The 72,089-nt window shown below is 39.7% G+C and overlaps 2 protein-coding genes across 3 annotated transcripts in view; both read left to right on the top strand.

Moving 5' to 3' along the window:
• Positions 1-22,669, top strand: part of npm1b (nucleophosmin 1b) — a 23,037-nt gene extending 368 nt beyond the window's left edge. Inside the window, exons 2-10 of the mRNA XM_075481937.1 lie at positions 1-57; positions 3,034-3,153; positions 3,322-3,415; positions 3,697-3,788; positions 4,116-4,198; positions 4,915-4,978; positions 18,540-18,635; positions 18,750-18,824; positions 19,976-22,669. The exon at positions 1-57 is cut by the window's left edge and continues 26 nt beyond it. Of these exons, the coding sequence (XP_075338052.1) occupies positions 1-57; positions 3,034-3,153; positions 3,322-3,415; positions 3,697-3,788; positions 4,116-4,198; positions 4,915-4,978; positions 18,540-18,635; positions 18,750-18,824; positions 19,976-20,029 (735 nt within the window). The 3' untranslated portion in view covers positions 20,030-22,669. The remainder of the gene's footprint in view (positions 58-3,033; positions 3,154-3,321; positions 3,416-3,696; positions 3,789-4,115; positions 4,199-4,914; positions 4,979-18,539; positions 18,636-18,749; positions 18,825-19,975) is intronic.
• A 17,716-nt stretch (positions 22,670-40,385) lies between these two features.
• fgf24 (fibroblast growth factor 24) lies at positions 40,386-52,576 on the top strand. Of its 2 annotated transcripts, none has more exons than XM_075481936.1 (5): positions 40,386-40,503; positions 40,683-40,719; positions 44,411-44,579; positions 48,029-48,135; positions 50,807-52,576. In XM_075481936.1, the coding sequence occupies exons 1-5, from the start codon at positions 40,472-40,474 to the stop codon at positions 51,083-51,085; spliced, it is 624 nt and encodes a 207-aa protein (XP_075338051.1). In that variant the 5' UTR covers positions 40,386-40,471; the 3' UTR covers positions 51,086-52,576. The 2 variants fall into 2 exon arrangements, with proteins under 2 accessions (XP_075338051.1, XP_075338050.1); XM_075481935.1 differs by having other exon boundaries at positions 44,411-44,588.
• The last annotated feature ends 19,513 nt before the right edge of the window (positions 52,577-72,089 follow it).

The raw sequence follows: 72,089 nt of genomic DNA, 5'->3' as shown, positions 1-72,089 counted from the left end.
GAGTTCAGAGTTGACATAGACGACGACGATGCAGAGCAACAGCTGTCACTCAAAGCAGTAAGAAACTCGTTTTGTGTTAACTTAGGAATGCTTGTAGAATAATCACTGCAGAACAATGTGACTGTTAAGCCACTTTCAATCTGTTTGATCAAAAGAGTTGCACACATGAGGGTGCACTTTGTTTACATGTTTAAAACGTTGGCTGTGTTGTTGGAATTCTGCTTTAGTTTAGCTTGAGTTCATAACCGGGACATACTTTAATAAAGCCTAAGACAGCAGGTGGCTACAGCATTACGGCCACCTGCCTAATGGGTAGCTTCCCTTTTTTATTCCGCCAAAAATAGTCCCGATCCTTTAAGGCATGGAGTCCAGTGAACATTTGAAAGAATGCACTGGTATCTGGTACCAAGCCCTCCATAGATCATACAGCACTTCCCACAGATGCTCAACTGGACTGAGACCAGGGGCCCCTACTATGAAGCAAGCTCAACATATCAAATCAAATTTATTTGTATAGCACATTTCATGCACAAAACAATTCAAAGTGCTTCACATAAAATAAAAGCATTGCAGCAGGGAGTGTAAGAAGCATTAAAAATACATAAAATAATATAAAGAGAAACAACTAAAATTATTTAAATGAATTTAAAAACAAGCAACAGTCCAGATAAATTAAAAGATATCGTGAAGATTTCATGCATAGACACATAAGAAAATAAATGTTTTTAACCTGGATTTAAAAATGTCTCCATTTGGTGAAAGTTTAATCTCCACTGGCAGTTTGTTCCACTTGTTTGCAGCATAACAGCTAAATGCTGCTTCTCCATGTTTAGTCTGGACTCTGGACTGGACCAGCTGACCCGAGTCCTTGGATCTCTGCTGGGTTTATATTCTCCGAACATATCACCAGATGTATTTTGGGCCTAAACCGTTCTGGGATTTGTAAACCATCAGCAGGCTTTTAAAATCTATGCTGTGACTGACTGGAAGCCTGAGTAAAGATTTTAAAGCTGCTGTGATGTGTTTAGATCTCTTAGTCTGGGTTAAAACTCTAGCAGCAGCGTTCTGGATGAGAACGGATGATCCACATATCCTCTGTTTATCTGGCATTGCTAAGGGAGCTCACGGTACTACAGTAATGGTTATCAACTCAGTAAATTAAATTAGGTTTGTCGACTGGGTTTGTGCGCGTTCATGTAAAGTGGGTGGAGTTGGCAGCACGTGGACAGTCCACAGTCATATAGCAGGCTGGAAAGCAACACCAAAGCAGGAAGGAAAGCTGACAAAAGAGTAAAAGAATGCCAGCTATGTGAATGCATAAATTATTATGGCTATCAAAATCACTGCTATGTCCCTGAAGCATGAGTAGCTCTGGTGGTTCGGGTTGTGTCCTGCAGGTTTGTTTATAACAGGTGTGAGAAAGTTGTATTCTGTCAGATGCAGCATTTGGCTGTTTTTAATGCTCTTTGCGCCAAATAAAAGAAATAGATAAAAAAAAAAGAAGGTCAGTAAAGTGATTCACACCAGTCAGTGGATCTGTGGAAAAAGTCAATTTTCTTTCATCCCGGCTCTAAATTGCTAAATGAAAAAGGTTGTAGTTGTCTAGTAATTTAATTTAGTTTTTGAACCATTTTAATAAGATGCATGTGGATAAGAAAATGTACAGATAAGATGCAATTTGGCGAGTATTAAGACACTTTGCTAATACGTTGCTGGAGAAAATAACAAAGAAGTCTCTTATAGTTCAGTGAATATATTAAATAAAGATAAATAATATTAGTGCGTAATCTTAAGGAGCAAGCTTTAGTGTAATCAGTCCCTGTTTTAGGCTGCAAGCACATTCCCTTTGCTGAGCTATATCATGAAGAGCCTATCAGTGAAAGTGAATTGGTGTAGTCTGGCCTTGACTTTGGGCTTAGTACAGAGAGACAGTTCACACACTGATGTCTTCTTTTACCTTTTCTTTTTCTAAGAGCAGTAATTGTTTGGTAGGTGGTGCAGAAAGCTTTCCAACATAGGTTGTAATGGTAAGAAGGGAATCAGCTTTGTGAGACTAAAAACCCAGAGTTGAAGCTGAAGTTACCTCACAGGACACTGATCCTGCTTTGTAGTAAAGGCCCCTGGAGAATCTGGAAGCGAAGTCAACACTTCAAACTTTCACTCCCACTAATTTTTGCTGTGTGGCAGGGCGCTTTATCCTGTTGAAAAGGGCCACTGCCATCAGGGAATGCCGTTTCCATGACAGGATGTACTTGGTTAATAAAGATGTTTTGGTAGGTGATACGTTTCAATGTAACATTCACAAGAATGGCAGCACCCAAAGCATCACACTGTCCCTGCTGGTGCTTCTTGGTGTTATGTCTTCCCCAGGTAAGCATGTCCACAGACCTGACTTTCCGCATGACGTAAAAGAAGATATGATTCATCAGACTAGGTCACTTTCTTGAAATGCTCTGAGCTCATGTGTCCATTAAGGGGCTGTGCTAGGCTGGAGCTATGCGTCCCCATCACACGTCAACTTCAAGGACAGTATCCCACTCACTGCCAGGCGCCATTCTAATGTTTTTCAGCGTCACTGCTCGTAATGTTATGGCAAACTTGCTAAAATATCGTCGGCATGGAAGTTCTTCACTGCAAGTTAACAGGAAAGAGAGCGAAATTTGTTGTGGTGTTTTGGTTCATTCATGAATAAGATAAGTTTATCTGTAGAGATCCATTACAACAGAGCATCTTTTCTCCCAGAGGTGCTCCACACCTGCTTCACGGATACAAACTTCCTACTTTTAGTTTGGTAAAAAGGAGCAATACTTGCAAACTCTCCTCCAAACTCAAAAGTCAAAGTTGCCTCAACCTGTAACCATGTGTAATGTGAGTGTACAGGGGCTGTATATACAGTGCAGCGTTGGAAAGAGCACCAGCCTCTGCCAATTCTCATGTTAAAGTAGAAGTTATTTCAATACATTTTGCTGATTGCCTCTGCTCAGAGCTGGTTGATCTCAAACAAATTTACTAACGGCTGTGCTGCTGTTCCAGGTGTGTCTGGGAGCGGAGGCTGAGGACAAATTCCACTTGGTGGAAGTGGAAGGGCTTACTTATGATGCAAAGACCGCCAAAGTGCCGCTAGTTGCCCTGAAACCTTCTGTCTTGCCCTCTGTGAGTCCATACCAACACTGACAGTATTTTTTTTAAGTATTTAAGTGTCTTAAAATCTATTATTTCAAACTTTTTGTGACTTTGAACACATGCAATTCGGTTAGTATAACAGTAATTGTGAGATAGACACATTCACATTGTAATTTCTGTTGCTGTTTTGTCATCCAGATGAATTTAGGTGGGTTTGAGATAACTCCTCCAGTTACCTTTCGTCTCCTTTCTGGCTCTGGTCCAGTTCACATCAGCGGTCAACATTTTGTTAGTGAGTATAAAGACTCAGATAACAGTTTACTACATCTGAAAGAAGCACTCACCCACTGAAAACCATGTTGTTGAAAAGTAAAGAGTCGGGCACTGACTTTATTTTCATAACCATCACATTTCTGTATGCTTCCCTCTGTAGTAATTTGTGCTTCCGAAACTGTTTTAGTGGAAGGGGGGGCATTTTTATTTATCAATGAATTTGAATCTGTATTACGATAAATATCTGAATTAAGCATTACTCTGCTGCGCCGCTGTCACTTATCAGTCTTTGCATTGTAGGCGTGAAAGACTCGGACGATGAAGAGGAGGAACACAATACGTCCCCTGTGAAGCGGCCTGCAAACCTGTCGGCAGGGAAGAAGCCTCCATTGGTAGTTTTCCTGCTAAAGAGCTACTTCTAACTCTGTAGGAACGTTATCCCAAAGAAAGAAAAGCTCAGGCTGAGGTTCAGTTGTAAAGTTAGTAAAATACAGACGTGCATGATTTTTACGTTTTCTTTATTTAGTTGTTGAAAATAGCCAAAGGAAAGAATGTGTGTAAGTTTCTCAGCAGTTGTGGTGTTTGCCTGCTGCACCAAAGGTACAAATAAAGTGATTTCAGTTTAAACATTAACACAAATTATTAGAATAAAAATGATGCTCTTACTTAATCGACTAAACAAAATGCCCAAACTGATCAAATATTAATTTTCCCTGCAGAAAAAACTGAAGATGGAGTCAGATGTTGACGAAAACGACGATGACGACGACGAGGAAGACAGTGACGAGGAAGACGATGATGAGTATGATCTTCTTTATTTAAGATAAAAACAAAGTCAGATTTTTGTAAAACTCTGACCTGTTGATTCAGTTTTCTCTCTCTGAGCCGTAACTGACAGCACACAACATACTTCTTTCAAATTCTAGTTTGAATTGAAAGTTGAACCATGTGGTCATTTTAAAACATATGCTATGAATAACCTGCACCAGATTCAAGGGCTACAAGGGTGTAAATGAAATCCAGCTGAAGGGGAAGTGTAGTATATCCCCTTTAACAGATCAGATCGTAGGTCTGTGACAAATGTCACTATTCCATCAAATAAACCGATCACAGTGTGGATCAGCCGTGGTTATAATAAACAACACTCCTGTACTCCAACGTGTGCTTCACAGCATCGTCTCTTTTATCATGTAATGTGTCTTAGAAAAGGCTCTGCTGTAAAAAAGTGCAAGATAAATGGAGATGATTGATTAATCGGTTAATTTACTGAGATTTAACGTATTTCCACGGAGTATGTGAGGAAATGCTTTTAAAGCTCGACCGTGCAGTCGGATTGTTTCTGTCTTTTCCAATAAAACTCGTCTAATGAGGACCTTCCCTTTGTGCTCTAAACACAGTTCAATCTTACTATCCTGTAAAAAGATAAATAACACTTTTTTTTTTTGTCTATAGTTGGAAATGAGGGTAAATTCTCAGTTTATGTAACTTTTTTTTTTTTTTTTACTGTACCTCTTCTAGTGATGACGACAGTGATGAAGATGATATAAAGCCTCAGAAGAATGTGGAAAAAGTGCTCAAAAAAGTAAGCCTGGTCTGTTTTTCCTCCTTTGTCCGTAGCCACTACATACAACAGAATATAAGCAAACGTGGATGGTGGATTTGATTGTTGCAGTTGATCATTTCAAACCATCGAGTGTGCACTGATTAGGGTGGACATGGTTACGCTAAGCTTGCTGGAATATAGTTTATACAGTACATTAGGATGCTGTGAAAATTGTAAAACATGATGAAAGATGAAAACAGTAAAACAATCATGACCATCATGCCCTCCAGTTTAAGGTTAAAGGGACCTTTTGGCTTGATACTGGCACACAGTTTGAAAGCCAGTATTCATGATGGCACAAGGAGTGTATAAGATGAGTTGTTGTGAGTAACTGGTACACACCGATGAGGGCGAAACTAATACTGAACCATATATGGTTTTGGTGTAATATATGCAGCCATCGAGTCAAAGTCTTTTTCAGAGACCTTGTAGCCTGCAGTTCAGACCTCTTGCCCACTTCAAACAGTCGGTACATTATGAAAGGAAAACTATGACAAACTTTCTAAATAAAATTGGTTTAAACTTGGATTTTCTTTAAAGGAGACATCACCTGCTGTTACTCATATGTAAGATCTCCTATTTCAGACTTTCATGACCCATTGTAATCACCTTGAAATTTAATGATGATTTTGATTAAAAAAAATAAAATACTGCATTAGCTTAATGGGCTGTTTTTTTTAAAACTTATTTTATCTCATAGAAGCAGGAGAAAGACTGCTATTTGAACTTGAATTGAAAAGTTTTTGTTCTTATTCAGTTAAACTTTAACATTATAATAGGCGCCACATTTATGGGAAACCTGTCGATGCTCCTTTTAATTTATTTATTTATTTATTTTGGAGTCCTGAACAACCAATGATTAGCTTTAAGAGTTTTTATGTCAAAGTTTTCCTGTTGTTTTTCGGTAAAACAGAATCTAAGTTGGTTTTCTTTTATCTCGTGAGCTTTTTTTTTTAATGACATTTTTACTAGCCTATTTATTTATTTCCTTCTGTTCCTAATTGAGTCTTTTTGGCTGTTTGGCGAGTTTGATCCATCACCACTATTCTAGCCTAACAAAATGTCTTTGCAGTTCAATAATTGAATTTTTTGCTGTAAAGTCTATTTGTTTGAAATGTTTCCAGTCCCGTCTCGTCCACTAGATGTCAGAGTAGTCAGTGGCTTTCCCTCAGTATTTTATCGTAGAAGGAATTTCTCAGTGTTGCTGCCGTCTCCCCACTCCCATCTTGTTTCTACCACATCATTTAGAAATCTGCAGACTATACGCAATAGTAGCATTTCATTTCAACAAGCCCTACCCATTCCTGCACCCACTGACCGTCCACTTCTTTGTATGAGACAAAACATGGAACGTTTTCATCCTGTTTGCTCATGTACCCACCTGTTTTCTGAGAGTAAAATACAGGGTTTGTGTGGTGTAATGATCGGATTTCTCCTCTGTAATCTGCTTGAATTCTCACCGTCTCACCAACAGAACCAGGTTATGCTCCACACACATACACACACTTTAAAGGTACACCCTGTACACTTTTACATCTAAAAGTGTAAGTCTGCATGCACATTTGCATAAACGCAGACGGTATGGAAACATTAACAGTTGATTGCTCTCGTGCATTAGGGGAGAAACACACAGGACTTGCAGTTACACACTCTCTCCTTAGTTATGGGAAACATCTTCAACCATTTTTCTGAAGCACTGCATATCTTTGTCCCTCTGTCATCCCACTGTTAATATGATTGCTCCTTTTTATCGTTTCTCATGCCATTTCAGCTTTGCACCTGGCTTTTGCCTTTGAACACTTGTTTTGCGTGTTACCACAATCGCTTACAAGTGTGTGGGTGCATGTGTGTAGCTGCCCCATTTTTACGTCTGTGTCTGTTTGTGATTTTTCTTCTTCCTTTTTTTTTTTTTTTTTTTTTTTGTTAAAAGCACGCTATCCAAGTGCAAACTGTGCCAGGCAAAAGATCAAAGCAGGGCAGATGCGCATACCTGCGACGTGAGTGCCGATCCTTCCCTCAGGGTCAGATGACAGCTGAGCATTTCTGTCACCTGTTGATTTATTTTGTTGTCTTCTCAACCAAATCCTCATGCACCCCACACCCCCTTCCCCGCATGATCTTAATCCTTCAGCCCCATAACTACCCTGTCCCATTCTTTAATAATGAAAGCACAAAGCTTTAGAAAGTAGGGCTGGGAGCAATTATTCTTTTGACTCCTAATTCAGCTGTGTTTTAGGATAAATGGTGTTTTTCTTTTGTTGTCAAACCTCAGTACTGTACAGAGTTTGGATCACAATGCGTCCCAAGCATCGAGTATCAGATATGGCATCAAATACTTGTTCAGATTAATTCGATCTTAGATCTTTTATCAGATTTTTGTTTAACATGAAATCAGGATGTGAACGTTACAGGTGGACCCAGGTGGTCTCAGGTGGTCTCTTCTCTTGGCTATTGACAAGTGATCAGTGATCAATCATCTAATTCAAATTTACTAATGGGCTCAGTGATATTTTGCTGAAAATTTGCCCTTTTTTTTCAGCTTTATGTGAGTAACAGACACATCTATGGAAAGAATATTCACTTTAAAAAAAAAAAAGATTTGCTTGTCGATGTTTCAGTTGCAGGTTGACTCGACTGCTTTTACAATTAAACCTAATGTCATTACATGAAAAGGTTATCATACATTTGGCAACAGAGGAGCCACACTGAGAACAAAACACCAGTTTAAAGAAAAGTGAGTCAAATTGTGTTGAAGGTGAGTCATTTGGCAGAAATAATACGCTGAGTCCAGGATTCATCAGAAATGTTTGGAGCTGTTGGCCCAAGCTTGAAAGTCGCACAGACAATCAAAAGTACTATATTCTGACAAGGGTCATTTTGTTGGGTTTATTTTCTGGTTCTGATTTGCAGGGGTCATCGGTTAGGACCATTGGAAGGTCCCTGGGGGGAGATTCTGTGGTATAAATGCAGCTGTAGTTGAGGCCACACTGACACATCTCACGCTGCTACAACTAAAGCCGATGAACTGCTTCGCCTCCTGTACAGCATGGAAACTGCAAGCAGTCATTCTGCTGTGTTTCCCTGTATAAACTAACAAAGGTGTTTGTCCTTCGATGCAACTTTAAAGTAACCTAAATTCTTCAAAATGACTATAACCACACGTAGCGCCTCCTCTTAATAAATACAAACTGATAGATCTGAATGAATAAATATAGATCTGAATAAAAATCAGGCTTTCTTTAGCATTAAACAAGCTCTACTCATAAGGTCCTTTACCAGGGCTTGAGTTTGACCGTAGATTGCAGGCAAAAAGGTGATTGTGTAAAGGTTCTTACAGAAATAGTGATTGTCTTCGACTGAATAGCTTTCATAATTTATACTGAGCTATAAAAGTAGCCACAGATTTGGTGATTCTCTTTCCTCTGAGTTGGAATGATAGGTTCATTTTTGGCAGATTATTTGGACTGGCTGTGTACCTTGGAGTTGCGGATATTACCTCAAGATGAAACTAAAGCAATCAGTTTTTGTGAGGTAGACTTTACACATTTACTGCTTCTTAGTTGGGTCTTATTCACTCTAAAACTCAAAATAAATCCAAGGTGAACTCTTTCCAAACCCCCTTGCTGCTGTAGTAAGTATAACTTTAAAACTATGTGACGTTTCCTCTCACATTTCTTGCTCTTTTGGGGTTTACAGCAGTTGAAAAAAGGTTGTCGTTGTTCCACTGAAGTGGAAAGTGATCCTGTGATATTCATATACTTTAATTAATCTCCATTATGCTCCATCACTGCATTGATGCAGAGTCGGACGCACAGCTATTCATCTTGGAATCAGTACATTGGGATGCGCTTATGTGCTTGAATGATTCGAGTAAGCAGTGCCTGGGTGTTTTGCAGAGTTTTCCCTCCTTCAGTTGCTCTGTAGTACATTACAGAAAACCACAATGACTGTGCTGGTCACATGTCTTGTCTTTGTAGTATCAGGGGTGTTCTTCGACTTCTGCTAGAAGCAAAATGATTCAGATGGTTGATTAAAGACCACTATGATAAACACAGTAAAAGGGACAAACCTGTTTATTCAAAGGACTGAATTTCAAATCCATTACGTTCCGTGCCCTCAGGTGCAGCTATGACTTTGTGTCTCTGCTTGATTGAGTTTGAGTCATGAATCAATGACCTTCTGATTTAAAGAAAAAAAACAAAACACAAGCTTTGAATCCTAAGTCTTAACTTCCTGTAATTTGTGTTAGGCATTGCTGAAAAGGATTGCTTGTGTTATTGTGCTGTAGCAATTGTGTCGACACAGGCAATTATACTTCTAGTCCATTTTTAGTTGAATACCTTTGATTGCAAGAAAAGGGTTGGTGCTCAGGAAATGCTGGCGCTTGCCTGGGCTATTACAAAGTAATTACACAGGCGACTGAAAGCCATGTAAACCTGACATGAAGGCCTCCAGAGTGGAGAACAATGACAGGTTATTGGGTTACTAAGCAGCTGATCGCTGAGAAATTACCCAGCCTGTCTTGTGTTTCCTTTACAATTTTAGAAGCCACTGCTGCTCGGGAAAAGTTCTGTTTTTAATGCAGACTGCAGATGGTTGAACTTTTCGGCCCCCACTACTCTTTTAGAGCAATGTTGTTTATTCTCGCGGAATATATATGTTTCTGTTTTCATGTGTGGTTTTAAGATACAGTAAGATACAGTTTGTGGTGCCTGCTGCACACATATTATTGTGATGGTGTAGTGACGGGAGAAAACAATGTCTTTTGTGCTTTTACACGTCAATTGTATATTTTGTCAGTTAAAGGCTTGACAGTCGGTACTTTCATATTGGGGGTTTCAAAACTCCAAAAAGGGTAAAGGAAGAAAGACATAACGAACACGTAGAGTGTGTTGATTATATCGATGGTTAAATATTGGTAACGAGCAAGCCATGAAAACTTTCATCCAGGTGTCGATAAATACAGCCACAACAAGCAACTTTATCCTGTTTATACGCCAAAAAGATTAGTTTAAACTGGTTTTTCAAACGTAGGTACAATCGCAGAAACGAACCAGTTAAATCTTTTCCCTTTGCCAGTTGTAGTGTTTAACTTCAACACGCTCAGAGTAACAATGAACAGAGAGTTGGAGTTACATCCAGTAACTGCCACAACCTTCCAGTGGACAAGCCTATAACCAGAACAACATAAACGGATGGCATTATGCTCTAAGCATGCAGGCTGTTGTGGGCCCCGGCTTCTGATAGACATGAATTTTTTGATAATCGGGTCAGTTCATTATTTTTTGCTGGACTGAAGTAAGCTGCCAGCTGTCTTGGAGATGGATAAAATTGATCAGTCTTTGTGTGTTTTTGTCTATAAGTGCTGTTGGTTTAGGAGCCTCTGTATGAGACGTTTTAGTTAGCAAACAAAAAGTAAGCTGTGTCCACGTTTGCTCCTCTGAACACGTTTTCCCATCGATGCCTACTGGAGCCGGAGCTGATGAATACCTGGAACTCCCGCAGAGGAATTTGACGTGGGACTGAATGCGCATTAAAGCACTTTCCCATTGCACTTAAAAAAAAAAAAAAAAAGTGCTTTAGTTTGTAATACGCGATTTAATATCATTTTTCAACATTACAAACATTTGAGAAGAGCAGCCTGGTCATTTGAGTGTGTTAAAGTCCTTGCATGTTGCTCGTTTCCTCGGAGCCCAGAGCCTACCCCTAAGAAACCCAACAAGACGCCTGTGAAACGAAATGGCCCTGCAGAAAAACATCAGGATCACAGATCGAACCTCATATAAAGGGATGGAAAGGCTGTCACCAGGCCATGTTTTTTTAAATGATGCTTTCTTTAATATGCTGATGGAGTAACAGAAATTAGCTGCAAGAAGTCCCACTTTTTGATATATAAGCAAAGTTTTTCATAAAAATACTGAGTGATAGTTGAACGGAGGCTTCACATTAAGTGAAACTATTAGTACTAGAGATATTCGTTACACCCCTTAATATAACCCCCCTCTTTCATTTCTGTTTTTTTTTTTGTTTTTATATTTAAAATATAAACTGTAAATATTTCAACTAGAATTATGAGGCTAAATTGTGTTTTAAAGGACTGGACTTTTTGATGAATTAATATAATAATAATAATACTAAAAGCAATTCTGAGCAAAAATAAAGTATGTTACTCTTAGATGGATACAAATTAAAGTTATACTATTGTGTTAATGAGGACATGATAGTATATGATGTGATAAACGGTTATTATTTTATTTAATATGTGGTGTCGCAGGCTTCGCAGAATATAAATTATTTCTCAACTCAGCCTCCATTTTCTTTGTATGAGAAAATGAACTTCCCACCATCTCCAGCAGGTTTCGAGAAGAGCCTTCGACCTTCAGGCAAAACTGGTTATGCATTGCTTTACACTTTAAAAAAAAACACAAAAAAAACAACAGACCAATAAGTTGGTCTTTTGGAAAAATAAATATCTGTGCTCAAAATATTGGGTGTGGTTTCAGGCTCAGAGCCTCAGGTTGTTTTGCAAGTCACCATTAACAATTTAAAAGAAGGAAAGAAAAGCTTTCACATTCCAAACCTGAGGAATGTAATGAATGCATGTTGCAATTAGTTCATTGTGATAGTTAATTTCTTGGATAGTACGTCTTGGACACCCGCCTCTGAAAACCCAAAGCTTGAACTCTGCCTGTCTTTAAGCAAACACACCTGACCTCCAAACAGGTTTCCTGGGGCAAGGTTTAAACCTGTGACCCATCAGCTTGACCCTGCCATCTTGAGTTGCAGCCACCTTTGATGCCCCTCACCCCTCTGTGGCTCACACACACATCAGGGAGAACAAATTGGTGAGCTCCTCTGCGAGATTACACATTTCACAAAGCATGTTAAAGTGAAGGGAACGACTTGGATCGAAACTCTGTTTAGATAAGAGGTTATGTGTTGGCATGGCGATGCTGACAGCATATGCGATAAAACATGAATTTACTATAAAAGACCCATCACTCGTGCACACTTGTGGCTCACGAGAAAAGTGTCATGTTTTGTTGGAGGTCATGACAGAGAGTTTCTGCTTTTTGTCATGTTGAACACTAAACCACAGGATTGCTAAACTCCTGAGGCTAGAGAGGGATTCCCTGAGGCTGCATTCCTGCTGTGTTGGAGAGAGCAGCAAGCTCTGCAGTGTCTTTTGTCCAGACGTAGCACAGAGCTCTTGTGGTGCTTTTGGGGATTAGCCAATGGGCAACTGAACCAGCGAAACCTTTCCCGCCAGTTTAACTCTCTGGCCCTCTGTGCTTTTATTACTCCCATCCCCTCTCCACTGCTTCACAACTGCTCCCTCTCTACAACCTCTTCACACCCCTCACTTCCTGGACACACCTTCTCCCAATTGCTCTCATTACCATCGTTTGATGTCTGGTGCAGCTTGCGCTTCCAGATGCCCCTGAGGAGCGAGGAAGCGGGCGTGGATGTCTGTTTTTTTCTCTCCTAAATGCAGGTGACTGGTCATTAGATTAGCTTGTCAGATGTGTTGCCAGTACCGCAGTTCTCACCTCTCACAGCCCAGCATGTAGCGGCACCTTCTCCTGTAACAGGCTCAACATGTGAACCAGTTAACTCGAGTCGTGCTGATCTGAGGTAACTTAATCTTGCAGCTGGTGTTGTGTGATTAGTGGGTTTGGAGAAGTTGATGTCTCTAAGCACACGTCACAGTCATAAAGTAGTTAACCACTTCACTCAGCCTTATCCCAAAAGGGTGTGAGTCATTGTTTTAGCAGCTGATTGACATGTATTCCAACAGATCTCGATCTCATTTATTTCTGTGAGCATGTTTTCTCTTTAAGACCTGAAAAGTGTCCAAAAGACCAACCCATGTACACACACATACAGAGAGTCTGCTACATTTTTACTGGAGCGGTCAGAACACTTGCTAGCCCCCAAATTGTACCTTTTGAATGCCAAAAAATAACATCAAACTGAATTCAATAGGCTTATTATTAGATGTGTGAACTTTTGATGGCCTCACAATTCAATTTGATTGCAAACTGATTGACCTGTTAATGATTCAATCGATCCCAAGAAGCATCTCAATGTTTTGCATCCCTAAATGACTAAATAACTATATTAATGAATTATTAGTAAATGGATCAATGTCATAATGGTCATTTTTTGTAGCCTTGTGATTAAAACTTGGAAATAAACAGAATTATGGTAGCAATGTCAATGAGGTATAGCTCTTAAAACTTTTAACAGAATAATGATCTTGGCTTAAAAAGTCTCTAAAACAAGTTGTGAAACGATTCTTGATGAGCTCATCTTGCCACCCTTATAGCTGGATTGTAATGACCCACCTCAGTACTGTACTTACTGTATTTTATACACAAATCAGTGTTCACAGAAGTTCACAGATCACATGTAATGGCCAGTTTTACTCGGAGATTACTTTTTCAGGGCTGTAGTTTCGCTGTAATGTGCACATGTAGCCATTTCTGTAAAGTTAAGTCAAGTTTTTGGGGAGAGATTTATCTGCATCTTCAAGTCCACAGAGCTTCAGCTATAAAAGTTGACAGATTGGTGATTCTCTTTCCTCTTTAAGAGTAGAAAGAGAGCAAAGTTGGCAGAGCCTTTTTTTATCTTGTGGCTGATAAGGCAGGTCGGCTGTCTTCCTGGAGGTTGCAGACAACAGGTCAGGGTGAAAACCGCTCCTGTGGTTTGCTCATATCAGTAAAATTGCCAAAATATTTAATTTTTGCATGGCAGATGAAACTAATGGAACAACCAGCATATCACAGTAACAGTATCATAATTTTGGGTCTACATTTAACTTCGTCTTTGGCTTCTTCTTGTGCAACAAAGCATGCAACTGTATTGTTCGGCTGCGGCTGAAAAATCACCAATTTACCATCGTATACTCCGTGTCCGCATCTAAATGCCTCACAAATCAAGACCTTTCCACCATTATTATCAGTTGTGTTTGGGAACTTTTGTGCTGCTCTGTTCTGAAACTGAGCAAAAAACTCAGGTTATTTACCTAATTCATGAGCAGTTATTTCATTTCACTTCATGGTGACAATTTCTTACATTTTTGCGTGATTTATTGTTGTTTAACTTTTTGGTTGCATGCAGTCTGTGAGTGGGTTGGGATGGGAATTAAGGTTAAGAACTCTCCAAAGCCTCCGGATCGTGCACCTGTGAGCTCATCTGTTCCTTTATCAGTGCCAGCAGGTGTTGCGGCAGTGTGCACTGATTGCAAATGAAGAAGGTCATCAGCAGACATCCATGTGTGCTGTTGTAAAAATAGTCATGGAAGAGAGGAAATGGCAGTCCTAAAACATCCCATCTCATCTCATGAAGGAAGGTGATAACAGTGATGGGACTAATTCCTGCAAAATGATCATTTTACTATCATCTGTGGTACATATATCTACATTTTATTTGATGCTCCAAATGGTTGCAACACAAGTACTACTGATGCTGTTAATCAGTAGCACAGTCAGATTATCGACTAAAGAGATTATCTTTTAACCAAAAGTTAATATCCTGTGTTATGATAACATCAGGCCCTGCTTAGCAGAGTTTTATTTGACTGGGAATGGTTAGATGAAGATGATGCTCATTCATTTGCTCCACTTTAAATGTTGACCAAGAGACTCTTGCTACAGCTAACTTTAGTTGTCAGGCTGCTGACAGCTCAGCTAAATCTCCTCACACTTGGTGCACAGGCAGGGAAAGTGATGAGTGAGGAACTTCTTGCACATCTTCAGAGGGTCCACATTCTTGGTGAGCTAATTTTCAAGCTCTCTGAGATGGGAGCTAAAAAGGTATAGAGTAATCAAGTTTCTTATTGATATTCTGCTGTAATCTGTTTAAATCTGTGTTATTTACATTATGGAGTTGACAAAGACGATAAATCTAAAGTTTATTCTGGTTGGTAACAGTGTTTCCCACAGAATTTTTGGAAACTATGGGGGGGGGGGGTAAATTCACGCGGCGTAAATTTGTGCGACTGCAGATTTTATTTTATTTGATTGATTTGCACACATTCATTCAACTATAACAAAAAAATACACAATAAAACACAACAAATTAAAAAAATGGAATGTGTGCTGGAGATGTCAGAAACCCTTGTGGGCTTACATAAGGAAACCTCATCTTGTCATTAAAACCCAATGATGACAATTGTAATAGAAAATATTTACAGGTTAAAACTAAACTTCATGAAAAATATGAATGGATCATATACAGTGAGGACTTATGCCTTTTTGAGAAACTTGAAAAGGTTTTCCTTGATAACAAAGGGTGTGGGAAGTACACAATGAGTTCAGGAACACATCAGAAGTGGTTTGGTGTTGATATCTTTAAAAACAAGAGAGCTATTACAAAATAAAAATCTAAAATGGAATTAACTATGCACACTGAGTAAATGTTCTACCTAAAATGATTTTTCTGGAAACTAAAAGACTGTGAAAGCTTTATAGTGAGTTCACAAACCCATCAGAAGTGGTTTGGTGTTCATTGGTTGAATATCCAGTGAGAACAAAAAAAGGCGTTGCACTTTTGCGACGGTCCCTAAGCGCTCCGGCTGCCGTAGTTGACTTAGTATATTCGGCGCGGTTACTCTGATCTTTCAGGCTTACTTTGGTGAGTTGATAAAGCCTGTGGTATGTTAGTCTTAGTTTTCTGTAAATATTAATACCGTCCTGAGGCTAATTGGTGCGGTTTTCGTGTCGCTATTACAATTACAAAGCCGGAAAATAGGCGAATGTCGAATATAAAACCAACTTCACCCCGCTCCGCCTATTCGGGATGTTTGAACCACACATGCGGGACAGATGAAACACCTTATTTTAAACAGAAACTATTGAGCTTACTATTTTTTTAAGCAACATACCAGACAACATACTAGTGTACTCGTCATTGCTCAAATTTCACATTATTTCTCATAATATAAATAGGTCAAAAAAATATGTTTGTCAACGAAATCACGATGATTACAGCTGATCTTTATGCACGCGCACCCACTGATCTATAACGTGTGTCAATCGCCCCGACAGCGACTAATAACACATAAACCTTTTTTGCCACTAAACTTCAAAACTCTGACATTGCACACTTTAGGACATGTTTAATTACTAATTCACCGGTTGTATAGTCATATTGGTTGGTTTTCGAGGAAATCGCTGTGTTTCAAACGATTGGGATTCGGAAACTATGGCGGCCAAAAGGAAACTATGGCGGGCCGCCATAGTTTCCTCAATGTATGGGAAACACTGGGTAAGCTGTTGTTATGGTGCTTAAAACCTGTGTAGTCTAAGAAAATTGGGTCAGTAACTGATAAAGGAATTGATAGAGAACAGGATTGATGATGACATTGGTATCAATAAAGTTGTCTTAACTTCCTTTCCTGGACAAGTGAAGATCATTTAGAGTTGATGACAAGTCGATGACTCTGAGTGCCATTAAAACTTCCCAACAACTGTTCATAATTAAAAGAAACAGAAATCTATCCTGAATGTCAGAAAAAATCAGAATATAGAAGACTGTGAGCTCTGCTGCCGGGGGAACACACTACCAGGCCACAGCTGTGATCCTCGGAGAAACACTTCCGTATAGGACTCTTAGGATTGTCACAGTTCCCAGTCACTTGACGGTTTCCCCAAACATGAGCCTCCGAGGTTCTCATTCCAACAAAATGACAATTACTATCCCTGGACAGACTTGATGAGCAAATGTGTCACAACCATGTGTTTGCACTGGATTGAAGACGAGAGATTGCATCAAATGATAGTGTGCTTGTGATTAAGTTCCATGTCTCGTGGCATCTGTAATCAGTGTCTGGCTCAGATGAAAAAGCTTGCCGGCTTTGAGTGTTTATCAGCTGTTTCAGGTCCACAGCTGTCCTTTGGAAGTAGAGAGCTGCCCGTAAATAATAAATATGTGGTGCATTTGTATGGCCAGGAGCCAGCAGCATATGTGTGTGTTTTTTCTTGTGCCGTGTGGAATGTTTGTGTCAAGGTTTTGTTCATTTTATACCTTTTGATCTTCGCTGTAAAATGCAGATTTCTCAGGGACAGGGACAGATTATTGCTTTATTTTTTTCTAACTAAGCGGAGAATTTATTTTCTTAAAATTATCCCACCTGTCTTTTACTGTTTGAAGCCACAGCTTGAGGTAGTTTAGGTAATTATAAAGGATCAAGTTGTGACACACGAAAGACGCAAGAACTTCAGTTCCAAGTTTGAGTTTGGAGAGCAAGGTCAGTAGGTTTCAAATGTATCAGAGGGACTTTTTTATTTTATTTATACTTTTAAATTGACCTATTGTGTTACATTATTCTGTGTGTTTTGGCTACACATGCTTCTAAATATTGTGGCAGCTCAAAGCAACTCCTTAAATCGTATTTCTTTCTTAAAAATCTACTATTTTATTAGTTTATAATCCTGTCTTTTGCTGTCAGTATATTCCGATTTAGTGAAGTGTGGTGTATAAGTGGTGCACAACATTTACTGCAGTTATGGAGGCCTCAACACTCAAGTCGTCCCATTCTTCCCTCATGGAGCTACAGAAACAAGCCACAGGATAGCAAAGTGTATTGAAGAGGGAACAGTCATCTACCAAGCAGAAATGAAATAAGTGCACATGAGGATGTTTTTTGTTTTTCGCTGTGCCGGGTAAACAGTTGCTCAGCACATTGCTCCTGCTGCCTTTCAAATGTGACTCTGCCTATCAATGAAACCCTGCAATTTCACTGGATTCCACACTGCCTTTGCTTGTTGGGACAAGCTCTGTGGCTTGTGTAACATAAAGTCGTACCGTATGGTGTGTGTGTAATGTTGTGTCACATTGAAACACTTCCTAATTGAGGACCTCTGAGCCTTTGGCGGCCCGGGTCTGGTCCCACCCACGGGCCTTCAAGTGAACTGCTAATGCTGTTCTCCTCCTCCCAAGAATGAGAGTCATCAAGTTTGAAAGAAGCTCTTTTAATCTCACCAAAGGACCACAAAGGTCTGTTTTAGGCCATATTTAGCATTGACCAGTCAAACGTGTCCTCTTATTTGTAGAGATCATGCATTTGATATCGTATGATGTTGCACTTGTAGCTTTTTCATCAATAGAACCTTTGTGTTGTTCATTGGAGAGTCATACTTTGCTCTCTCCTCCTTGCAAACAAATAAGACATAATTTGTACCTGATGCATGTTAAAAAGATGATGTAATTAGGCTAGAACGAGTTGTCCTTTCTGATGCTTTCATCTTCCTCCAGCTGCTTGCCTACGCCAAGCCTGTAAACACAGACCCAGACTAAATGGGTCACGATAGGGCTGTAACCCAGACTGGCTTGTTGGTCAGTGAAAGAATTTATTGTCAACATGTCCCAAGTTTTTATTTCAAATCGAGATCAAATAGGAACACAAGAATTGCCCCTTCGTAAAAGAGGGAAATATGGTGGCATCATTTGAAGCTATCCTGTTATCTGCAACTCTATAAATCTCTCCTAATTGACACATCGGCTAGTGTTTTTACCCAGCTGATATTTGTTCCAGACACTTGCTCCAGGAAAAGACAAACCCCAGGCTGGCCCGTCGAAATCTCCATCTCTGACTGAGATTAAGAGCAAGTTGTCAACAGCAGCCAAGGAGGTAAGGCTGTCATCCTCTTTTTTTTTTTTTTTTTTTTTTTTTTTTTTTGCAAATGATCCCTCTTAGTTGATTGTATGACTGTTAGGATAATGATTTAATGTTTTTTTCCCTCAGGGGAAACCACTACCGAAGACGGAGCAGAAGTTTGAGAATTTCGTGAAAAGTTCTTTCAAAATCTCTGACAAAAAAGTGAGTAATGATTGCAGTGTGGTTTTGAGCAAATTGATTACCAGGGATCTCATTGTGACCTTTTATTGATTTATATCTGCTGTTTTTGTTCTGACATTTCATGTGCAATTTATATCAATTGTCTGGTATAATTGCCGTGAGTGCACTCAGTCTTTTAAATGCTAAGACAAAAGGAGTCGTTTGCTGCCAGATTTTGAGACGTATTCCTCTATGAGCACATCTCCACAAACCTAATTTTAGATTTAAATCCTCTTAGTCGTGACAGATCTCCAGCAATGGATTATTGTTCCTCACACTGTCCTTGTGCCTGACACTGTCCAGTGTACCTCAGACATCTCTTCAGCACAGAATGTTCTTTCTTTTTTAAAAATATATCCGTGTTTTGTCGGCGGGCTCTTGTTAGATGGAATGGGAGTACACCTGCCAAGGCAAACTCGCTCTCAGTGATTTACTGGAGTTTGTGTTGTGTAGCCTAATGAAGGACTGGTAGTATGTGAATGGTACCAGTCTTTTTCACATTCAAGGCCTTTGACCAAATGCAGGACTTCAATCTTTCCTAATGCTGCTTGTCATTTCAGCAGAAAAACAAAATCCCCTGCACATTATTTTACAAAGCATGAATTCATCACCCAAAACCCTCGGATGATTACAGACTAAAGCGTTGGATAGGAAAGCTGCATCAAAGCATCTTTTAGATTTTGATCACTTGAATCAGGCTATTTGAACGCTCTGGTTTGTAATTGTTTGCAGTGTTAAAATGTTAACTGTACAGCTATGAGCAGGTGGAAGCTCTTTAGAGCGACACAAGGCCTGGGTGGACAAGGAAAAGAGTGGGGGTGGAGTCGGGTTGGGGAGAGCTTGTTGATCCCAGTGTGTAGAAACATCTGTGGAAGTGCTTTGGTTTCATCAGCCAAGGCTGAGTTCTGTCAGACCTGGAGCACCTAGTCATATACTCTGGTATGTACTGCTGCCCCCACCCAACCCCTCGTCGTTCCCCAACAGTCCCAACCAAACTCAGCGTTCCCACAGGCAAGACGCACAAAAAAAAAGCATGTTGTAGTAAAAGTGAGTCATGTGCCTCGTGCTGTATCGCACTTCATTTGGATGATTTATATTTCACTCTTCTCCTTTTCTCTCCTCACCTTCCTCAGGTGGTCAAGGACCTTTGGAATTTTGTGCAAACACTGAAGACAGACAAGAAGTAACACCTGTTGATGTCGAAGCATTTGTATGATTTTTTTTTTTTTCTGCCAGACATTTAAAGGCACAGTCGGCGAGATTTCCTGCTCAGCCTCGGCCAAATACCTTGATTAGGAGGACTGATATCTGTGATATTTGGTAAAGCCATTAATGCATAGATTAAGATGTCATTGCTTTTTTTTATGTTTTAGATTCAAAGCACCGAAGGAGCTGGCTCACTCTCAAAATCTCAAACTGTAAATTTTCTTCTCGGGGAAGCTATGTACTTATCTGGAGATGGTGCCAGTCTGAACCAACTCCGGGGATTGGAAGTTTAAGCACTACCTGTTAGGCTCTGCAGATGTTTCTCACTATAGGAAAGAAACATATCCTGACATTTGTGCCAGTTTCAGGCAATGAATGGTTAAACCTGCTGTTTTCTAAATGCATCGAACAAGTGATCATGTAAATAATTTGCTAAAATCAGAGATGATGTATAGAAAGCTAGAAACCAATTACGGTAGACTTTAAACCAATCAGGAGTGTCTTATAGTCCTAAGGACTCACCAGAGACATGCAAAATAAAAAGCATCTACAGTTGTAACCCTTATTACCTGCAGCTGGTGTAACTGTCAGATTACAGAGGATGTTTTACCTCGCTCTACCTTATGTGCTTCATGTAGAGACGGTGCAGCTGCTTTCAGGTGCTTTGCTTCTGTGACTCTCTGTCCACCTTCAGCAATCAATGCAATGGGAGATATTGCAGAATGTGCCTTTAAATATCTGCTCTGTCACCAGAGATAAATCATAGTCCCGATGTGTGTGAATTTGAGCAGTGAATACAAGGGTGTTTGAAACAGTTGATGCAAAGCAGTTGGATATTTTTACATCATCAGCCAGTGACAATGAGTGTTTTCTGCTTCTGTCTACTTTTGCTTCTTAAGATGCTTATGGTTTGTACTGAGTTTAGTCTGGGCTACTGTAAGTGCTCCAGCCATAGAAAATTAATTCAGTCAGTTGGGTAAAAGCACATCCGGCAGCTCAGTGCACAGGAACAGTTTTTAAGCTAGCTTGCCAGCAACACAGTGGTTTCGTTTCTTCTTTTTTTTTTGTTTCCATTAACAAAGCATTCTAGAAACTGATGTGTGCAGCTTGTATCTGATGAGCAGATAAGACCTGTTTGATTGTGTTTTCAACAGGAAAATGCCCTTCACATTCCTGGATGAGAGCCGTATCATTGTTTATATCATTTTCTTATTCTTTTATATCAGGCCTCTGAACACATTAATCACAGTGAACAAAACGTTTCCTACACAAAGAAGTGTGAAAATAAATGGATTGGTAATGCCAGGATTATATCTGTGAGATGGCACTTCCAGGTTAGAGTGTATCTCAGTATATTATACTGAGATTATAAAGAAATAATTGGCTCAAGTTAAGTTTTTTTTCTTAAAGGTACATGAAAATGACATCAGGGGAACATGACTCAGTACATGTTTGCACTCTGGTATGTCAGTAAGCATGCACTCGCTCTGAGCTCCCGTCTTTATGATCCTAATTCCTTTTGAGAGCCAAATGCTAGCAGTTGGATGCCATCATTAACTGGTGGTTTAGTTGGGTTCTACCATAACATTGTCTGTGAACAGTATTTTAAACTTCTTACCAGTAGATTTCAACTTGTTCCTGTGATGTAAGTTACCCTGATAATTTACTGAAAGCTGTTTCAGATGTTAGCGACTCCTTCTTTTTCGTCCCCGAGGTTCATGCTTTCTTTTTCTCACGTTCATCGCAGAGCCCCGTGTCGGTGATTTTTAGTACTTTCATCTTATCAGACTTGGTGAACATTTATGTAAATAAATCTCTTGCTTTTATGTACAAATCTGGCAGCTCAACAGTCGTGTTTTAAATTTATGCTTAATCTGCCCTTTTGCAGCTTTGGACTTCTTGTTTTTGTCTTTATTTGAAAAGTCTAGTTTGATATAAACCTCCCTTTTAAAATGTTGTCCTGTTTTTGATAACCTTTCTTTTTTTTTTGTCTGTCATCTTTTTATTAGGTATTAAGTCATCATACGTCCAATCACTGATTACAAAAATTTGGTTTAACATTTGGCTTTAGAAAAAGCCAAAAAAAGCCATTAGCAGTTAACATGATCTAGTTTATCTGTTTTCTTTTTGTATTTAGCTCCATAGATGTATAATAAATAGGTCTCTCATTAAGCTTTGTGTTAGATCGTTTTGCAGTGCTACTCTACATGTTCAAACATTAAACATAGAACATCAAAACAAAGTTGTCATTACGTTTCATTAACTTGGAGTAGGTGTAAACAACCATTGTTTCAGCCTAAAGAAGCTCTGGATTTATCTGTTTATCTGCTCTATCAATCCAATAATTCCCTGTGTGTTTTTCTTATAGGTATTGTTGCCTTGTGTCTGTTACCTGCATTGTTGGTCACTAAACCTCTAGTTTGAATCGGCAGGAAACAAGGCCACAATGACTTGTTATACACGTTGTACTGTAGCCGAGCTTGAATTATTGGCTGTGCTAAACCAATAAGTGTTTAAAGATTAACTTTATGATTATTATCCTGCCACACCTTTAGTTATCTTCTTCTTTTTTTTTTATACCTACCTGTATCATTACCTGAATAAACTATAAATTGAATTTCCTTTGTCTTTGAGTCACACGTTCCTACTTTATGTAGACTGGAGCTGCACAGTCTTTCATATGGGTTTGGTCAGTTTATCTTTACAGTTTTTACTCGTACAACAAAGGTGTGGATCATCACCAACAAATCCTGAATTCTTGAAAGTACGATGGAGAGACTGCAAGATTAAAGTTCTCTGTTGGCATCGTGTTATCATAGATATGGATGTCACAGCAATACAATGATTTAAACAAATAGAAAAAGGTTACTTAATTGTGGATATCCTGAAATCAACACAAGGTAAAAATCTTAAATACTGGCTCCAAAAATGAAAATATACCCACTTGTATTATCAATTAACACGCTGCAACATGTTTTAAATGGTTAACGAGATCAATTTGACATCACTTGTTGGACAGACTAACACACATTACGACAGAGAAGTCCCAGGAGCTCAGAAGAATTTAGTTTCGAACAAGGCAGGAATGTCTGTTGGGTCCATCTCTAAACAGCTGCAGATTTGGAGATCATTACTTCAAACCATATAAGCACACGCTTTTGGTTAAAAAACTGAGTTTGGCTACAATGACCAGAAGCAAGTTTGGGGCAGTAAAGGTCAAAGAAACAGCATTATCTCAGAATTCTCTGAGATAACCTCAAAATATCAGCTGGACAGTTAAAACTTGGGCACTTGTACGTGGGATACTGTAGATGAAGCAGGCTAACTTTAAAAGGGACAAGTTGTAAAAAAAATAATTCTGTGCTTGAGAGCATACATTTGTCTCAAGTGAATACCAGTTAGACGAAACCCTACCAAAGCCCCTGATTATGGGATCATTTTGGGATGCACAGAAGGCATCAAAGTATTTGAGAATAAAAATGAAAAGTATTTTTTATATCAGCTGGGTGATTATGTGAGTTTGGTTTTCATTGTGTGGTGGTGTGACTTCTCAGGCTAGGCACTGTCATACTTGGCTTTGTTCTTAGATATTATGTATTCAAACCTATGTCCCTATCTTGTGCTTGTCCACTCTGCTCATACGACACAATGTATGTCCTTGAATGGTCCAGAACTTTAAGATAGCATAACTGGACTAAATAACTGGGACAGATGAAGCTTCTTCTCTATTTTGTCAGATAGGTCTGTTGCATTAGATACACGCCTAGAACAACACTCACACACACACACATTGTTTATCACATCCCAAAGAACACGACGTGGACGGTGACTGACCTGCTCACGTCACTAATAACTGGCAAATTATACTCAGTCGCGTGTAAATACAACCTCTTCCATCCAACAAATGTGAAGAAGATAAATATGAATTACTTCCGGGTATTGGGGCTCGTTCTGATGGAGGCCCTGCGAGGGCTCTGTCACACCGAGCCCAGCACTGTCATGCTTTACCTGTGACCAAAATAAATACTTTGTTTGTGAGCTTAAGATTCCTCCTGCTTGATCTTGGGCTTCCAATCAAAGAATCGGGCTAACAGTACTCTATGCTTTCTTTATTAGGGTGTTCCAGGGGTTATTGTGTGCAATTTGTGTCCAATTTTTTTATGTTTGCATGGTCATGCAAAGCTGCACAGCTGAGCGTAACAAAGGCGCACCCTGCAGTCCAGCCCCCCAAAAAACTAGCTGCTACGAACGGTGTAGTGCAAAGCTGCTCTCGTTTGACGGCATTATCACAGTACCTGATGTCATGAGCGCGTAAGTGTTGTTTCAGGCAGCTGTGCATCTGCTGATTTTTGCATCGCTTAAAAAACAGGAACAGTTGCAGAAAATAATGTGTGAGCAGGTGCACCTCTACAGGCATCTGTACCACCCAAAAAAAGCCAGGAAGGTACATTTCTTTTTGTAAATGCTGCAAAAACATCAAATAATGCTTAAAAGTAAAACAGGGAAACTGGAATTCTGCAGTTATATTTGCACATGCATAGTGTACTTCCTGTATAAGTTCTTCTCATGCTATTCCTGATGGTTATGACACTGTTGACCCCACAGATTAGACGTCACTGAAAAGGGAGCTGTACCACTCTATCCCCATCATATTTGGACCACAGCATGTCACAGAAATTTCACTGGGACCCCAAGAAATTGTGCACACTTGGGTAGAAAGGGCGTAATATGTCTCCATTAAGCTTTTGCAATCACCTCCCAAAGTCTTGATTTCAACTACTTGGAAAATATGAGCACAACGAAGACTCATCAATGAGTTAAAGAACAACTCTGATGTAAAACATTGAACACGTTGGGTGTCCATGGCAGGGCACCACGAAGGAAGCCGCCTCTTACTAAAAAGAACATTGCTGCATGTCTGAAGCACACTGACACTCCACAGTGGTATTGGCGAAATGTTTCGTGGACTGTTGAAGATAAGATTGAACTATTTGGAAAGAAGACGCAGCACTACCTCTGGTTTGAAAAGGGTAGTCCATATCGTCATGAAAACGTCATCCCAACCGTAAAGTATGGTGGAGGGAACATCATAATTTGGGCCTGCTTTGCTGCATCAGGGCAGGACCAGCCTGCAATCATTGAGGGGAAGATGAATTCCCCAGTGGATCAAAACATTTTTAAGGATGATGAAAGAATGTCTGTTCTCTGTAGAAGTAGGGTGATGCAACGGGACAATGGCCCAAAAGGCTGGAGGAAGTCCACAACAGAATGGCTACAGAAAAACAAAATCCGCCTTTTGGAGTGGCCACGTCAGAGCCCAGACGTCAACCCAATTGAGATGCTGTGGTAAGACTTTAAGAAAAGCCGAACACATGAGACGTACAATGAGTGTGACAGAGTTAAAGCAGTTCTGCCAGGAAGAATGGACTTAAATTCTATCTGAACGATGTGCAGGTCTGATCCACAGTTACAGGAAGTGCCTGGTTGAAGTTATTGCTGCCAGGGGGGGGGGGGTCAACCAGTTATTAGCTAGCTATGTCGCAATATCAGGAGTTGCGAAATGTTTTTAAGACCTTGGCACAATAACTTATTTGAATTAGATTTACAGCATTTTCAGCTGACATTTAGTTGCTAGAAACATTAAAGACCAAGGTACCGGGTCTTTTCCTTGCATTATTACAACAATAAGTTATTTTCTTATTCATTGTAATCACCATTTATCATAGCTGTTACCACTGGGTGGCACTGAAGTCCAGGTGTTAGACTTCATAATGACATAAATCGATTACACCTCTACTAAAGACTGTGAGTGGAGCATTACTTCACTGCAAGCAGAAGAGCTTTTTTTTTTTGTTTGTTTTGTTTTGGGTTTTTTTTCTCCCCTGTAGCCACAAGGACGTGAGCGGATGCATCCATGGCATGACGCACATTTTTTTTAATTATCTCCCGAGCAGGAGGATTGAGAGGCACGTGGAAATCCCCCCATTGTGGCTGACTTGAATTCCTGTCCAGGGTTTGACTGAACCAGCCTGGAGGTACTGACAGACACGCCAAAATCTCAAAACACATTCACAGGATATAAGAAACTGTCTACCTACAAGTTTGTTGTTCCGATGAAGATGAAAATTAGCATTCACAGTCACAGTGTTTAACTCACTTGATTTACAAGTATCCCAGAAAAGTTATACATATAGATCTAAATCTATAGATATCAATCAATTTATATCGATGAGGAGGGATATCTCTTCAGCACTAGATGCAAGGCAAAATATATTTCTTCACTAATTTAGATTATCTGACCTTCTGACCTTTTACTGCTAATTCAGTTGGTGTTGGTGCCTTAGTGAAATTAAATTAGACACAAGGCAGGTGTGCTTTACATGTGACACTGCAGGTATCATTGCCCATTATGTGGCAGCCAAACACAACATTAGGGAAATATCGCCCTTTTCTTTAATCCTGCTGTCACGCGATATGGGACAGGGCAGTCAAGACAGTCTGTTCTCAGTAATTGATGCATCCATGAGGACATGACTGCATCCTCTCTGTGTATCTGTGCTTTCAGGAGAACAGGTGTGTTTTGTTTGTGTGTGGAAGCGTAGCTCAGGACTCACATTTTGTACAACCATCTGCCTTATAAACAGCCTACAGTCTGTCTGTGTGTGTGTGTGTGTGGGGGGGGTTCATCATTTGTGTTGCTCATTTTAGCTTGAAGAAAACACAATTTGCATGTAACTTAAAGAAATAAGATGAAATATGAAAATGTGCAGCTACAGACATTTGCCACACAAATAACTGTTTCACAACACTTGGTATGTAAGGCAAGAAGAAACAGTTGATAAGATCTAGGCTCAGGATGTTCTTGTGCATTAAAACAGTTGGTTGTAAAAGGCCGAGCGCACACTCATGCACACACAATCTCAGAAGAAACGTGCTTGCTAGCACTTTTGAAGGAAAGAAAGACTTGTGTAAAAACAAACAAGATCATATTATATTGGCTTAAAATGGAGTCTAACCAAAAACGTATAAAAACAGAAAATGCTCAACTTGAAAACCAGCATCCAGGGAAATTTGAACTAATATTTAACGCAATCTAAAAAGCAGTTAACTGATTCATGGTAGCAGATGCAACTTTTTGTCTTTTTTCATTTCACAAGAAGGAAATGACACATTTTAGCTCACTTTTATTTACGTCATAGCTTCAGTTTATTTGTGGTTGATGCACAGCTTTTCACAGGAAACACATTTCAGTTGGATTGAGGTCTGTTACTTGAGAAAAGCATTGCTCATCTTGATTTTTTTTCCTTTTTCAGCCTTTCCATTGTAGATTTTTTTTAGGTGCACACGGGATTGTTGTCTTGGTTTCAGTTTCAGTCTCACATCTGACTCTAGAACACTTTGGTATCCAGAGGAGTTCATGGTGGACTCAAGGTGCCCAGGTCCTGTGGCTGTAGAACCAGCCCAGATCATCAGCCCTCCACCACCGTGCTTGACAGTTGGTGTGAGGTGTTTGTGCTGATGTGCTGTGTTTGGTTTCCTCCAAACGTGCTGCTGTGCATTATGAGCAAACATCTCCACTTTGGTCTGGTCTGTCCAAAGGACATTGTTCCAGAAGTCTTGTGATTTGTTCAGATGCAGCTTTGCAAACCTAAGCTGTGCTGCTATGTTCTTTTTAGAGAGAAGAGGCTTTCCCCTGCAACCCTTCCAAACAAGCCATACTTGTTCAGTTTTTTTCTAATTGTGCTGTGAGGCCTGTAGAGTCTGAGATGTAGCTCTTGGGTTATTCTCAGTTTCTCTGAGCATTGCACGGTTTGACCTTGAGGTGAAATTGCAGGGACGGCCACTCCTAGGAAGGTTGACAGCTGTCTTGAATGTTTTCCGCTTGTGAAAAATCTTTCTCACTGTAAGTATACATAAAACCTGAGAATTGAAACAAAGTGTACTTTGTTTTTTTTACATATCTTTCTTTTATGCTGTCAGCATCTCATCACTTTCTCTGTTGGTACGACTTGTAGAAACTAGTATCAATTAAGCTACAAATTTCCATTTGATACAATCATCTGTGCTACTGCCAAAACTGTTACTCCACATGGATCTCTCCAGACATCTTGGAAGTGTCAGAATATCTCTCTCCAACCAGGCTGTCTTTTCCATGAATCTCAGGTACAGATTATGCAACCTCATTCTACACTGTTCTTTAAACTGCCCTCAGGGGATGTTCACACCACTGTCAGACTGACTAAATAACTCTGCTCACAAACCCTGCTCCTCTACAGCTCCAAAAGCAGAGATGGTACGTTCAGCAACTCTTACTGTGGTGTCATTTTAGGTGGTGTCCCTTTAAAGTCTACGTGCATTTTTTTAGACTAAATGCCAACATTAAGTCTCTGAAGGGTTTAACAGAAGGACGTCTAATGGAGGACAAGATTTTCATACTCCATCTCTAGTGGAAAGAAATGTAAGGTCATGTCTCTGCAGGCATGTACATTTCCGCCCTCTTTTTTTCTTATGACCCAAAGGGATGTAGACAGCTCTATGTCTAGTGTGGAATTAAAAAAATAAAGACAATCTTACTCCACAAAAACAAGCGTTTCAAATATTATATGATAACTCTGTAGTTAAGACACAAGATCTGTGACGTGGCTGGAAAGAAGTGCTCTTATTATGAGGAGACTCAAGATCAGAAAGCAACTTTAGAAGTTTTTCAAAAATGGGACATGCAGATGTGTTGAAAAACCTTCTTTTTTTTTCAAATGAAGCTACACTTTTGCGTGTGCACTTTGGTGGCCCCTGGTGGCTGGGAACTATAACAGATTCCTTCAGTTTTAAGTCAGTTCTGCCACTTATAAAACAAACTCTCATTCAAATGGATTTGGTTCCTTTCCGTCCACATCTTGTGATTTAGTTTATTAGGAATTTTTGTGTTTCACACGTAAATAACAGATCTCTCAAAATATTTCTGCTAAGGGGTCAACATCTGTCACAGAGATGTTTGAGTGAGCATGTTCTTGACACATCTGTTTCCGCAGGTAGTTTGTACTTCACACGTCAAGCTAAAACTACCGTGGTGTGGTCTATCATCCCCCCCCCTTACAGGCCCACACCCATTCGTCCTGTGACGATTGTTTTGACCTTTGCTCTGAGGAAATAAGTCCATCTGTGCTTGATGTGACAGGTTGGCACATCACCTGGATACAAGCAAATAAACGAGCGGAGAGAAAAAATATCAAGGGAACATTTCAAGCATCCACAAAGAGCTTTCAAACTGGAACAATGACTTTGCCCTAGGGGGAAAAAGTGATCATGCTGGTATGTTTATATTAGGCAGAAAGGAAGCCATCATTGTCATCACCAGTGATTTTCTCTTTCACAGCACGATTTTGACAGTTGAGTGTATCTTAATAACAATTCCTTCTATGTATAAGTCAATTGTCAAGGATGATGCGCTTGTATAAACATTTTTTTGCCTAAAAAGAAGAAGAAGAAAGACAAGCAGTCAGCTCTTTTCCTGTCAGGATTTGTGAACTCTTTGGCATTATCGCTGAATACTCTGAGAACTAGACAGTGCTATTTTTATCTAATTCTGCTTTGCTCAAAACATCTATGTTGTCAGTCAAAAATGCTTTCTTTGTGCACATTCTCTTTATGCCATATACCAGTTTTTTTTGTTGTAGTCTGCAGTTGGCACTCGTGGCCAGTGGGGAATGACTTGGTGGGGGTTGTGTGAGGACGGTTGTTCATTCAGAGATCAGAAATACTTCAGCAAAACAGACTTCAGGGGAAGTAATTGTGTAAATTAGAGGAAGAGGTGGGGGAGTTCATCATCTATCTTCCCGTAAGCAAAGCCAGACCCAGTAAAACCCAGCCCAGTTGATACAGCGACAGGACATGCGGTTATTAATACAGAAGAGGGAGGTGCGCTCACTTCGACAAGCGCCAACACGCGAGTGCATTACCTCTACGGCTGCTATGGCAAAGATGTGAGCTGCATTCCTCTGCCCACAAACCCAGAGCTTTTTTCCCCCTAATGCAGTGGAGAGGTGTCTGAGTGCTACTGAGCTCAGATCTGGAGGAATTTGAGGGCTTGGGCATTGTGAAAGGGAAGCCAGCTACATGTTGTGTTAAAGCTTTAGAGCCAAGATTATACTTGATGATATCATAAAATCTCACTGTAATTTTCTTTCTTATTTTGACATGTAGCACAATTTTGTGATCAGACAACAAAATCTGCATGTATACTGCAAATGTATATAAAAATTATTATTATTTTTTTTTAACCATTTCAGTCTTTATGAAACAGTTAATCATTGTTGTTCTGCAAATGCAAAAAAAGAAAACGGAAGCAGAAAATAATCAGAAATTCTTCCAGAGATGTGGAAATTTCTATATGAGTCAACGTTATGTTTTCCTTTTAAAAGTCTGGACATGTCACCTCAATGCAAAACTCATCACATGAGCATAAGATGTTTGGACTGGTGATATCTGAGCAGAAGGGAATTCCATTTTGGTTAAGTGCAGATTGGAAAAAAATGGGTGGTGTTGCAATGTATGCATCATGACAAATCACCCCGTCTGACAAACTTCATCTGTGAGCATGCATCAGTGTAACATATAAACTTGGCTTTAGGATCATAAATTCTTGTAGTTTTCACTCATGATACAAGAAGCTCTTTAGTTTCTGAGCTATAATCTTAATATTAACTAACTTCTAAACACAGCCTGTTTCCAGTAGAAAACCACAAGCTGTTTTTTATGAAAATATTTATCAAAACAAATTTCTGCTCTCTGCAGTCTGAAATGTAATCTGACTCAAGAGAGTTCAGTAATACAAAGCCAAGTAAGATTCAACATGCGACAAGAACTCTTGGTTGCTTACGAAATCTCTTTCCAGTCTCTGAAATTCCCTCTCACATCCTGAAGGAAATTGTTCTTGCTCTTGCCTCCAGCTTGTCCCTGATAATTAACACTTCCAGTTCTTCTGGTCATGTCTGGCCATTATAAAGTGTTTGTGTATTACAAAATTGCATTTAGTCCCCTGCTCTAAGTAGCTTTAGATTAAGGCAGGCATAAACAGCGTAGAGGTGAAGCAGATTCATCAGTCTGACGGAATCTGTCTGTCTCAGTCTGTCTCTATTGAATATTTTTAATCCAAGATGATTGTTTTGCTTGTGGAGTGCCACAGGTCTCTATTCTTCAATTACTTTTATTTCAATTTACTTCGGTGACTTTGAGAACAGATTTTGGCAAATTTACCAAAATGGACCAAACAAGAGTCGGATCTAAAGTAAAACCAAACTCAGCTCTGACCTGGAGCCAGACTTAGGGCGAGTACCTGCTCAGGCTGCAGGCTCTCCCAGGTGCAGAAGGTGCAGAAGGTTTTGGTTTGCTGCTGTTTAAAAGGGCTCATAGCTCACGGTAAGTTACGTTCCTTATGATGAGCAAGAACGGGCTAATGTGAGAAATAAAGCTGGATGTCATGAGATCCTGGTTCAGCTCTTGTCCCTGGTGAATGACTGGACTCAGCCAGCTGTTGTAAGTTCTTCACAAAGTCTTCAGCCGCATCCCCAGAGAGGTTAGGTAGTACAGACGGGCCGAGCTTAGTTTGGTCAGTTGTGAGTAAGACTGTGTACAACATATGACGGTCATATCTGTCACGTCTGTAGTAATAAAACAGAAACAATGTTCAGAAACAGAGGAACAGATTTGAGTAAGACTTGAGTTGTATTTGAATTAAATAATTGATCATGATTTTTATGAACTTAATGGATAATCTACCATATGTCTAACTGTTTGAGTTACATATTAAGACTGACTTTGTAAATCTATACTGGAGTCAGGTAATATGCTGTTAAAACTGTAAACATCTACATTTAATAACATGATATCTGAATTTACATGAATGTTTCTCACTTATCTTTTCTAACGTCAGTCCAACATCAGCCTCAGGTAGCATTTTTATCAGATATTTTACTGACATGCCTCACTCAGAATATTGTGGTTCAACAAGGTAATTTGTCAGTCCCTAAACTTCAAAAAAACGATATCTGTAATGACTTCAGCCCCCGAGCTCTCTGAGGTTGTTGCACACCTCAACATGTTCTATGAATGGCTCTAACAAGGTGAAGGCTTTCATTTTCTATTAAACTCCTAGCCTCTATCTGACATTCAGTATGAACAGACCCGTGTGTGTTTGGATTGCACCTCAGGTCTTAAAGCAACGTCTGATGGATATACTGATTGGTTATCTTCGCTTTCTCTGAGTGCAGTCGCTCTTTAGCACTCCGATCACCTGCGGGATGCAGATTAAAAGACGGTGACGGTATATTCAAACATCACAACAAGTCAAATTTGTTGATGACACACAGTCTCATTGTGATGTGCAGTCAGAAGAAAAAATGAAAAGACAAAACATTGCTTTGACTTCAATTTAATTTTAAATACTTTATTTAAAAAATGTCTTTAGAATGAACAGAAAACGTAAAATTAAAAAAAAATTAAAATGATCCATCACTTTCGAAGAAGACACACTTTCCAAACCTAAAGCACTAATTTAACCATTGGTCCTTTTATGCACAAGTAAGAGAAAACATTTTTGAAAAACTATAAACAATTACAATAAAACATGTAAAACACAAAGAGAGGAATGATTACTTATCATTTTGCAAAGATTAATCCAAAATATTTTGGAGCATTAAGCTCATAAATTTCTAAATCTACAACACTGCACCTAGAAATGATCTATTAGTTTACCTGATTTTTTTTTTTGTTTGTTTACTTCTTTTTACTCCATTTAGATATCAGTCTTACAAGATTATTAAACATATTGCAAACATAATAATAATAATTTTTAAAAACTGTCCACTGCACCTGAAACCTGTACCTGACAGTCCGGTTAGCTCATTGTTAGATATCTTGTATGCCTTAAAACTGCAAAGTAGGATTAATCACCAGTTGCATGTTTATTGAACATTTGCTCTCCTCCTCTTAAATAGATCAACATCAAATTATAGCAAACTGATTTCTTGGGGAAAGTGGGAGGAGTGTTGTAGTAAAATATGGAAGGTAAAAATTTTTATTTCATGCATTTTTCTATAGAATAATGTAAACTGTCTATATTTTTCAGAGCTACAGTTTTAAAATACAAAAGTATTCTCATTCGATAACTTCTGACCAAAAGAGTTAAGCATATTGCTTGTCATATGAATGCTGGACCAATCAGGAAGCATCATTCCTGGGCTTTCCTGTATTTTCCAAAGACAAATCATAAAACCATGTTGATATTTATGACCCAGAAACATCAGTACTGAATGATTTAGTATGACTCTATCCTACTTTGACAGTCAATCATCTTTTATTTTATCTTTGATTTCAGTGTAAGGTGACGCAATGCATCACATATTTGTTTGAAGGAAACAGCGTGGGCAAGGGCAAAAACAACATCAGCCATATCAAAGATGGATGGGTGTGGAAGGGTCCAGCCCTGTGGGTGGAGGTACCAGCCTGCCTTCCCTTTGTACATCTTACATCTGGAACGGGCACATTTTTTCCTCTCTTTTCCAAATAACATCTGCAGCTAAAAAGCCAGACAGGTAGTTAGAGTTGATTGGTCATGGATGGATTTTCTCCATTCCTCTCTTTCTATGTGGCTCTCTCTTTCCCTCCCTTTTTTCTATTCTACAAAGCCCAGAGGCTAGTATTTCACTGATTACAGAGTCCCTCCATTTGAATGGTCGTTTGTGTATTGTCAGAACAAAGGGGCGAGCGGCCTCTGAAGAGGTGCTAGACAGGGGAATGGATTGGGCTCAGCGATTAGGATGAGTGGAACTGCAGGTTCAGGCTAGCTTACCAGGGTAGAGGCAGCTCAAGGAAAGACTGTTCTCCAAATGCTGAGGGTTCTTTCGTGACTGGGAAAAGAGGGCTAGTAGGCAGCAGCTGCACTTCAGTGCAACACATCGTAAAGCTTCAATTGTAACAGACTTGGGCATTTAGTTTTAAAGCCAGCGTACCACTAACAGTTTTGTTAGCTTTTGTCATCACTGCACTCCAAAGCTGCAAGGCTGAAACTAGGTTCAGATTAAAGTTTTGCTCATAATGTTCATGATTGACTTTCGCCTTAGTTTTAGGCTCGACCGATTCTAATCAAAGCACTAATCTAAAGGGACATTCTACATAAATGAGACACGTTATTTATTAGATGTGATGTCCTATTACTCAAGCGGCGTTTTCAGGTTTCTACACTCTGGAAGAGAAGTGATGAAACATGAGATCTGGTTGGAAGCTATCTTAACCCATTCACACCTCATGCAGCGGTTTCTTTCTCTGCCACTGAAAAGGATTGAAACCTAGAAAATTAAATCCATTTTACAGCCTAAACCTTCGGCTTTTTATTATGACCTATTGTCTTTAACCTAGTCTTAATCAACTTCTATTCAACTTCTAACTTTTACAACTATGTCATCATATTAAAAGTCCAAACACTGCACTAAAGGAACTGTATGCAACTGTTGCATCTGTTACAAATATAAATGCTGCATCCTGTTTTCAGCTAAAAAAAGAGAAAATGGGGCTGTGAGGTTAAAATAATCAAGTAATTGCAATAGTTTTTCAAAGGTTTTTAAAAGGAAGCATATTACCTTGTAACACACTTGGCTACCAGGATTGCATTCCCTGGTGTGGGAGGTGCTCCATCATCTGACAGACAAGTTGTAAGTAGGTGGTTGGGGGGGTAGATTGTGAAATTTGCTCTTCTCCTCTTGTCATTCCTCAGGGAGTATCCCCAAAATTATGTCTCAATTTGAAAAAAAAAAAAATCGATAGTTGGCATTGGATATTAATTATAGCGTGATTGTTACTTAAAAGGTCCTGGATGTGACCCAACAAGGCCACAGCAGACCAGTTGCACCTGAGGAGGTGCTTCCCAGACAGCACAGTAATCAGATAAATGCTAGGCTGACAGGTTTCGGCTTTGAACACTCACTTAGTACTTCTCACCCTTAATGTGGAGGCAATGACTGAAAATCAAAGACGTAATCAAATTCTGTGGGTGAGTTCAGGTCACACTGCTGGTGGGCTTCAACATACTTTTGGTTCTGAAGTATCACCTTTGCAAAGCTGTTTTAGAGCTAAATTTGACTTTACTCTGTGCCTTTGTCTCATTAACGGCATGTATAAACTACCATGCATCAAGTGGTCAGGATATGTTTAAACACAGCAGGGAAGCTAAGTGTTTTTAATAACTATCGAATAATTAAACATTTTGTGTGAATGAGTCAAACATTTTGGCCAATTTCTGAGTCTCAAAGCAATTTCATGCCACGTTACAAATAACCAGCGGCCTAATTTGGTAATCGTGGCCATCCAAGAAAACAATTATTGGATCATTCATATTCAAGGAGGAAAAAAATGGAAGAGCTGACAAAAACACACTTACATCATTTTACTTCCCAGACTTTCGCCACTAATCCACCCAGTTCTGAGGGCTTATTATGTCATTAAAGCACTCAGTAAGTCTGTGAACAGAAACAAGACTCTTTCGATTACCTCTGCTTGTCCAAGGGAGTTGACATTCATCTGTCAAACCTGGGCCAAAAACTTAGAAAACATGAGGTCTGCTGGCCGATTGTTATTCAACTGTAGCACTGTGACACAATTTGGCACTTTATCTCTGCATCGCAACGGCCAAGGCACTCATCCAAGCATGAATATTTTAGTGAGCTCTTCAAAATGCATTTAGTCACATGAAGTTATTGCATATGTTAGCAACTAGCCGCAAGGGAGCCTGAAGTTTTGTTTATGTTTTTAGACAACTTTAGACTCCTTGTTGGACTGAGATAGAGCAGATCATGATTGTCAAACAGGCAACTACACCTAATGAAAACATTTATATGTTTGACATGTACTGTGGTGCTAAGAGAGGATTGGCTGGGGAGAGAAATGCTTTAATTTTCACCCTTGACTCCCATGGCCTGCACTGAGATTCCGTGGCCTCCTCCCTTCAAGGCAAAGCCTAAATGTCTCTTAATGACTCCATGCAAACAACGTGTGACGGGGGACAAATTGCTAAAACACTTCCTGCTTCTCTCTCCTCCCTCTCCTTCAGGTGATACTTGAAAGGTCTCTGAGGTAGCTGGCTCACTGCTCCCTCCCTCTTCTGGCTCCTTTCTCCATCACCCTCCACAAAGTCAAGGTGTCGCGACCCCATTACGACCCAAACCCACGTTAGCTATTGTACTTTGGGTAGCTAGCAGAGGGGTACGATCAGCAGTGTGAAAACGGATGTGTGTGTATGTGTTTGAAGCGGCGGGGGTAGGGTCAGCACATACTAATGGGGTGAGGCTGAGTTTTAGGGAGATGAGAGGAAGAGGGTCGTCCCATTTAGGTCTCACATGCTTGTCGGCCTGTGACTTCTAGTTTAAAAAAGGCTTCTGGGTGGCTTATATGAGTCAGTGGTCACCCCTCTGCATCAATCGCCTCACCTTGGCAATTGAATGGGACACATGCATCCCCCCAACACACACACCACAGCTACCGACCCCTCCTTTGCGGCCCTGGCACCCCTCCTTCCCTTTAAGTCAATATGTCCGTGTCAGAGATGAAAGTGCAAAGTGGGAGGGACGCGGAGGGGGTCCTGACACTAATGTAGTACATTGGGCTTCACTTACTGATCTGCCAAGTTCTTTTGTCAACCCTTAAATGCCTGCTAGGGTCCTTTGAACTGCTGAGCGCTCGCCCGCCCTCAGATGCCTCCTCCTTTAGCTTCAATGAGATATCCTCGGTGACATTCCCACAGTCCCGTCGCTGAAGACAGACACGCATAACTGCACGGAAGCGGTTCAAATTCAAAGGCTTGAAAGGATTCTGGGAGTAACATCATTCACCACATTGCAGCTCCTGATTTAAATTTTCATTTTGTGAAATTTGAAAAAAGAATTGGCAAATGTGGCGACGGGGGATCCTTTGCGGCACCGTTTGAATCTGTGGTTTAGAGCCACTTTCATTGGCTGCCAAGCAAAGCAAGCCAGGTAAACTAAGACCTTTAACTTCCTTGCTTGTTTTTGTCACTCCCTCACTCTTGTCAGCTAATCTGTGTGGGTAACCTTATCCCAACTTGAGAGACTGCCCCCCCCCCCCCCCCCCCCCCCTCCCTCTCAACCACTTCTCCAAGCCTCAGGAACTGGCCTGAAACAGCTCCCCTCATTCACAAAGCCCTTTCTTGTGAAGCTTCTACAGTGGCATCCAGCATTTGATTGATTCTCACTAATTTATCAGGTTTCTTCTTCTTCGTTGTCCTCTTCTGTTTTTTTCTTCTTTTTCAAACAGTGTCAGCATGCAATTTGTACGTGCAGCGAATCTCTTGGCTGGCAGCGTGAAAACAAATGTGGCCCGTCCTTCATTTTAAAGGGTCAGTTCACCCAAATAAGACATACTGTTTAAGTTCTGGTGATATCTTTTCATGCAGATTGCTTCAGTTTCACTTGACCAGGGTTTGGGGATTTCGCCCATACAGATGGACAGATTTTCTTATGTGCTGCTTCCAGCAATGAAAAATTACATTTTACAAATTCAGCAGCGTAAAGTCTCCCATTTATTCTCGATAACCAACAGAATGTTATGACAACCATTTTGAATAAAACTCATTGTACTGGTATGTCAGTAAGAAGCTTAGAAATGAAATCAAACTGTTTTAAAGGTTAGATGAACACGTTTTTAATGTTTCGAGTATCTGGCATTTCCTGCTGACTATATATTTGAACTGTGTATTTATATTTTGTCACAGTATAGCATAAATTGCTCAGACAAAAAAAGCCACATTTGTCTTAAACGAGGCGGCACAAAACCAGTAAAGTCTTTGATTTGATCTGTGAACTTATTATATATTCTCTTTTTTTCCAACAAATTTTAGTTTGAGTTTGAGTTTTCGTGTGAGATATGTTAGTTAACATTTCTAGAGTAAATCTACTTCTCTGAATCCTGATTGGTCAGCTGTCAAAGTAACTATTAGTCCAGACAAGTGCAGCCAGAAACCTCCAAAACTTGGCTCGTGGCCATCAATCATTCCAAAACTCATAAAAAGAGAGAAGCCACTTTAAAGAACAGGACCCTTCCCTTCTGTCACAAACAGAGATATGTTTCCTCCTTCCTGTGACGTGCATGTCGCCACATCTAAGCCTGCTGTTTTTTTTTCTCAGCTGTGGATTCACCATCAATGCTCCAAGAAGTTTGTCACAAATAATGTGCAACAACGCCTTCTCTATGGTAACTGATTTTTGTCATCCTGCCTTTAAACCAACTATCAGGTGCCTTTACGTTTGACTTTCACATGAATGTTTGTCAGTGGTGAGAAGCAGGACATGTAATCCTTATGTGATCAAACAGTCCCAAAGCCTCGTATTTGTACAGACATCATTACATTATCTTTCTGGATAATTACTATTTGTTGATTTTGTGATTCCCCTCCCTGGGGCACGCAAGGCTATATTAGTCATGCTTTATATGGCATTTTACATGAGTTGTGTTACAGGAATTATGAATCTACCCTGTGGTTGAGATGATCAAGGGTTGCTGTTGCTCCATGAATCACTGCATTAACCCAATTAAAGCCATGTATACACATACGCTTGCAGGGAAGATAAACTATATGATATAACTTGATGTTAACAGACATGTTGTTATAATACATTTATAATTTAGAGCCATTTATCACCATTTCCCTGAAAACATCCTGATTTCTTTCGCTTTTTTTCTTTTTTTTTTGCTGTCTTGCCTCATGTTGATTTGCAGCTGGAACTCTTAGTTCAACACTCCTCTTCATTTCCCACTAAACAACCAGCAGGAGACCCTTTGAAATCCCCAGCATGGAAAGTTATGTATGTAATCATTTAGAATAATTTTGAATATCAATGGAGAAGGAATCCTGAAGATCCAGTTTTAATGGGACAATAAAACCGAACCACAAAGGTTTTCTCTCTCCTTTTTTTAATGGCATCAGAGCCAACTCTGTGATGTACTCGTAAACACATTCGCACCTCCCTTTCATTTAAATGCAGGATAAGTTATGGCACATTATTGAAAAAAATCTAGAACAACAACCTGCATTTGAATGCTGTCTGGGAGAGGGAGGCCAATCCACAAACCAGCAGCTGTTTTAAGCGCACAAATTACAGTGAGAGAGGCAGTTTCTGTGACTGAAACGACACTCCGACGTTGATTCTTTTTCACTTATGGTAACGATGTAACCTTTTAATTAAAGTATTAACTGGAGAAATAGCAATAGTGATAATTATTTCGCTAAATTTACGACGAAAAACTAAAGTGTTTGATGCACAAAGTACATTTTTGCGCAATAGATCAATTTATAAAGTGATATTGGCTCCAGGAAACACATTACATTCAAATTGGATTGTCAGATTATGAGTCTCGGATACCAATAAATCCTTCCCCGAACTTTGAGTTAAAAAGAAAAGGAAAAGTCTCTTTTAAAAAAATAGACCAAACCAACAAGTACTTAATCTCCTTGTTCAAGTTCTTTGCGCAGCGATTTGCCCACCAGGAGGAAAAAAAAACTCTCTAAGCTGATGGTCTCTCCACGATTACCCTATCAGGTGCAAACCGCTGACATGTTTCCACCCACCAACAACAAAAAAGCCTCTCTGTGCCCAAATCTCAAGCCGCAGACTCACAAATACCACTGACAGGCAGTGCTGCGCCATCATCAGCCCCCGAACCTCTCCAGGGATCTGCTGCTGTTGCTACCGATGCGATCTCCACTCTACTTTTAAAAAAAGAAAGAAAGAAAGAAAAAAACAAACACAGCTTATGCTTGGATACATTTGTTTGACCGACTTGGTTTTTTTTGTGGACGGTAGTTTTTATTAACCACTTTTTCAAAAAATATTTCCACCTCAGCACTTGGTAGAATAAAATGACCTTTGCAAGGTGTAGAAATCCCGCACAGGTACGGACGGAGTAGAGGAGCCTCTAATCTCTGGAGGAGCAGAAGCGCGTCTCTGAGGGCTGTTTAACTACCAAGTGTGCAAAACTCAAAGGATATTTTTAAGAAAGGACGATGTTTTTATGATAAGTCCGCAAAGTGATTTCTTTTCACGCTTGGTGGCGATTTACGGAGAACTTTTGCTATTTCGAGGAGCGGAGGAGACTGGACTGAGCTGAGCAAAATCTCCTGGATAGTTCAGCCAACAAGGAAGCGACCAATGTTGCACTCCGTAACTCTGCTGCTGCTCTCCCGTCATTTATCGTTATACTGGGATTCAATCTCCTACTCACCGCCGGAATTGAGTGCGTAAAAGACGCACAGGGGAACGAAAGGGAGCGAGAGACAGAAAGGGGGGCGCTTTCGCCAACCTTTCCCGGGGCTCTAAATCTGTGGAAGCAGGTGTATTTCTGCTGTATTTCTAAAAGTCAAGATGTCTCTGCTGCCTTCGAGGTTCATATACCTGTAAGTATTCTTAATTTCAGTTTGCTTTTGCACATAAAGTCATGCATTCTTACCAATAGAAGTCGCCAAAAACTTCATATTTGTGCATTGCTGTCATCCAGGTAGGCTGCGTTTTATTTTCCATGTAATTGCCTGTGTGATTCACTCCTCCTTCCTTCTCTCCTCTTCTCTCTGCTTAGGTGTTTACATTTTCTGGTGCTCTATTTCCAGCTACAGGTATGTTTACACTTTAATCATCTTCTTTTTGTGTGTACGTGTTTGCATGTCCATGCGCAGCCCTTTAAAGGCGAATGATGATGGAATGATGGGTAGAAGTTGCTTTCAGGGCGACCCCTGTAAAACAGAAAGACATTAAAAGTGCGCGTTTAAATCACATGTGAGCACATCAGAATCAGTTGGGGCGTTGATTTAAATTGGCATGTGATTTAAAATTTTCCAAATGTAAAGTAAAAAAAAAAGTAAGTATTTTTTTATTTTAAAGTGGCCTTATACCAAAAAATATTAATAGCCTTATACCACAAAATATTAATAGCCTAACAGGGCAGAATCAGTTTACACCAAAAACACAAATCATATTAAAATTGCAGTGGTATAACACAGGAAAAGTATCTACTAATGATGTCGAATAATTAGACCTGCTAGATCTAAATCGAAATATGTTGTTTTTGATTTAGAATTCAAGTAGCACATTCGGTATTTTACAACAGAATTATGTAGTAAATATTTAGATCCCGGGGCTTGAAACTTGCTCTTTGAACAGATGCCTCGTTTGGCGCTTGTAGCCTCAGTTTTTAGTAGTTGCGTCTCACTTTGAACCGTAATGATTTGCAGGCATCCACTCAGCTAATTGACTCTGCTCGCTATGATTCAGCTGCAGCACACTCCTTCTCTCGTAAAGCTATCTCATCACTTTATTGGTGTGACGTGTTTTATCGTAACACTCCACTTACTGTTGTTTTGAATTAATATCTCGGTGTTTTTTTACGACCATAGAGGTTTAAACAGGATTAAAAAAGGAGCAGGTTGAGTTTATTCACCTGCTCATTTCTCCTACATCCCACAGATGCACGAGTGAATTGTTTGTTTCATTTATATTTTTTTTGGTGAACGATTTTTTCTTTCTTTATCTATTTGTTTGTTTATTTGTTCATTTTCTAGTGCTGCAAGGATTATCAGAAAAGTAGCAGATGGAGAAATTTCCAAGAGGCAAAACAGTAAAGCCTCTAAGAGTAGAAATAGTGTGTGTTCAGGTCATTCCAACACAGAAAGATACAGAATCAGCTGTCCTCTCCTGAAATGTAAAGGTTCCTGCAGAAAGCGACACATTTCTTGTTTTCGCTTAGTCTGATATGTCATATGCATGTTGATTTTTTGCTTCAGAAAAGTTTGATCAGGAATACACAAAACTGTAAAACAAAAAGAATGGCTTTGCAGTTCTGTAAGTGGTGTTAGAATAATCAGATTACAGAAAGACAAATAGTCCTTCATTAATCTTGTTGTTGACCATTTACCTCTCAGTCCTGCTACATGCAGCTAATGACTCCTAAATGTCATGCTGTGGTCGTTACTTCTCAAGGAAAAACAATGGAAGAAACCACAGCTGGAAGCTGACTCTTAATGCGCTGCCAACACGCCAGTGTCTTTCAGCATTTGTGTGAATGAGCGTGTGTGACCTTGCCTGTTTGTGTCAAGCAGATAACAAGGTGTATTTTAGATGGATACAACAACTAAGCTTCCTCGGTGAAGATGAGTGCCAGACTTTTGAAGTTGAAACCATATCCGCTTTCTGGCTGAGTCTTTGAAGACACAGCAGCATGATAAAAACTATTGTCGCTAGCATTCACCTCAGCCATGTGCTTAGGCTTGCCTCTCCCTTGAGATGAAATGCAACTGGCTACCGAACACACCTTTATGTTTGTTTAGAGATGGGGAGATTTGGGATAAATCCCTCAGCAGCTCAGTGAGGCTATGTTTTGTTGTGTGGTCGTTTTTTCTTACCCATCAGCTTTGAGGTTCGTGTTTGACAGCAGATGACGCAGATGAACAGCTTTGAACACATTTGTAGATAGTTTGGCATGGAGTGTTTGCCGTTGGAAATATGTCTCGTTTGAAATTAGTATGTAAGTTTTGATAATCCTGCTTCTTCATGGTTTTCATAACATTGATCCTGCAGCGGTAACACCTTTTTCTTAGCGTGTTTAGCCGTTGCTGCTGATTCGTAGAACAGCGGGCACGAAAGCTTTCACAAGGATCTGCTGGGGGAAAAAGACTGTTGTTTTCTGAACTTAGGAGATATGTAACACAGATGTAATTATAACACAATTAGAAGGTCAGTCCTGATGTGTTATACAGTGCCACTTTAGAAGTCTTAAGTGAGTTCAGGTCATCTTTAGAGCTCCAGAGAATACTGGCCTCGATTCATTTTGTTGTCATGTTGTGTAAACTGTAGTCTAGAAAAAAAAAAGAGAAAGAACGCTTCGGCCAGGAGCAACAGAACAGGGCCAATAAGGCCAGCTGTGAAAAATCATTTTTGCAATAAAACCCCATTAGGCTTGTAAAAAGAAGTCGCCATCCTTTTCTAATTTTCCACAGGTTGTGATGCCTTGAAATCAGTTCTGTTGTCAAAAATTTGTTGATCTATTTATTGTATCATTTACCTAAAAGTTAAGTTAGGGGGGTGTTTCTTAAGTGTCAGTAGACACAGAAGTTGTGTCCCAGGTCAGTGGGTGGAATGTCCAAGCTCCACATGGCAGAGTATGCCATAACGCACTGAGAGGTCCTTCCGATTTTAAAGATTGACCAAGGAATGTTGCCTGAAGCTGCACACCCACAACCTGTTGGGCATTTGAGGGTAAACCCATCCGATGTCTGGTTCAGAGAAGCATATCAGGAGTCTAAACAGGATTGCACTTGGATTTGCAGAAGTTGCTTATCTTTTATTTCTGATTTAAAGGATTTGTTCGTATAGGCCACAATTTGCCATCATGTTTGCTGCATGTCATTAATTTGCAGAAGTTGGAATAACAAGGATTCAGGGTATGTAATGTGTATATAATTAGCCACCTGAGAACAGCCACATAAAAAGCCATTACTGTGCAATTACCACACCATACAGCTGGGGAAATAGGATCTTGGCGTGAACTGAGATTCCAGGGCTTCTGAAAGTATACATTTCCTCTTGCTCTTCCACATGTTGGGTCACAGTTGCTTTTCAGAGATGCCGCCGAAATTGTTATTTCCTGTCTTTATGTCAGGTCTCGGCTGACTCGTAAACATCAAGCTGGTGAGATTTGAAAGGCTTATTTGTGCAATTTGATTTATAAAATGCCCCACGAGAGAGTCTTTGTGGTTTTTAGGTGCCTCTCTCTATCTCAGTCTTGTCCTCCGCCTGCTGCATTTTCTAATTTATGGATCCTATTTGGCCTGCAGGCAGATATTTGTTTGATGATAGTGTAACAGGTCTGGATGCTTCAGGTGTATAATTGCTAGTGGCTTGCTTGCTTGTGGAAATGGAGTACAGGTTTCTCAATATTGCCTGGGGCACAGAATATGCTGTGTCTCAATTCTAACCAACATAAGGTTTCTCTGAAGGCTCTGCACTTGTTCTGTAGGAATTTTACTCATACTGACTTCATTAACGTGTCTTATAACAAAGTGCCTTGTAAATGCATTGCATATAAAATGTGCCACTTGAAAGCAAGGTGAGAAACACTAAAATGCTTCAGCCACAATTTCCAAGTTGTTATCTCAGTTTTTAAGCCCTGAAGCACTTTTTTATTTTTTTTTTACATAGAGCCCATAAAACCAAACAGCACACAGTACTGTCAACACCTGCGCTGTGACGATCTCACCATATGACTCTCCTTTCTGTGTGTTCATCTTCTTCCTGTCTCACTCTTCTGTGCAGGAATCCCAGCAGACCTCTGCTGATTTCAGGTTTTACATTGAAAACCACACGAGGAACCCAGACGAAGTGAGCCGGAAGCAGGTCCGGATCTATCAGCTCTACAGTAGAACCACAGGAAAACACGTCCAGATCCTGGGAAAGAAAATAAACGCCAATGGAGATGATGGGGGCAAGTATGGTATGGGAGATCTTCTGTGCATCTCACCTGACACTTTAGCGAATATATCGTATCAAACTAAGAAAGCAAGCCATCCCAACAGTAAGGTTTTGTTGTGTTTAGAGACTCTGAAACTGCAGTTACTACACAGTGTTTGGAGGCAGTTTTCTGTTCTATGGCTGGTGTAAGAGTGGATGTTCCAATTTCTGAACTTGCAGTGGATCCCTTTGTCTAACATGGTCCAAAACAAAAACTTTTTGGTTTGCAAATGTGCAAACTGGACTTTTCTGTTTTAATTGAGGAGATTTTTAGGCCATGTATCATTTATTTAAGCTTATTAGTGTCATTGATAGTTGCTTCATACTAACTTGGAAATGGTAAGCATTGAAAATAAAGATGTCAAAAGACCGTTGGCAGATTTTGTTCTCAAATTTCAGCAACAATTTGCTATTACCCACTGTGACTAAAACTACTGGTGTGTGTGTGTATGGACTTTTTTACTATCTGAGATCAAATATGGCGAAAGAGTAAATTGATGGTCAGTAAAGCGCTCTTTGATGTGGCTTGTTCTGTGCTTCCCTGCAGATATTTTGCTCATAACAGCTGACTCATGGCTCTAAAATTGCCGGTCTCAAATACCTCTGAGTTAGTGTGTTCAGTCACAGATGCGCCGAGGCGAAGTTTCCTCACTGCTTGTTAGAGCTTGAGTGGAAGCAGATCCAATTTTTCCCATGAGCCTTTGCCAAATCTACCCTCCTCCCGCCCCTCACCACCTCCTCCCCATCCAGCTGCAGTACCTGGCACCTGTGAACTCCTTTGCACTCACTAGTAATGCTCACTCTCAGTGACTCCAGCTTCACAGCAAAAAGCACACAATACACCACAGAAGAAATATAGTGCTTTGGTGAAGGCTTAATGACTGCAAATTCCATATCTGTTCACCTAAAAGTCAGGGGCTTTATAATTCTTCTTAGGTATTATTCGAGCATATTCATTACTTTTGAACTTTTAAGAGATCAGAACAATCCTCCTCCAGAACAGTGCATTGTAAGTGATGCCTGTTGTCCACTGAGAGCAGATAAAAAGGCCTTTTAACTGATAAAAGCTGCATTATGGAATTAAAGCCAGAGTTTCCAGCTTTTTTTGACAGGTGGCCTCTTGCTGAGGTCAATATATGGCTGTGGCCCACATTATTCAGATTGCACCAGTGCACAAAAAGGAAAACAAAACTCAGAAGGAGCACAGATGAAGGTGTTAATCACTCACAGTTTTGCTTTCAAATGTAGAAAGGAGGCTTTTTCTGTCCAAGTATTGATCCAGTTATTTCAGATTTCCCTCAGACTTTTCTCATTTTGTCCTTTTATCTTCCAACGACGGTAACATAACTTAAGCCTTATGTTGGTTTAAGAAAACACCCATAACTCTATGCAAAATACTGCACTGACTCACTGACTCAAAGGGTGTAACTTCGAAATGCTGTTCTGATAAAATAATTTTTTAACCTTTTTATCATAAGCTCTGGGAGGCATTGAGGACCTCAGCCATAAAACGCATGTCAAGAGATTGTGGAGACTATTCAGACAGCGCATAAAAGGATTTTTAAGACTGTGGTGTGGGAAGATTATAGTTAAGCAGCACTTATGTTCTAAATACAAGAAGCACTTTCCCTTCTTTATTCACTAAATGCTGCTTGTTATGGGTATTGATGACAGTAAGATTCACCCATCGTGGGCATTTCGCGAGGACAATCACTCAAATATCAAATTAAGTTGGTCAATGTGTTCAGGTGCCAAACTCTTCATTTTTTTAAAGACCAAACTATCAGTGGTTTATTCAGATATATTGGGTTTCATTGCAGCTTCCATCAAGGAGGGAACTACTGTTTATCTGATGTTCCCGGTCGAGGCTTCATACCTGAGCTCACAGTGAACAGGCCAAAGAGTTGTCAAATGACTTCTAAATTTGACTTTAGGAGGAGAAATCTCTTTGAACGCACCCTTTACTTTATGTGTAAAGCAATCTTGTTGGATTTTGTTCCTCCTCAGTGACCCTAAAAAGGGTTCAGACTAATCTATCCAATGATAAAACAAAGTCAGTCCAAACAGACGTCTCTCAGAACAGGAGAAGGAATAACTCTCCCCTCCCACACCTTTAAGACAGGTCATCTACTTCCCACTTTTCTCTCAAGGTTTGATTTTAGGGTGGGAGGTTACTTCTGCCCTCAAGCCCATCCCGTCCCCTTCCACTATTCTTCCTCTGCTCCCTTGAGCGCTACTGAATAGGACCTGTGTGTTAAACAAATGGATCATCTTAACTTTTTGATTGAGTGAGCACAGACTAAAGGGAACTTGAAACCTAATCCTGAGGGGCACATAACCGCTCCACAAATGTTTGGCAGATCTCTTTGCTGGTCTAAGGGCGAGCAAAGACAAAGGTGACCTCGCAGGGGTTAACATCGGGGATGGGAGCAGGAGTGGGGGGTGTTTAGCACAGGGGCCCAGAATAATGAAAGAGCCACCAGGATACATCTTTAGAGAGGATTATTGCTGTGTCAGTTTGAAGTGACAGTGGCATGTTTTTCTATTTAACCCCTTAACGTTCCGACGTCCTGCTGACGGGAAGTTGCATATTTCACGACAAATCAGGGGTTTTCCTCAGCCCCCCTTTCTATGTACCTACACGTTATACACCGTTAAAAAGCTAAAGTTCTTGAGATTCAAATGATGTACGCCACCTCAGGACACACTCATAACTGTGGACACAGTAAACACTCGTGTCAAACCAGTCGCAAATACAAAAAAATATGCAACTCACCTATGAAGTCTCACAGTATTCCAAGAACAGATACAACTTCAACAAAAATGCTTCTGTTATGTTGACCAGAGTCCAGTTTATGTACTCCAGTAGCCACACATAGTCCGCTGCTGCAAACTTTAGTCATTTCTGTTAGAACATGCCTCTACTCTAAATGGTTCAAGAACAGCTTCACATTTACTTTGGGTATGTCTTATGTAGGAATTTTTGGTGAAAACTGCAGTCATTTTAAGGGGTTAAAGGATATTTAAGTGAGAAAACTAAATAACTAAAATGACTTCCTCTGGTGAACTATAATTAATCTTGTGTTTCAAGACAGGCTATAAAATGTATTTAAACACATCAAGTCAAGAACATCCAAAAGTGATTGTGTTTTTATTCCCCATCACAACAATTTTACATGTGGTGATGGGATCTGGGAGAGTAAAGTTTTGCAATTTTGAATTATTATGATTGTGTGACCAGGATGCATCTAAAGTGAGTGGTTCATTGTTTGGAAGTTCAGTTTAAACTCTTTAAACTCTTAAAACCTTATCTTTAAGGTCTTGACCATGAGGGATAATTTACGTGAATTCTTAAACCATGTTTATGTACTACAAGACATATATACATGACATTAATGAGTCTACTCTTTCTTTCTGTTCCAGCTCTTCTTGTTGTTGAGACGGAAACCTTCGGGAGCCACATTCGAATAAAAGGGAAAGAGAGTGGACATTACATCTGCATGAACGACAAGGGCAAAATCGTTGGAAGGGTGAGTATCATTAAGTTTATGTTTTGGCAAAATTATTTTGAAAATAAGGCCATAAAAGATTTATTTGCTGCTATCTAATATCGAAACGCATATTTTAAATCCAGCTCTTAATCCTGGCTTAGTTTACCACAGCCTCAGATCTATTTTCTCTTGTTGTTTTTGTACACCCTGACAAAACCCCTTTGATAACTCGCAGCCATTCTTCCATTACGTAATCTGCCTACTCCTTTGACACTCGATCAGTCAATTACGGACAGCAATCACCACAATGCATTGAGAGACTAATGGTCACTTAGGAGGAATGCCATTGCAATTATATCACTTAGTCACACCAGGTGGCCACAAGTGTGGGATGACTGCCTGTGACTCTGCAGACAACCGCTTCGATATGGAACAGAAGTTAATATTTAAAAACATACTGTTCTTTAGAGGCACACGTGTGATATAGCTACATTAACTCATGCTGTCGGTATGGTGGGGCAGCAGTAATTCTAGGACGTTTTCTCTCTCTCATTACAGTCATCTGTTAGAAACATGCATTCATACTTCATTTATTCAACATTTTGGTCTTTGTCATTTTTGTTTAAACCAATAGAATTATCTTAAATAACAATAATATTATATATATATATATATTTTTTTTTTAATGGTCTATATTTTTCAACCTCATTAATAGAAATAAAGTCATTGCCCATTTGAGAAATTAAAGGCATCTTGATTTAAAATAACTGAAAAACATTTTGGCTCTGTGGAGGAATGCGAAATGCAGATTCTTTTCATTCTCACCTCAGCTTCAGTTCTGTCTCTGGGATTTTTTTGTCACACCCCAATAAAAGAAACGGTCTCTGTGAAGATTTTTCACTCAAACTAAGCTGAAGTTTTTCCACAAATGCTGCCTTAATTGTAAGTAATAACAGTCACTGTTGACGATATGTTTACAATTGGAAAATAGGGATCCTTTCACCATTTTCACTGCATCACTGTTTAGCATTTACATATTTTAGTTAATTTGATAACAATCAACATTTTAATAACTTGATATAAACTCTTACAAAAGTATGACTGATTCACACAAAACTGGCTAATGGTTCAACAATCTGGCAAACACAGCTGTTCATTTTTAATTGAATGTTCCTCTGTCCTTCAGTTTTGAAGCTATACAGCTAGGAAGGAGTTAGCTAGCTTAGCATGAAGATTGCAAGCAATAAGTGTGAATATGCTAGAAGTTAAGAAATCTTTCTGACTTACTGAGGATGGCCAGGAAAGTCTTTGGGGCTCTGCAAACGTACGTCTATATTTTTAACATTTTGCTGTCACTTGGGGGCAATATCAGAAATATGTAGAATAGTAGGCAATAGGTTGCTCTTGGTTGTATTTGTGCTATTGTTGGTTCTTAAGCTTTGCTCTGCTGTGAAAAAGGCAAATATCTGCTTTGTGATGGAGTGAAAAAGTGAAAAAGTTTAAAAGTGTCGAAGAACAAAGTTTGGCCAATACAGCTGTTGACTGTTTTTTCCACATGCTGTTGATGATTTTTGGTGTTTCAGCCTCTTACTTGTTAAATTGGCATTCAATTGATGCATAGCGTCATCTCTGAAACCTTCTTAGAGGATTGCACATCTGTCATCTGCGTTGAAAATATACCCCTCTGTGCGGGCTGAGAGTAAAGACAGATACCTCTGTGCAAGTGTAAACAGGCCCTTAGGACCCCAAAAAGTCACTATATGCCTTTGGCAACCTTTTTTAAAGCTAGCTTTGAAAAATCGGTTTACACTGTATTTATTTATTTATTTATTTATTATTCAAGATTCAATTTGAACTCCAGAGATGCCAACAAGAAAGACTTTGCTTGGTTAGCAGCATCCATTTTTTGTTAAAGCTTTTTTTTAAAGAAATCAAAACTTTAGCTTCTTCGGCTGCATTTTCAGTCTTCAGACATGGATACAAATACAACTTCTTCTGCTTGGAAGGGAATCAAGTAAACATCAAAACGTTTCTTATGTTTCTAAGCACAACTACTACAAGCAAGCTTTGTCTCAAGAAAGTGACATAAAGATCTTCTGCAGCTATTAAAATATTATGAAAAGGGCACAACAAAAAAAAGAACATTTTTTTTTTTTTTTTAAGTTTGCTTATGAACAAGAGACACTTTCCCCATTAAGTGACCCAAGGTGAGATGAGACAGAACAACATACTTTAAGAGCGTTTTTGGACAGCTGATTTTTATTTTTTACTTTTCACGGTTTAATTTTGATTTTACTCATTATTTCACACGCTGTTATGTCAGATGTAAGCATATTAATAGCTTGGTTAGGTTTAGTAAACATGCTCTGGTTCAAACTGCACAGACTCACAGTGCTAATTCAGCATGTTGGACAATAACATGGAAATCAACCCATTCAATGCACATGACGCAGTGAAACTGACACTTAAGGCTTCCCGTTATGTTGATTTATGACAGCAAAGTATAAAGAAAACCTTTAGCCTTTTTGATGTGATCAGATCAGAGAACAAACTGCACAATCACAGTTAGGGGAAATGAATGTTCTCAACAAATAACCCCCCTAAAAGAAAAAGCAAACCGCTTTGATGTAAAGGAAATAAGTGAAAAGTTTGTTGAAGAAGAGGTAACGCTGTTAATAAGTAAAGTCGTCCTTTTTTTCTCCTTTTTCAGCCCGATGGAAGTAAGCAGGAGTGCGTATTTGTCGAGGAATTCCTGGAAAACAACTACACAGCTCTTGTGTCGGCAAAGTACACAGGATGGTACCTCGGCTTCAACCGGAAAGGGCGGCCCAAGAAGGGCTCACGGACCACGCAGAGGCAACAGGAAGTCCACTTCATGAAGCGCCAGCCAAAGGGCAGGGTGGATCCATTGGAGGAGTTCCGTTTCACCACAGTTACTAAGAGGACACGAAGGGCTCGGCGATTAAAACCCAACGCCAAGAGGAACTAATGGAACGAATGGACCAGCACTAGACATCCTCATGGGGGGAAAAATGTAACTGAAAATCTCAAGCTTCTTAAAAGAATCACCTTAAAGACTTCACCTCTGTAAACGAAAGACAGACAAAAAGAACAAAAAAAAAAAAGTCAAAGATGTTTTATTTTTGTATTTCAGGAAGACTGAATATTTCCTGACTCTTGGATTCTTCTGGGTTGATGTCATTGTGCTAATGTGTCTGTCATGTTATTTATACTGGATACACTAAAGGATCTCTGAGAGAACTCCTGTCGCTGCTGTCCTCGGCTACGTTTGAACTGCAAGCTGAAGGCGTACTTTCTTTTTGACAATGGGAGCTGAAGCAGGAGCTAACGCAATGTTATAAAAATCATCCAACTAGAGATTTATTGGAATACCTGTCGGTTTTTGTTTGTGTTGCCCCTGACAACGTGGATCCCATACTTTCCACTGGAATTAGACACCATGGAGATGAAACGGAGAGAGGTGGCAGGTGACACTGTGCTGCCGGGATAACTGTGTAGCTTTGAGTGCAATATTTTACAGGTCTCTCTTTCTCTTCCTATTTCTTTCCATGTCTCTCACCCCTCAGTTTCACTCGGGGCTCCTGGAATGTCCCGAAACCTCTGAGTCCTGAGCGTGATTTCCATGACTTTTCCACGCAGCCTGTGATTCAGCTGAAATACAACATGCTTTGACTAGTCTGGCACCCGCCATGGCTTTAGTCTGGTTTAAACACTTAAAAAAGAAACAATGCAAACAAAAAATGTGTGATGTGATTCATAATTCCACAGTCTTCCAACTTCATCACACTTGGGGAAGGAAGAAAACCCGTTTCGTCTCCCCATGGAGTCCCTTTCTATCAGCTCTTCCTCGGATACAGACACCTTGAATCTTCAAGCGAGAGCTTGCAAACCTTTTGGGGCTGGTGATGACTTCCTCTACCTCCTTGTGCTATTGTTTTTTTTTATCTACTCTGACTGTCTGTGTTCAATTAATCTCCAGAACGTTACAGTCGACTCTTTTTTTTGTATTTTTTATTTTTTGACTGTGAGCTCTTTGCTCCTTTCATTCTCACTGGAAGATGCTTTTGGGTGGAAGACTTGTGCGTTTTTTGTCATCCACGGACAAGAATACTGTACATTGTCCACCGTTATTACTTCATTGACCCATATTTGACTATTAAAACTACTCAAAAACCCAGATGACAGGATACAGGGAACATTTGAGGTAACGCAGAGTTCGTATCTGAATCCTAAAAGGAAAAGTCTTTGCTTCTCACTGACAAAATCTCCAGCCTCTTTTCACCAGTAGTATGTATTTTCCTGTCTGCTGGCAGGTTTTTGTATGAGTTGCTACTAACAACATGACACATTTATGTTTTTTTAAAACAAATGTAAGCAAAAAATAATTTTATGACTATTATTAAGATATTTATTGCCTCCCTTTGTAAATAAAATGTGATGAGTTTTATTTGGCCTCTGTTAATAAAATGAGGACTATATTTAAAAAAAAAACAACAACAACTTATTTTATGTGTTTATTGCACTGTTGACGAAGAAAGACTTATCTTTATGACTCCTGATTTTAAGATGTGCCCACTGTCTGAAAGAGAAATGCTGCAGGTAGAGATTGGTTGGACATAGCGTACATTCCCTTCTCTGCATACTGCCAAGGTATGCATTTTTATATACAAACCAAAAGCGTGAGTCCTGCTTTTAAGGTCAGTGGTGAGAAAGGCCTATTGCAACATCTCTAAAGGCTTTTTATATCACCAAGAAAGGCAACAAGACCTCACACTTTAAAACATTGATACCGTCATACATTTGAATCCTTAGGGGAGAAAGACTTTGCTAAAAGTGTGAAGATGATCAGAGATGAGCCCCAGATGACCTATGAGCTCGGAAAATCTAACTTTGATGTGAATGCTCCATCTTCTAATAAACACACAATATATTAGACATTTTCCATGTTTTAAAGGTGCTAGAGGAATGCAGAGTTGCATGTCTTATAATGCTGTGTGCAGGAATGATGTTTACAGTAACCGTCAGACTGAAAGATGGCAGCTTTGAGGGAGAAAAATACTTTTGTTTAAATTCCTTGCAATGCTATCAGGGGCCCTTCCACTCCACTCTGGTAGTCACCTCCAACAGACCCAGAAGTTCCCCATTCTGTCATGGGATTTTGAATGTCTGGCTTGCTTTTAAAGGTGGAAGCAAAGTGCTTGATGTCTGACCCGGTGATATGCCGTTAATGTAATGGATCAGGACTGAAGATCCTCTTTGTCTCAGAGGGTGGGGGGTGTTGTGTGAGAAAAAGCTGAGATAATGGCAAGATTTTATAGAACGTCTTTCGTCTCTTTATCTTGTCCTCATCTCTTTTTTTTAACTCATCTGTATGAGAATGAAAACATTCATTAGAAGAAGAAAAGTTTGCTGTTTTCCATCAACTTGAAAACTATATGAAACTTCTAATAATTCCCCAAAGTTTAGTTCTTCTGTGCATCTCTGGCTACAAACATTTAGGCTTCTAAGACTAGGAGTTAAAACCAGCCTTCCTTCTTCATGGTTGAGGAATTTAATCAATGCAACTTTCGAAACCCTCCAAATTTATCTGAGCAAGAAGCTTTTCTTTTTTTTCCATCCACATACTTCAAACTTGACCAAGCACAGCCAAACTGCATCGGGGTATATTGACATTTAAACGAGAACTGATGGCTTCCAACATGTCAGCCCATTTGCAATAAGAGGACGACATTTTTGCATAAGCCTCCTGCTAGGCTTTTCTTTGACCCAACCTTTGATCATTGGAGGCTAGATGGTCTTGGAAGTGGACCAATAACTTCAAAATGAAACATAGAATTCCCTTTTGCAAAGCCTAGCCCCTCTTCAAAGAAGGGGGAATCTTTAAATGTAGTCCTGCTTGCCAAGTAGTTTATTTTCTATTATTAGAAAATCTCAGCACACTGAAACTCTGCACAATGGGTACAGTATGACCAGAGAGCCGTGTCAATGTGGAGAGAAACTCTGTGGTTCAGAATGAGTTATACAAATTTTGGTGGAACAACCAAAAATTGGCTGTTTTGCCTGCAGATCAGCAACCACACACTTAACAATTAGCCCTGTCAACACAAATGTACTCAGCAACATAAAATAAGTTTGGTCTCTCTGAATATTACTAAAATTGTTCTCCAAGGTCAGTGAAAAACAAAATTCCAAAGCCAAACAAAACAGAGTTCAAGCTATTCTATACCTTGTTCCATTAAATGTAGCTTCACATCACGTCATTTACTGTCAAAACATCATTGCTGCGACCGCCCATCCAACTCACCCTGAACGCAAACCACAGTCGACTGGTCGCCTTTTATGACTGGGGAACACACAGGGTAAACACTCTGTGATTCTCTGTGAGTATTTTTGAACAAATAGCTGAGTTGTGTTTTTCCAGGATTACAAATGTGCTTACTGTACTTACAGTTTCTAAAAAGCCAGACTCTTCTGTGTTCTCCTCATAACATGCGGCCAGCATGTTTTGAAAAGAGGTAAAAATGAAGGTCAGTTAATGTACTGTGTCAGCCTTATTCCACTTTATTTCAACTTAATGAATATTGATCTTTGCAGTTTTCAACAATGCTGGAAGCATCTCTCCACACTTTTGGTTAATAACAAGAAGAAATATTATGCAGAGAGATTTTTTCTGTCAGATGAGCTTTGTGAGATCCTCAGGCTATTTTCATGCTGTTTTAAAACTGTTGATGTAAATTAATGACATCATATAACTATATGCCAGATAAACTGGCTAGATATCCCCAAAATTGACCTCAATCTGTTTCCATAGAAGATGGGGCTCTGTGGAGAAGATATACATTTCTATTTACTTTATTCGTAAATAGTCAAATATGTATCAAATATTGGTCATTTTAATAATCTTTCTGAAAAAAATATTCATTTTTTATTTGATGCTGGCAAAAAAAAGCACTTGACTGACGATCCCAACAAATTACGTTACTCACCTATAATATGATGAAGTATAAAAAGAGTATTTCATAAATAAATGTAGGGAGTTATAATAAGCAATAATTAAGCAATCTAATTGTTCTATGTAAGAATCACTTCTCAATGTGAAATTACCAAAAAAAAAAAAAAAAAAAGAAATTTGGGATCTTACCTTTTTTGGTATATAATATAACAGTCCAGAAATATCATATTCCCAGCAAGACCCACTTTTAGTAATATTTTGCTACAGAATCATGGATTATTCTTGATTTAATTATCTGAAAAGATAGTGAAAGTGTGACTAAACATAAAAGGATAAGAAACAAATAGATAAAACACCAAATGGATGGTGAAAAGGTTTCAACAGCTTCATCAGTTGGCAAAAAAAGTTGGGCAAAAATATCTTTGCATGTTGTTGGATAATGTTGCAGAAACTACACAACATCACACACAAACTTTTTCTCTTTCTCACATGTACACACACATACACACCCGTCAGTCCTTGTCCCAGCATCAACAGATGCCAGGTGACACAGCTCATTAACTTCTCCTTTCTCCTATTCTTTTGGCTCCTCATTGTCTTGAGATATGAGATGAGCCTTTGTTGAGAGTTTTGTCCCCTTTTCTCTCAGCCAGGCAGGGCCCATAATTAGTGCTTTGCGCTGGGCGTACTTTCTCACAGGGCTACGACACAATTAATCAGCACTTTCCCACCAATGGGCAGAAGCCGTTTGATTCTATCAAGGCCACATTTTTAAGTTGTGACGCCTTTTTCCAGTAACGGCAATGTCAGGACACAACAGCGAGTTTAAAAATAGATATACAATCATAGGATCACAAATAATAATCAATCCATCAAATTGTTTTAACTCTTTAGGAATAATCAGAAATTACAAAAATAACTTTTGTGGTTTAATTAAGTCTGCATATGCGCCAGATTTAGGTCATTGTTACACAAAATAAACATTTCCAAATACGTTAATCACTGGCAAGTTTTTCAAAATTACATCAGCATGTACCAATTTACTCATATTTGCCAATGTTATCAATATATGGAACAATGGTTTGATTGGAGACTTTGTTGACATCACTCTTGTAGGCTACTCAAAGTCGTGCTTTTTTCAAACAGACAGATCTTTTTGTGTGCTCTGTTCGCTCATGTTCTCTCTTGTATCATCCACTCGACTTATTAGAACCACTGAGCTGTCATCAAGGTTTAAAATCAAACGGGCAATAGTTTTGCTTGAAGTGTAGTGATAAATAATCACATATTGCAAATTTTTTCTAGTTGAGTGTTTGCATTTTTACCAGAGAATCCCAGATCAAAAATATTCTCACAGTTAAATAGAAGCAAGTCCTCCAGCCAAATTATCATATTAGCCTTTTTTCCCCAACCAAATACAACCCACAAAAACCCTCCTGCATCAAAGGTATGCCACAAATAAACAGCTGAAAAGGATTCTTTATGATGTGATTGTGATTATGATGCGCAGCCCAGTCACACGGCAAAACGTTAAATAGTTCGATCCATCCATTTTCTGCTGCTTATCTGGGTCGTGGAGGCAACAGTCTAAGGAGAGATTCCCAGCTACCTCTTCTAGCTCTTAGGGGTACACTGAGTCATTCCAAAGCCAACCGAGAGATATTATCTCTCCAGCGGGTGCTAAGTCTACCCCGAGGCCTCCTCCAGGTGGGACATGTTTGAAAGACGCAGGGAGCCAGCTTGGGGGCATCCTGACTCGATGCCTGAACCACCTCAATTGGTTCCTTTCGACACAGAGGAGCAGCGACTCTACTCCGAGCCCCTCAACTTATCCAAAAGGTCAGCTCAGATGAAGCTCAGATGAAGCTCATTTGAAGCGACATAATGATGATGATTAAGTAGTTCCATACATCCATTTTCACATCCGCTTAATCCTATTCAGGGATGGAACTTATCCCAGCTACCATTTGCCAAGAGGTAGGGTACACCTTGGACAGGCTGCCAGTCTATTGCAGGTATACATGTTTTTGAAATGTGGTAGGAAACTGGAGTACCAGGAGAACACTATTCTCATGCACGGGGGGGGACAAACATGTGAAACAACTGTGCTAACTACGACACCACCATGCATCCATCCATCCATCCAACTCAGGGTCGTGGGGGGCTGGAGCCGCCAGTCCATCACATGGGCCACACGGAGACAAACGAGACAAACAAACAAACACCCTACACTCACTCCCAGGGACAATTTAGAGCCACCAATTAAGGTAACATGGACGGTGGGAGGAAGCCGGAGTACGTGGAGAGAACCCACACATACACGGGGAGAACATGCAAACTCCACACAGAAAGGCCCCCTCGAACCAGGAACCCTCTTGCTGTGAGGCGACAGTGCTAACCGCCACACCACCGTGCAGCCCCATGAAATAGTTTGGTGAAAGAATACTTTGAATTCTACTAATGAAAACAAAATTATAGTATTTTTCTTTATGTTGTCCAGCACAACTTTCAAAGTAATCTCTTTCAGTTAAGACGTCTGGTTCACGTATCCAGCATGCCATGTGTTGCAGAGTCACCCCTTTGCTACTCAGCAGGCAAGAATCCAGGAAAAAGATAGTTTGATGCGAGACATCATTGCAGGGTCAGTGTTAATGCAAGCCACAGTGTGTACCTAACTTTAACTATCCCCTTTTAATACCTAATCTTATCCAAATAGTTTATGTGTAAAAAAAAAGACAAAATAACGGGTTTCGATGGATGGGACTCGATTCTGACTTTCTCACTACGTTGGGAACGTAGCACCATCTAATCTCCAAATGAGGACTTTTTCACCTGTGAAATGTGAACAACTATAATATGACTGCTGTAACACTGTGTTACTTTACGGGGTTACGTTCGTGTGCAGTAGCACGAAAAAACTGTGGAAATTGTGTCTGTGGACACAAATCTATAGAATAAGTTTACATGAATATTCAATATCTTCCCTCTAAACTGGGTTGGACCATGCCATAGACAATGTTTGGCTGGGTTTAGCCAGAAATATTAAAATAAGTACTCTATCAAGGTTAGTGGACCTTCATCATCATAATCACAGTAGTAAACATGTAGTTAAGGTTATGTAAGGGTCATAAGTTTTGTTTACCAGAAATAAACAAAGTTTGTTTGTTTTTTTATTCACAGTTCGCTTAGATTTAGGCACCTAAACAACTTGGTCAAATTTAGATATTCAAAATCACACGTTTATATGGAGGAAGCTGGAGTACCTGGAGATAAGCCATGTACACACAGAGAGAGCATGGAAAACCCAACATGTATGTTATTGCTGTGGTATTATTAAAAAAGGGGGTTCATTTGAGAGGGTTTGGGCTTTCAAACTGTGCATAGTTGGATTCAAAATGGGCAGATACCCTAAAAATATGAGCAAAAGTTTCTCTTATTTTGCAATAAGGCCATTGAGCGCTGATCACTCCAATCTTCCTTAAACCTCCCTGCATGGATTTCGGGGTTCTGTGACTGCATTCCCTGCATTCCTCCTTTGTTCCCACCATAATTACTTGGAAGCTAGAAGTATGTCTAACACTAATGCAAGCATATGCTGTTTTGAAACAACTGCTGACTTTTACAACTGATGGAGTTCACTTAACTAAATGGATCATAATTGCTGACTTGCACGAACTGCAGTACACGTATGGGGTTATTTATTTTTTAATATACTTAAAAAAATCAAACATGAAAGAGAAACTTCAACAAACTTAGTTCAAAGTGTAAAAAAAATGTGTAAAATAAGAAACCGGACTTTGTAGATTAATAATAAAGGAAAAATTTGAGAATGATGTTTGCTTCAATGTGGAAATGTACAGTACATATTTCTATGCGTATTTCCCTCTTACCGTCTGCAGGAGATGGTAGTTCAAAAGACGCCCCAAAAGGGTGTGAACGTACGACCTATTTAGTAGCTTTGAATGGCGAATGTGGTGCCCATGTACATCTGCTGTCCATCTTTCCCATTCTCATGAACAGTCAGGAACACCATCCATCCATCCATTTTCTATCCCGCTGAATCCGTCGGTGGGGTCGCGGGGGGGCTGGAGCCTATCCCAGCAGTCAATGGGCGAGAGGCAGGGTACACCCTGGACAGGCCGCCAGTCCATCACAGGGCCACACAGAGACAAACGAGACAAACAACCACACACCAGTCAGGAACACCTTTAGGGAATTTCATAAAATGTGACACAAAAGTTAGAATTTGTTGTAGAAAAGTTAAGAGCACTCTGACCTCACAACACATGTCTTTGGTAATAAATCAAGAATGAATATATTAATTTCTAAAAATTTCACCAGATAAGATAACTTAAAGGGACACTATGTAATAAATTAAGTCATTTATTAGCTCAAATCAACATATTCATTCATAAGTTAGTCCTCATTGGTGTAAAATAATCTCTGTCAAAAATCTTACTTATCCTCCTGAATGAAGAATAACTTGTCTGTATCTACATAGAGCAGGTAAGCTCTATGGAGGCTGCCATGTCCTTCCGGTCTATGAAAAATGACGAAGTGCCGAGAGGGACATAAAGCACTTCGAATCGCGATTTCCCCACCAGGCCTACAAGCAGAAATGACGTCATTGTGACGTCATTTCCGCCAAATGGCTTACAGCCGCTAATGCTAAATAGATTTTATTCCTTGGCACATTTGTCTTTGTGTTCATTAGCTTTCTTTTTGTAAGTGCATCATCTTCTTCTTTTTATTATTATTCCTATGCTCCCCTTGGATATCTTCTTTTTGGCATTATGCTCACATTTGTAAACTGTTATTTTGTTGATTTACTAATAAAGTTTAAAAAAAAAAAAAAAAAAATGCTAAATAGATTTTATCTCGTAAATGATCCCACTAATAATGCATTGATTGTTACCAAACTTCTGCCGTAGTACACATAGGCTCTTAACTCACAAAACGAGGCATTAGAAAGTTTGTAAGTTTACCGGGAGTTTATTTACCGCTGCTAATGCTCCTATTGCTAACGCAGGCTAATGCTAACGCTTCGTCGACGTTACTTCCGGTAACTCCCGGAATATGACTAATTGCATTGCTTGCACACCAAAGGAGATGTTATGTTATCTGACATGTTATCTGTCATCTGTATTCATAGTGTTGTTGTATGTGTGTTATGTAATCCTTTGTACTGTGTGTTTTGATTTCTTTTTGTTTGTATGGACCTTGAGTCTGAAGCTATAGCTTCTTGAATCTTGACACATTCCGCTTGGCGTAGTTCAAGAAGTTGCAGCGCACATTTGAAAACGTGAGGCGCTAGAGAGCAAATTCATTCAACTTTGCAAAATAAAATTGCACCACTAGATGGGGGAAGAAATTACATAGTGTCCCTTTAAAGAAGACAAGGTGAGAGTTTATCTCCAAAAAGTAAAAGTTCCAGCTTTGGTGTCAATGTTGTGCAGTAACACTTTTCTAGCAAATAATCAACATCACAACCCAGGAATAGAATGGTAGATGGACATTGGAATGGTTACAAGAGACTCAGAACCACAAGGCAGTGTTTTAGTTTTATTATTTGAACAGCAGCAATGTAGCAAACTTGATGATTTCTAAGTCAGTGGAATGATTTTTTAAATAAAACTATTTCAAAGGGACCCAGGCCCAGAAGCAAAAGATTGTTCTAATTGCTGTTTGGGGTCACGTTTGTCCAGTGTTACATGAGATGATTGACTCTGTGAGTACTAAACAAGCAATGCTCATTGTAGGAAGACTGGTGGGGCCAGTGCATTTTACAGCATCAATGATAATAAACAGTGAACACTTTCTTTCTTCATAGGCAGTTTACAGGAAGTTGACAAAAAGAGAAAACTTAATCCCTCATCAATAGTAAAACTAAAGGCAAGAATAATTAGTTACTTGTTTTTAATTGGGATGTATTGGTAAAAGTGAAAGGAGGAAGACAAGTAGAAAAGAAAGAAAAAAATGACACCGCAGACCTTTCACCTGAGGTCGAAACACAGGTCCTCTGCTGCTAATCTGACATATGTTTTCATGAGCCAAGACAAACAACCCTGCCATGGTGGCTGCTCTCCAAAACTAATGATGTCAAGTGATTCCCTCTAACAAAATCCCTTTTAAAACAGAATGAAAGAGGCAGAGAGGGTGGGAAGTGTGAGGGCTCAGGGGGTCCAGTGAGGGAAAGAAGAAGACTAAGATGACCCCTCCTCATTGTCGAAAACTAAACTTGGTCCAGCTGAAGGGCCCTACCAAATACTGTCTGTGCCAAATCTTGCCCCTCGCCACTATCATATCATTGTACACAGAGAAAAGGGCTCACTTTGTATTTATGCTGTCTTTATTGCCAGAATATTGCTTTTAATTGCTGTCCTGGATTCCCTGCCGCGGTATAGGACGAGTCTGAGACGATTACTCAAAGTAATGGAGCATAATGATGTCTCTGAACGGCCCCCGAAGCCCAGGTCAGGGGTTAGACAATGTGAACATTCAGCTACTTAGCTTCCTTTGCAACTTTGTGACAAAATCTGTTTGCCCAACACCAATTAAGATGCCTCTCTGTGCGCTCTGGTCAATGGGTTTGACGGAGGGGGTCGTCCAATGAGTTGACATGTCCCTGAGCACGAACAAGCTGGCCTGTGTCCTCGCCTCAGTAATTGGTGTCCCTTGCAACGTGCCGCTTCCCATGGCTGTCCTTTGTGTCCTGATGGCAGTCCTAAATGAGGGGAGTCAGGGCTTTAATGGGACTCCTGTTAGTTTTAAACAAACACAGGGCGACCCCCTACTGTTCAGCATGTTGCATAGAACAGCTGGGAGTCCACAGGGCTCTCACTTGGGATCCCGTAACCCCCATTGGGGCCCAAGGGCCCATTGCCGACTCACCATTGTGCCTCTGATGGTGTCCTCTCAGGAGCTTATCAAAAATTCTGAATTCACGCTGCTACTAGCAGCGTTGTCGTTCTACTTTTCAGTGGCCTTATTGCAGGGTGTGGTGCCAGCATCGTCAAGGAGAGGCAGAATGTCATGCAGTACCTGTCCATGAACGGCTTATAGGTAAACATCCAAAGGTCTATTGTGAGACGAGGTGGAGTGATGATCGTAGTCCACATTAGCTGTGGCTCCAACTACAATAATGAAAAAACATAAATCTTTAACTGGCAAGAGTAGGGTGAAATCACAGGACTCGATCTGTGGTGGGTTTCTCTGTCCTCCCTCTGGCCCAATTTACCTTCTGTCCGTTTTTGAAAATGAGTTGATCCGCATTAGGGGGAAATTTTTTCTCACACGACTGATGAAATAAGAATCAACTTTCTTTTAAACAAATATGACCATTACCAACACTCAGTACATATAGAACTCCTGAAGATCTGGCACCAATTTTCTGTTGAATATAGCCTAGGAGAACAGTTTTGTTTCTCTCCTTGCTCAAATTTTTGGTTCAAGTTAACAACCACTACTTTGTTCATTACATCAATGTGTAACATAGTCTCTACAGCTACCTTCTGAATGCACTATGCACAAAAGGTTTTATGAAATCAAGCCAAGTAATAAAAGCAATGCATGACATGCATTTTTTATTTAGTGACATTTTAAAAAAGATTTACTTTGATGAAAACACAGCTAAAAATAATAATCTGAAAAGCATAGATCTGACTTCATGGAAGATTACTAAATGGGACAAAAGAGGAAAAAAGATTATTATTTTTTGTTATATCAGAGTTTTCATCCACCATCAGTGCTACAGTGTGTCTACATCAGTGTAAGTAGAACACTTTTGGATAAATTTAATGATGATGTAGATAGCATATCTACCTCTAGTACTGCATGAGCACTTTTTCAACTAACAGAACTTCACAATTGGGGGTAACCTTAAAAATGCAAAAGAAAAAATGCACTAATAGGTTGGAGGATGGTCCCATAACTGTCTGTGTACATTAGCATGTGTTATAGTCTGTTTGTAACAGAATTTCAATAGTAAACTTTAAGCGGCGCCATTATTGTCACAATACATACCTTCGGTAGATTAATCTGGAAGTGGACTGTCAACTTCATACTCCAATAGTCACCTTGATGACCTGTATGCCCTGAAATAACACCTAGCCTGGGGCCAAGATGGCCAAGATAAGAAACAGTGACGAGAGCAGAAGTAGCAGACACACCAAATGTCAAAACTGCAAACAGAAAACGGCCCTAAGATGTTTTAAATTCACAATACATCTGTATTTTATCAAATTATTTTTGTGTCCTGCCTTAATATTTGCAGCAAAACCGTCACTTCGAGATGAAAAATGTTCTGCGCAGTTTATTTATTCTTCACTGCATCTTGAACTTTAACATTCAAAGTCCTTGTTTTGCTGGGAAAGGAACATCGTGGCTCCTCGTCTGAATTTCATTGAGAAAGCAAGGAGGATTTGTCAATGAGGCTCTTGAGTGCAGTGTTGATGTTGTGTGGCTAATGTGTTTGCGCTGGCTGTGATAGAGGGGATTAACTCCTTTGTGGTGGTTTGCTGGGACCGCAGACTACTGGACTTTGAAAGCATACTTGCCAACTTACTCACAGGCATATCAAAGCCTGTGAAAAATCGTTCTCTCAGCACCGAGTTGACTGATTGACCTCAGTCGGAAAAGGTACAAGCACAAACACACACATAATCTTTGGTTTCTGTTCCTTTAGAGGACTCTAGATTGACTCGTGTTAACTTCTTTGAGACTTTCCCTATCCACCCTGCTTGCCTAACCCTAACCCTAAGCCTAACCTTAACTAGTCTTCTTCACATTTAATGAGTTAAGTTATGTTATCAGGGCCCAGAGTGCCACAGTAAAGATATTTATGTCACCACAACTTGAGTAATACGTGTATGCACACATATGCACACATCAGAGCCTGTACCTTTTAACCAAACAAATGTTTGTAGACCGACTTAGGGTCAAGGTGACAAATGGCAAACACCAAGTAAATCTTCTCAAAGGTAATTGATTCATGTTGACTGGTCAGCCAACATTAACATACTTTCTTTGAATATACCTTAGGTCACTGCTAAAGAAGAGTTTTTATTCTGATACTGCCATCAAAGCAAAATCTACAGAGAACTTCATACGGTTATGCCGTCTCAAGACATGATCTCCAAAAGTCACAATGAAAAGGTGCATTAAAGAGAACAATCAATATTTTGGTTTTAACTAGATCAAAATGCATGATATGTATTATTTGCATGATGAGATATTATAGGAGGAAAGCTTTATGAAACCGCTACTTATACGTCAAAACTGAGACTCCTGTTCTGGTTACCTCACAAGAATACATTAGGGCATTACTTCATAACAACACGTTCTTTGGCAGAATCATCACATGTTCATATCATGGAAAACAGGAAAAACTACTACAGACACTGACAGACAATAAATTTGAGATTTTACATAGTCTTCGTTCACACAACAGCAAAAACTGAGTATCATTGTGGTTTGTTTATTATGGTCGGGCTGCCCAAGCCATGATCTTTTATTAAACTGTCTGTGTAGTTAAAATGAATCAACCTAACCAAGCGCTGATTAAGAAATATGTTGAAATAGCCAAATAAGTCCTGAACAATAAAGTTATGGAACAAAAGTCTCAATCCAGAACACAGAGGGTTCCCATAAAGCATGACTTTAGTACATGAAGGGTTTTCCTGTTTCCGATCCTGTTTGTGATTTTCATGGAGGAGGATGACTGGTTTGGGAACCTCAGGGTCACATCTCTGCTTTTTGAAGGCGATGTGGTTCTGTTGACTTCTTCAAGCCAAGTCTTTCAGTGAACACTTGAGCAGTTTGCAGCTGAGTGTGAAACGACTGGAATGAAAGTCGGATCTTCCAAATCCGAGGCTATGGTTCTGAACCGGAAAAAGGTGGAATATTCTCTCTCGGTTGGGGATGAGTCCCTGCCTCAGTCGGAGGAGTTTAAGTATCTGTGTATCTTGTTCATGCAGATTGGCAGGTTGGAGCAAGGGATGGACAGATACATTGGGACTTTGTCAGCTGTAATGAGGGTGTTGCTCCGGTCCGGCTGCTTCTCCTGTGTATCGAAAGATTTTGGCTGAGGTGGTTCGGGCATCTGATTAGGATGCTTCCTGGTAGCCTAACTTTGGAGGTTTTCCTGGCATATCCAACTGGGAGGAGGCCCCAGGGCAGACCCAGAATTATATACCCAGATTATATATCCCATCTGGCCTGGGAACGCTTCAGGATCCCCCAGGAGGAGCTGGAGAGTGTCGCTGGGGAGAGATATATCATGGTTTCTCTCCTGAACCGGTTGCCTCCGCGACCCGACCTCGGACAAGGAGATGACAGTAGATGGATGGATGGGTTTCTTTAGCTGGTAACATAAGAGTATCGGGACATGTTGCCATGTGAAAGTGGAAAATGTCTAGAAAGCCTTTCACAACAAAAATGTATTTTATTGAGTATCTTAATATCCAAACCAAGATGTTGTTCTAATGTCAACAAATAATTTTTAATGCCTAAACTTAACAAAGTAATTGCAATGTGTAACTAAGTAGAACAGTGGCAGAGTGACAGATGTCAAAATACAGACAAAAGTAAAAAGTTAAAGTGAAAAACCGCAGTGCTAGGGTACTCTAATACAAGTCCCTTACTTGGGAGCCATATGTCTATCCCCTTTCTCCCCTTTGAGCCTCTTACACATTCTGTGGCCCTTTTAGATAACCCAAATCTAAAGAATAATGTGTTTCTATTGCCTTTAACAATTGATGCAGCTCCTGGTCCTCTTACCGCAGCAGAAGAAAACCAGGCTATAAGCTTCTTGTGTACTGGAAAAGTGACAATAAAGGAAACTAACAAGAAAGGCTCTTGATCAAGTGTGAGCAAGTGAAGAGTTTGGAATGAGAATCCTTTGGTTTACCATGAAATTCAAGGTGTTCGAGATAAGGTTCAGGCCCACAGCTCCACTCCAGGATTTCCACCTGTGCCCACCACCGTGTAACACATTGTTAAAGAGACTGTTATTTCCTTTATTTCCTTTATTGTCCGAACGATACATGCAGATGTGCAGCTTTCATGTGTAGAAAACAGCAGCTGGCCTTTGAAGTTTCCCACGAAAGCAGGTGTGAAACAGTGAAAACTGATTAAAAATCAAAAACAAGTGAGTTACCATAAAAAGATAAGATTACGCAAAATATGTCCTAATGATTCGTGAGTAAAGTAACAGGAAAACTGAACCATAACTTCAATCAAACTTAAAGTGTGTTACTAAGTCCATGGGAAAAGCAAGCCAGCAATCATAAAAACAATAAACATTTAGAGTCTGCAAAAGTCAGATCAGAATGTTGAAAAAAATGAGATAGAACAGCTGTGAGGTATGACAGCTTAGCAACATAGTTCCTGTAAATATGAGGGTAAACAAAGAGCAGGGTGAAATAAAAATGCTTGTATATAATAATACTATTACTGATTTTCCACAAATCTGACTAAATGTAAATGCAGGTGTTATTGAACCACCAATGTAATGTTTTCCTAACTTATGGTAGCGATATATTTTGATCTTTATATCTCATGAACAAGCAAGAGCCACATGATTCACTGTGCACTTACATCGTACATAGCTTATATATGAATTATTATCACATTAACAACTTTTACCATGTTTCAAATTCATGAACATTATCATCTAATCTCTGTGTTCAAAATAAAAATAAGATGAAAATAAGATGAAAAATTATACGAAATGTTTATCAAAGTATTTTAAATTCCTAAAACATTGATGTCTTTATTATAATCCATAAAAAATAGCCCATGATCCAAATTCTTCTGTATTTTCTCATCAGTTTTCTTCTCATTCTAACTGCAGCTTAATTCTGTGAAAACACTTCCTCCACACCCACATACAAACACTTATATGTGACCTCTGTGACACCCCTGCCAGTGTGTTTACAGTAAACTGAACCTGTCCTAAGTGTACCCCACAAAGGACCCTGCCGCCTTTGTTTTCTAGCACACTCTCAGGAGGTTCTGTGAGGATGAAACAGAGATATGAGCAGCTAGAGTTACCTCTTAATGAAACGTATCAACACCACCAATCACAGCAAGACACACAGCCAATAGCACTTTGCCACGGCTGGACGAACTCTGGGAGGATTCGAATGAAGAGAGACTGCTTTCATCTACCATAATCAGTCCTGAGTGTTTCAGAGGAAAAGTGTGTTGTCATGCTGCATTGTGTAAATATAGCGGATATCAGTGACACCAAAAAGTACAACAAGTTTTCAAGAGGCAAAGAGAATCAGGAGGGGCTGAACACTCCCTGGATGAAGGCTTCGACATGTTCTTTTAATATTTAACTGAAAGCACTGCAAATTCTTACATCGACATGGACTAAATGACTAAAGTAATCAGGTTTATTCCAATAGAAGTAACTTGCAGACAAAGTTCAGAACTCGCTGTTCTTTGAAGCCTTCAGGTAATGACCTGGAGTTTTCCCACAGGAGTGAGTGAGGACCAAACAAATATATAAGTATTGGTTTCACAGCCATCGAAAAGACAGAAGCACGTCTCCACAAACAAAAAAATATATATACATATATATATATATATATATATATATATATATATAATTCTGTACATTAACAACAGACTTTACATTGCTTTTGAATGTTATGATTATTTAGAGCCTCTTGGTTTACATGTGGTTTTTTGTTCATGTAAATGTTGAGTCATGCATCTGCACCAGAGTTAGTCATGGAGTTAAACAGGGTTTTGTGCAAAGGCCATCACTTTTCACCTTATACATGCTGAATTGGGAATGTTATTAGGCCTGTGGGATACACCTTTATGCTTTTATGCTCTCTTTTATGCAACTTAACTTAACAAACCTGATCCAGATGAAATGGATCTCTTCAAAAGATTGTAAAGTTCTGCACAAGCCTGCTAATGATGCATTGATTTGAATCAGGTGTGCCGAAGCAGGGAAACATCTAAAACCTGCAGGACAGCGGCCCTCGAGGACCGGATGTGGACATCCCTGCTCTACAGTAACTCCAACAAGCTGATGCAGGGTCCTGATTCAAACAACACGCTGTGTACAGATGCTCTTCATCCACAAACTGAGGCACAGAACTGGAAAAATTAAACTGTCCAGTCTAGTATGCGTATAAGTTTCAGATATAGAGCTGACCAATCCCAAGACCCCATGAACTGCATTACCCTGTAACATAACACAGTTCATAGACTGCGAGTGATGGTTATTTCATAACAAACATGGCTTAATTAGACAATTAGAATTGTTGGTTGTTTTCAAGTGGACATCAGACATAAGCCAAACACAGTGTGACTGAGAGTGAACTGCCAGCTGTCTCAGTTTCCCTGTGAGTTGTTGCAATCAGTATCAGAGTCTTTCAATAATGTGGGTCCGTGAAGAAAAAGAGAGCTGGGATCACTGTTGCAGCCCCGACCGCAGCATCTGAAGTGAAAAGTAGCATGTGCACACAGGTGTTGTATTCCAGTCAGAGCTATGCCAAGCCAGAGACGACTACTGACTGAATGCTGCAGAGTTAGTAGATGCTGGACTGAATGCCGATTAAACGCTTTCATTCTGCTCTCAAAAGCCAGATGTTAGCAGGTGTTCACGTTTATTTTTTTTTACCAGTGTGAAAAGGGCTTTGATTAAACTAATAAAATGTTGTGTTGCCAGGACTCTGAAGGCATTATTCGTCGTCTCCATGATTTCTATGGTGAAACTTGGAGTTATTCTTTTTTAACAGTATATATCCTTTAGCTAACAAATAAGTCTCTAGGACTGCCTTTTTCACCTAAAGGTGCTGTAGAAAAAAAAATTGCATGAATTCCTTTTTTTCTAGGCTGGACTTTTGTTATTCATCAAATCAAAATCAAATCAAATTTATTTACATAGCACATTTCATGTACAAACAGTTCAAAGTGCTTTACATAAAATAAAAGCATTGCAGCAGGGAGTGCAAGAAGCATTAAAAATACATAAAAGAATATAAAGAGAAACAAATAAAATCATTATCATCATTCATGTAAACATCACAGAAATAAGTACAGCTAGCAAGAGAGATATTTCTCAGGTTTTAGCTTCTAACACGCTATCGGTAAAATCGGTCAAAATGGAATTCGAAAACCTTCTCTTCACATACAAAGCTCTTAATGACCAAGCTTCATTGTATCTTAAATACCTCGTAGTACCGTAAAAACCCAACACAGCACTTCTTACAAACTCTCAGACTGCAGGCTTTCCTAGAGTTTCATAACGAGAGGCAGAGCCTTCATCTATTCAGGCTCCTCTGTGGAACTAGCTACCAGCTGAAACAATTCCCCTTTCCCAAATAGTCAATAGTTTTTGGGACCATAGTTAAAACTGTTTAAATATATCACGTTACATTGCTGTAAAAAATGTTTGAAAAGAAGAAAATGGAGTGTAAAAGATGTGAAAAGGGCCTGAAAAACTGAAGTTTAAAAAACTCTTAATTGGGTGGGAACACAGGAAAAAGTGTGAAATTAAGATTATTCTCAAGGTGTAAACAAACACAGGACTGACTGCTCAAGATAAGGAGAGTGATGGAGTTTATCACGTAAAGTCACACATTTAATTAATATAATTTCTATTTATTGTGTTGTCACCTCACTACTGTTTTTTTTAATAATAATTGGCTATAGTATAATAAATAATAGGTTGAACTTGTTTAGTCAGCATTTCAATAAGTCGCTCAAGCTTCATGTGAAGAACAGGCAAAGAAGCTCACTGGCTCATGAAGCACTTGCAGGTCTTCATGTTCATGCTTATTGGAAAGCAAATCCTCATGTCTACTGACAATGCAATGTTATTACACTCATTTGTAGACTGTCCCATCAGAAACGAGTTATTTGGATTTTCTTAAGGCCTATTACAATGAAAAACAATGATAAGTGTTTTTTATCCAGTTTGTGTTTGTGTAGTTTCTTCCACAATGAAAATAAGCAGCCTGGTCTTAGACTTACAACTCCTAGGCTCTCCTCTTTCACATTCCCAATGTAATTGTATGTCAGTATTGTATGTCATTAACCTTGTTTCTCTCTCTGCCATAGTTTGTATATTTCTGTCCTTATACCTTTCTGCTGGTTGTCTCTGGCTTGGGAGCTGCATTCTTCTGATGTGCAGATATCGGCCCAACCAAGCTGCCCAGTGTCTATTGTTTGTTGTTGTGTCTCCTTTTCTCTCTTTCTCTCGCTGTCCCGTCACCCCCAACTGGTCGAGGCAGCTGGCCTCCCTCCCTGAGTCTGGTTCTGTCAGAGGGCTTTTCCTCTTGAAAGGGATTTTTTTTTTCTGAGCCACGGTTGTCAAATACTTGCTTAAAGGGAATTATTTGATTTCGGCCAATCAAAAGTGCCCCGAGAAGGCTTTGTGGAATTCTTGCAATATAGATAAAATTGAATGAAATCATCAACATAAGAGAATAAGTTAAAAACAGTTGCAAACTACACAACATAAGTACATTTAAGTTATTAAAAACATTGCCATGTGTATGCTTGACACCTCACCTGAGGTCCGTTTCACGTAGCAGGTTTAGTGAAAACTCTGAGTAGGTTAACCCTGAAATGAGGGAAACCCTGAGTTTTCCGTTTCACAAAGGGAGGTAACTCAACCCCGAGAAAGAGGGGTAACTCTAGCCTGTTTCACAAAGAGAGGTAACTTAACCTCTCGATCAGTTACCGTAACAACCCGAGATACAGACTCCTGATCACAACTGGTCGTGACCAACAGGTTTTATTCAAGAAACCTCAAGTTTCTTTCTGTCTCCGCCCTCTTTCAGCCACACACGCCATTTGATTTCCTCATTTATTCAGTCAGCAGAGCGAGTTCTTCTACTTCTATAAGTCATTAGGCACAGTAGGAGGCGACTTTTTTCACGAACATGTCCTTTTGACAACGATCCCGTGGATGAAGGTGCAGCATTATTGCGCAGAGAAATAAATATTCGTCGGAGATGGTTATCAGACCGCGCATAGATTTTTGCATTTACAGACAATTATCTTTTTGAGCGGCACCATCAGAATGTTTTGGGACAAAAGAAAAAAAAGACATAAAAGACAAATAAATATTTGTATGAATAGGCTTAAAAAAGGCATATGTAGGCCTATTATATTTTATAAAGGCACTCGTGTCTTGGGGGTGGATTCCCTCCAGGGATTCCCTCAGCCACTGCCCTCCCGTTAGGTGGCGGTGCTGGGCACCACCCGTTTTACGGGCATCTGCCTTCTTTCTGTTGGCTCAGTAGAAGTCTGTGTTAGTTTAAATAGGCTTAATTATTTAACAGAACATGATATAGATGATGACTAAATTGTCCTTCGGAGTGACTGTGAGTGTGTATGGTTGTTTGTCTCGTTTGTCTCTATGTGGCCCTGTGATGGACTGGCGGCCTGTCCAGGGTTTACCCCGCCTCTTGCCCATTGACCGCTGGGATAGGCTCCAGCCCCCCCGCGACCCGACTGACGGATTCAGCGGTGTATAGATAATGGATGGATGGATGATATAGATGAGAAGACATAGTTTATGTGTGTGAAAACAGCATTATGTTGGGAATAAAATAACTGCACAGTCAAATAGCCACTTAATATTTATTTTACAGTGTAAAACATGATCAAAATGAGGTACCTCCATGCCGAGGTCTCACCTGTTTGAACAATGTTTTTATATTTCATCTTAAACTGCTGCCAAGAGCGCTTCTCCCCTGCGGGATTGCACCTAAATGAAATAAATGAATGGGCTACCATTCAAGCAGTTTCCCTGTAATATTATTGTGATTGCAAAGGACTACATTTAAACTTACACTTTTGCTGCTGCAACGGTGTTGCACTTATTTATAAAAACGTATTGAAACTCGCCGTATGAGCGCATTCAGATTTCCAATTCGAGGTTGGTTAAAAACGTAGCCCCTCCTCTTCCCCGTTGCCATGGTGACTCGTCGAATCGGGGCTCCATTGATGCTGGCTTTTTAAAGTTGTGGTGCACGCACTAAACTCA

This window comes from Odontesthes bonariensis, chromosome 13, assembly GCF_027942865.1.
Source record: "Odontesthes bonariensis isolate fOdoBon6 chromosome 13, fOdoBon6.hap1, whole genome shotgun sequence".
Classification (NCBI taxonomy): Eukaryota; Metazoa; Chordata; class Actinopteri; order Atheriniformes; family Atherinopsidae; genus Odontesthes; species Odontesthes bonariensis.
Note: the sequence above shows the minus strand (reverse complement) of the source record. Positions and strands in the feature narration are given on the sequence as shown.

Excerpts from the sequence above, each read along its gene's own strand:
- fgf24 (XM_075481935.1), top strand. The coding sequence starts at position 40,472 with ATGTCTCTGCTGCCTTCGAGGTTCATATACCT. Across the intron at positions 40,720-44,410 it reads TGCTCTATTTCCAGCTACAG|GAATCCCAGCAGACCTCTGC; the intron begins GTATGTTTACAC and ends TCTTCTGTGCAG. Across the intron at positions 48,136-50,806 it reads AGGGCAAAATCGTTGGAAGG|CCCGATGGAAGTAAGCAGGA; the intron begins GTGAGTATCATT and ends CTCCTTTTTCAG.